This window comes from Capra hircus, chromosome 7 (genome assembly GCF_001704415.2).
Source record: "Capra hircus breed San Clemente chromosome 7, ASM170441v1, whole genome shotgun sequence".
Taxonomy (NCBI): Eukaryota; Metazoa; Chordata; class Mammalia; order Artiodactyla; family Bovidae; genus Capra; species Capra hircus.
This window is the reverse complement of record NC_030814.1, coordinates 105,244,970-105,317,058: the sequence shown is the minus strand read 5'-3', so window position 1 is coordinate 105,317,058 and position 72,089 is coordinate 105,244,970. Positions and strand designations below refer to the sequence as shown.

At 41.7% G+C, this 72,089-nt stretch overlaps 1 protein-coding gene across 3 annotated transcripts; it reads left to right on the top strand.

Moving 5' to 3' along the window:
- Positions 38,687 to 65,226, top strand: LOC102186291 (zinc finger protein 354B). Of its 3 annotated transcripts, XM_005682078.3 has the most exons (5): positions 38,775 to 38,886; positions 39,908 to 39,995; positions 43,062 to 43,188; positions 43,919 to 44,014; positions 63,123 to 65,226. In XM_005682078.3, exons 2-5 carry the CDS (start codon positions 39,963 to 39,965, stop codon positions 64,700 to 64,702), a joined length of 1,836 nt encoding a protein of 611 aa, XP_005682135.2. In that variant the 5' UTR covers positions 38,775 to 38,886; positions 39,908 to 39,962; the 3' UTR covers positions 64,703 to 65,226. The 3 variants fall into 3 exon arrangements, with proteins under 3 accessions (XP_017907002.1, XP_005682135.2, XP_017907001.1); XM_018051512.1 differs by lacking the exon at positions 38,775 to 38,886 and having other exon boundaries at positions 39,903 to 39,995; XM_018051513.1 differs by lacking the exon at positions 43,919 to 44,014 and having other exon boundaries at positions 38,687 to 39,995.

Below are 72,089 nucleotides of genomic sequence, written 5' to 3'. Positions count from 1 at the left end.
GCCTAATGTATGAGGCTAAGTCTATGACATCCTGGGTCAGACAGGTGGATGATGTGGCAGACCAATGCTAGAGGCCAAGTCTTGGATCCTGGAGGAACAGATGGTCAACCTGACAGCAAGTGCCAGAGGCCAAGTCATCTAGGGGTAGACAGTTGGTTGACCTGGCAGACAGATGCCAAATGCCACGTTTGCTGCTGCTGCTGCTAAGTCGCTTCAGTAGTGTATGATTCTATGCAACCCCATAGATGGCAGCCCACGAGGCTCCCCCGTCCCTGGGATTCTCCAGGCAAGGACACTGGAGTGGGTTGCCATTTCCTTCTCCAATGCATGAAAGTGAAAAGTGACAGTGAAGTTGCTCAGTCGTGTCCAACTCTTCGAGACCGCATGGACTACAGCCTACCAGCCTACTCCATCCATGGGATTTTCCAGGCAAAAGTACTGGAGTGGGGTGCCATTGCCTTCTCCCAATGACATGTTTGGGAACCCCCAAATGGACAGCTGGTTGACCTGGCAGCCCACTGAGAAACCAAATCCAGGATCCTCTGAACAGATAGCTGGTTGACCAAGCAACCCACTCTTTATGGCCAAGTCTGAGAAAACCAAGATGCCTAGGACACAGTTAGTTGATACAGCAACCTGACACTGGAAAACAAATATAAAAAGGCTGAAATGTTTGGGATGGACAGCCAATGGAGTCAGTAACCCAATGCTGGTAGCCAATTCTTTGATGCCTTGGAGAGTAAGCTAGTCAACTCAATACTCTTGCCATCCAAAGCCAAGTCTAGGATGCCAGATATTGACAGCTGGCGAACCCCAAGACCTGGTGGGCAAGGCCAACTTTCAAGATACCCCAAGACTGATAAGTGGTCAACCTGAAATCCCAGCAACCAAGGCCAAGTCTGGGAAATTGGGACACCCTAGACTAATATCTCGGAGAAGGTGAATGGCACCCCACTCCAGTACTCTTGCCTGGAAAATCCCATGGACAGAGGAGCCTGGTAGGCTGCAGTCCATGGGGTCACTAAGAGTCAGACACGACTGAGAGACTTCACTTTCACTTTTCACTTTTGTGCATTGGAGAAGGAAATGGTGACCCACTCCAGTATTCTTGCCTGGAGAATCCCAGGGATGGGGGAGCCTGGTGGGGGTCACACAGAGTCGGACATGACTGAAGTGACTTAGCAGCAGCAGCAGCAGACTAATATCTTCAAGAAAACTAGAGACACCAAGGGAACATTTCATGCAAAGATGGGCTCGATAAAGGACAGAAATGGTATGGACCTAACAGAAAAAGATGATATTAAGAAAAGCTGGCAAGAATACACAGAACTGTACAAAAAAATCTTCACGACCAAGATAATCACTATGGTGTGATCACTCACATAGAGCGAGTCATCCTGGAATGTGAAGTCAAGTGGGCCTTAGAAAGCATCACTACGAACAAAGCTAGTGGAGGTGATGGAATCCTGGTTGAGCTATTTCAAATCCTAAAAGATGATGCTGTGAAAGTGCTGCACTCAACATGCCAGAAAATGTGGAAAACTCAGCAATGGCCACAGGACTAGAAAAGGTCAGTTTTCATTCCAATCCCAAAGAAAGGCAATGCCAAAGAATGCTCAAACTACCACACAATTGCACTCATCTCACATGCTAGTAAAGTAATGCTCAAAATTCTCCAAGCCAGACTTCAGCAATACATGAACCATGAACTGGTTTTAGAAAAGGCAGAGGAACCAGAGATCAAATTGCCAACATCCGCTGGATCATTGAAAAAACAAGAGTTCCAGAAAAACATCTATTTCTGCTTTATTGACTATGCCTTTGACTGTGTGGATCACAATAAACTGTGGAAAATTCTGAAAGAGATGGGAATACCAGACCACCTGACCTGCCTCTTGAGAAACCTATATGCAAGTCAGGAAGCAACAGTTAGAACTGGACATGGAACAACAGACTGGTTCCAAATAGGAAAAGGAGTACATCAAGGCTGTGTATTGCTGTGTATTGCTCACCCTGCTTATTAAACTTATATGCAGAGTACATCATGAGAAATGCTGGGCTGGAAAAAGCACAAACTGGAATCAAGATTGCTGGGAGAAATATCAATAATATCAGATATGCAGATGACACCACCCTTATGGCAGAAAGTGAAGAGGAACTAGAAAGCCTCTTGATGCAAGTGAAAGAGAGTGAAAAAGTTGGCTTAAAGCTCACCATCAGAAAACGAAGATCATGGCATCTGGTCCCATCACTTCATGGGAAATAGATGGGGAAACAGTGGCTGACTTTATTTTTGGGGGCTCCAAAATCATTGCAGATGGTGATTCATGGGGTTACAAAGAGTTGGACTCTACTGAGTGACTGAACTGAACCGAACAGTGACATACCTTTTAGCCACTCATTGTAGCTGACTTTATTTTGGGGGGCTCCAAAATCACTGCAGATGTTGATTCATGGGGTCGCAAAGAGTCGGACTCTACTGAGTGACTGAACTGAACTGAGCAGGGACATACCTTTCAGCCACTCATTGTATCCTGATGACATGCCCAGTGCCCTGGTTGTCCCAATGCTGGTCCTTGTTGAGTGCAAAAATCTTCACGGCTGAAGTGTGTCAGTCGACATGTGCCTGGGGGTCAAGAAAAGGCCCTACTGGAGTGGCTGGAAAGCAAGTCTGGAGAAGGCTGGAGCCAGTGTTGGACGATGCCAGGAGCATCCGAGGGGGCACCCTGGCCTTACGAACTGCCTGACCTGGAGCCAATCCACCACCTAGGAGTGGATGGTACCCCGGCCTCTCCTCTCCGTTGGTCTCCCTGTGGTGGATCTGCCACCACCACTGGTGGATTGGCTCCGTGGGCAGACATCAACTCCTGGGTGGCAGAATGGCTCCAAGGGCAGGCAGTGACTCCTGGGTGGCAGAATGGCTCCAGGGTGGGCAGAGGTAAGGCCAGGGTGCCCTCCACTCCTGGGTGTCCTCCAACATCAGCTCCAGCTTTTCCCAGACCCCCTTCCCAGCCACTCCAGCAGGGTCTTTTCCTTGTCCCCTAGCCGCACATTGACTGACATCCCATGGCCAGTGAAGGTTTACACGCTCAACAAGGACCAGCAATGGGACAACCAGGGCACCGGGCATGTCATCCAGCTATGTTGAGCAGCTGGATGGCTAGTAGGAGGCAGTTTTTAAAAATAAGGGGGCTTACATACAAGGTTTGTCTCTGTCAGTCTCAAGACAAGTAGATCTTTCCATCCTCTTGCCACAATCTTAAAAATTTGTAGAGAGGCCTTTAAATTAGTATTAATTTATTTATTTATTGGCTGTGCTGGGTCTCTGTTGCTCTGCGTGGGCTTTCTATAGTTGTGGCAATTGGGAGCTACTCTCTAGTTGCGATGAGTAGGCTTCTCATTATGGTGGCTTCTCTTGTTGCAGAGCACAGCCTCTAACATGGTCTGGCTTCAGTAGTTGTGGTGTGATGGCTCAGTTGTGCCATGGCATGTAGAATCTTCCTGGACCAGAAGTCAAACCAGTGTCCCCTGCATTGACAGGTGGATTTTTAACCACTGTACCACCAGAGAAGTCCTACAATAGGGTCTAGTCACACATCCAGTTCAGATGGTCTCAACAACACACTACTCTCTCAAGGCTGCATCCTTGAAGTGGCTGCTGGTGTGGAAATAGTAGGTGGAACGTACCTTCCAAGGACAGGGGAGAGGTTAAGGAGCCTCTGATCACCTGATTCCTGTTCATAGGTCAGTTAGCAGTCACATCCTCTTGATGATGTCCCCCAACATGACCATCTATGTAGGAAATCTGGAAGAAATAACAAACAGCTCGTGGAATAAGCAATTGCAGCAGGATTACAGGATGTGTGGTTAACAAACAAAAGGCAATTGCTTGCCTCTATACCAGCAACGAACTCACGGACTTTGAGATTAAAGATATAATACCATTTATATTAACATCCCCAAAATGAAATACCAAGGTATAAATCTAACAAAATATGTGTAATATCTGTGTGAAAAAAACTATAAAACTCTGATGAACAAAATTAGTGAAGAAGTAAATAAATGGAGAAATATTTCTTGTTCAGTTCATTGATAGATTGAATACTGTCAAGTTGTCAGTTCTTCCCAGATTGATCTATAGATTCAGTACAATCTCACTGCAAATTATTTTGTGCATATTGATAAGCTGATTATGAACTTTATATGGAAAGGCTTAAGATCCAGAATAGCTAACAAACTGTTGAAGGAGAAGAACAGTTTGAAGACTGATGCTACCTGACTTCAAGACTTACGACAGGCATATCTCAGATATTACAGACCCTAGCAATATACTGAATACTACAATAAAGTAAGTCACATGAACTTTTATTGTTTTCCAGTGTACATAAAAGTTATGTTTACATTATACTGTAGTCTATAAGTGTGCAATAACATTGTGTCTAAAAAATGTAAATAATGTAAGTAAAAAATACTTTATTGCCAAAAAATGCTAATCATCATCTGGGCCTCCAATAATTCATAATCTTTTTGCAATGGTAATATTAAATATCACTAATCAGGGATCTCCATAACAAATATAATCATAATGAATATGTGAATTAATAATGAATTGAAATATTGTGAAAATTACCAAAATGTGACAGAGAGATCCAAAGTGAGCAAATGCTGTTGGAAAAATGCGACTGATAGACTTGCTTCAGTCAGTGTTGCCACAAACCTTCAATTTGTAAAAAATAAAAATATCTGCAAATTGCAATAAACTGCTTCCCCTGTGGCTCAGCTGGTAAAGAATCCTCCTGCAATGCGGGAGACCTGGGTTCAGTCCCTGGGTTGGGAAGATCCCCTGGAGAAGGGAAAGGCTACCCACTCCAGTATTCTGGCCTGGAGAATTCCACGGACTGGAGCGTCCATGAGGTCACAAAGAGTCGGACATGATTGAGCAACTTTCACTTTCACTAGATGGTAAGTACATTCTCTTGTAGGGGGCTTCCCTGGTGGCTCAGAGGGTAAAGCATCTGCCTACAATGTGGGAGATCCGGGTTTGATCCCAGGGTCGGGAAGATCCCCTGGAGAAGGGAATGGCAACCCACTCCAGTACTCTTGCCTGGAAAATCCCATGGACTGAGAAGCCTGGTAGGCTACAGCCCATGGGGTTGCAAAGAGTCAGACACAACTAAGTGACTTCACTTTCACTTTCAAAGCACAATAAAGCAAGATATGCATGTGTAAACTACAGTAACCAAGAGAGCATCATCTTAGTGAAAGAAGGGAATCAATGAAATATGATAGAAATCTCACATCAGTTCAGTTCAGTCGCTCAGTTGTGTCCGACTCTTTGCGACCCTATGGACAGCAGCACGCCAGGCTTCCCTGTCCACCACCAACTCCCAGAGCCGACTCAAACTCATGTCCATCGTGCCAGTGATGCCATTCAACCATCTCATCTTCTGTCATCCACTTCTCCTCCCACCTCCAATCTTGTCCAGGATCAGGGTCTTTTCCATTGAGTCATTTTTTCGCATCAGGAGGCCAAAGTATTGGAGTTTCAGCTTCAGCATCAGACCTTCCAATGAATATTCATGACTGATTTCTTTTACGATTGACTGGTTGGATCCCCTTGCAGTCCAAGGGACTGTCAAGACTCTTCTCCAACACCACAGTTCAAAAGCATCAATTCTTTGGCGCTCAGCTTTCTTTATGGTCCAACAGTCACATCCATGTATGACTACTGGTAAAACCATAGCTTTGACTAGACAGACCTTTGTTGGTAAAGGAGTATCTCTGCTTTTTAATATGATATCTAGGTTGGTCACAGCTTTTCTTCCAAGGAGCAAGCACTTTTTAATTTCATGGCTTCAGTCACCATCTGCAGTGATTTTGGAGCCCCAAAAATAAAGTCTGTCACTGTTTCCATTGTTTCCCCATCTATTTGCCATGAAGTGTTGGGACCAGACTCCATGATCTTAGTTTTCTGAATGTTGAACAACTCTTTCACTCTCCTCTTTCACTTTCATCAAAAGGCTCTTTAGTTCTTCTTTCCTTTGTGCCATAAGGGTGGTGTCATCTGTGTATCTGAGGTTATTGATATTTCTCCTGGCAATCTTGATTCCATCTTGTGCTTCTTCCAGTCCAGCGTTTCTCATAATGTACTCTGCATATAAGTAAATAAGTTGGGTGACAATATACAGTCTTGATGTACTCCTTTCCCAATTTGGAACCAGTCTGTTGTTCCATGTCCAGTTCTCACTGTTGCTACTTGACTTGCATACGGATTTCTCAAGAGGCAGGTCAAGTGGTCTGGTAACCCCATATCTTGAAGAATTTTCCACAGTTTGTTGTGATCCACAGAGTCAAAGGATTTGATGTAGTCAATGAAAGGTTGTTGTTGAATCACGCAAAGATGCTGGGATTCTTGGCCCCCGGAGGAGAAGAATTCAATCCGGGGCCAGAGACGAGGCTTGATCGCTCAGAGCTTTTGTGCAATAAAGTTTTATTAAAGTATAAAGGAGACAGAGAAATCTTCTGACACAGCATCAGAAGGGGGCAGAAAGAGTACCCCCTGCTAGTCTTCAGCTGGATGTTATATAGTCACTCAGTTTATTTCAGTTCAGTCGCTCAGTCGTGTCCAACTCTTTGCGACCCCTAGAATCACAGCATGCCAGGCCTCCCTGTCCATCACCAACACCGGGAGTTCACTCAGATTCACGTCCATCGAGTCAGTGATGCCATCCAGCCATCTCATCCTCTGTCGTCCCCTTCTCCTCCTGCCCCCAATCCCTCCCAGCATCAAAGTCTTTGCCAATGAGTCAACTCTTCTCATGAGGTCGCCAAAGTACTGGAGTTTCAGCTTTAGCATCATTCCTTCCAAAGAAATCCCAGGGCTAATCTCCTTCAGAATGGACTGGTTGGATCTCCTTGCAGTCCAAGGGACTCTCAAGAGTCTTCTCCAACACCACAGTTCAAAAGCATCAATTCTTCAGCACTCAGCTTTCTTCACAGTCCAACTGTCACATCCATACATGACTACTGGAAAAACCATAGCCTTGACTAGACAGACCTTAGTCGGCAAAGTAATGTCCCTGCTTTTGAATATACTATCTAGGTTGGTCATAACTTTCCTTCCAAGGAGTAAGCGTCTTTTAATTTCATGGCTTCAATCACCATCTGCAGTGATTTTGGAGCCGCAAAAAATAAAGTCTGACACTGTTTCCACTGTTTCCCCATCTATTTCCCATGAAGTGATGGAATTGGATGCCATGACCTTCATTTTCTGAATGTTGAGCTTTAAGCCAACTTTTTCACTCTCCTCTTTCACTTTCATCAACAGACTTTTTAGTTCCTCTTCACTTTCTGCCATAAGGGTGGTGTCACCTGCATATCTGAGGTTATTGATATTTCTCCCAGCAATCTTGATTCCAGCTTATGTTTCTTCCAGTCTAGTGTTTCTCGTGATGTACTCTGCATATAAGTTAAATAAGCAGGTGACAATATACAGCCTTGACGTATTCCTTTTCCTATTTGGAACCAGTCTGTTGTTCCATGTCCAGTTCTAACTGTTGCTTCCTGACCTGCATATAGGTTTCTCAAGAGGCAGGTCAGGTGGTCTGGTATTCCCATCTCTTTCAGAATTTTCCACAGTTTATTGTGATCCACACAGTCAAAGGCTTTGGCATAGTCAATAAGGCAGAAATATAGTCACTAGCAGTCTGTTAATGAAAGAAAGGAATGTCTTAAAACTCAGAATGGCACCAGGCCCCTCACCCATAAGATGCATTTTGAGAAAATCTTGGTACCAAATGGTTCATCCTGGGCCATAAAATGATTAACTTCAATCCTGAAGAAGGGCAGATCACCATACAAATAGTTTCATTTACATAGACTGGAGGAACAATATCTGAGTATAACATACTGGTTTGTCAAGTAGGTTCTGTGAGCCAAAAGGCGGAACCGACTTGAAGACAGAGTTTGGGGTAAATGCATAGTACATTGGCATAGCTTAAGACAAACATTTTCATAAGAAAAAGGCATTGGTTATCTCTAGGTTTGAAAAAAGTTAACTTCAGATGAAACCAGGTGTCATTACGGCAACCCAGTATTTTAAGAGAAACCTCTTTTTAAATTTGTATAGAGAAGGAAAAATATCGCTAGTTTGTTTCCTCCTCCCGCTTAAGAGAGATAAAAATGTCTGACACTTGCAGGCTATTTTCTGCGTTTGGAGAATCCTGGCCTTCCTGCCTGTTACCCTCTCATCAATAAAGCAAAAGTAGATGTTTTTCTGGAACTCTCTTGCTTTCTCGATGATCCAGTGGATGTTTGCAATTTGATGTCTGGTTCCTCTGCCTTTTCTAAATCCAGCTTGAACATCTGGAAGTTCACGGTTTGAGTACTGTTGAAATCTGGCTTGGAGAATTTTGAGCATTAGTTTGCTAGCATGTGAGATGAGTGCAGTTGTGCAGCAGTTTGAACATTCTTTGGCATTGCCTTTCTTTGGGGTTGGAATGACCTTTGGAATGACTGGAAAACTGACCTTTTCCAGTCCTGTGGCCACTGCTGCATTTTCCAGATTTGCTGGCACATTGAGTGCAGCATTTTCACAGCATCATCTTTTAGGATTTGAAATAGGTCAACTGGAATTCCAACACTTCCACTAGCTGTGTTCATAGTGATGCTTCCTAAGGCCCACTTGACTTCACATTCCAGGATGCCTGGCTCTAGGTGAATGATCACATCATCGTGGTTATCTGGGTTATTAAGATCTTTTTTGTACAGTTCTTCTGTGTATTCTTGCCACCTCTTCTTAATATCTTCTGCTTCTGTTTGGTCCATACCATTTCTGTCCTTTATTGTGCTCATTTTCACATGAAACGTTTCCTTGGTTATCTCTAATATTCTTGAAGAGATCAGTAGTCTTTCCCATTCTATTGTTTTCCTGTATTTCTTTGCATTGATCGCTGAGGAAGGCTTTCTTATATCTCCTTGCTATCCTTTGGAACTCTGCATTCAGATGCTTATATCTTTCCTTTTCTCCTTTGCCTTTAGCTTCTCTTCTTTTCTCATCTATTTGCAAGGCCTCATTAGACAACCGTTTTGCCTTTTTACATTTCTTTATCTTGGGAATGGTTTTGATCACTGCCTCCTGTACAATGTCATGAACCTCCATCTATAGTTCTTCAGACGCTCTGTCTATCAGGTCTACTCCCTTGAATCTATTTGTTGCTTCGTAAGGGATTTGATTTAGGTCATACCTGAACGGTCTAGTGGTTTTCCCTACTTTCCTCAATTTAAGTCTGAATTTGCTGATAAGGAGTTCATGATCTGAGCCACAGTCAACTCCCAGTCTTGTTTTTGCTGACTGCATAGAGTTTCTCCATGTTTGGCTGCAAAGAATATAATCCATCTGATTGCAGTATTGACCATCTGGTGATGCCCATGTGTAGAGTCTTCTCTTGTGTTGTTGGAAGAGGGTGTTTGCTATGACCAGTGCAAAATGCTGTTAGCCTTTGACCTGCTTTGTTTGTACTCCAAGGCCAAATTTGCCTGTTACTCCAGGTGGCTCTTAACTTCCTTCTTTTGCATTCTAGTCCCCTATAATGAAGAGGACATCTTTTTTGGGTCTTAGTTCTAGACAGTCTTGTAGGTCTTCACAGAACTGTTCAACTTCAGCTTCTTCAGCATTCCTGGTTGGGGCATAGACTTGGATTACTATGATACTGAATGGTTTGCCTTGGAAGCAAACAGAGGTCATTCTGTCATTTTTGACATTGCATCCAAGTACTGCCTTTTGGACTCTTTTGTTGACTATGATGGCTACTCCATTTCTTCTAAGGGATTCTTCCTCACAGTAGTCGATATAATGGACATCTGTGTTAAATTCACCCATTCCAGTCCATTTTAGTTCACTGATTTCTAAAATGTTGATGTTCACTCTTGAAATCCCACATAAATACAGCCAATTAATGTTCGACAAAGAGCAAGGGAAATACAGTGGAGCAATGACAGTCTCTTCAACAAATGGTGCTGAAGAACTGAACATCCACACATGCACAAATAAAATGAATCTAGACACAGATCTTACATCCTTCACAAAAATCAACTCAAAATCAACCTATATGAAAGCACAAAATGTAAAATTTTTAAAGATAACATAGGAGAAAACCTAGACGACCTTGGGTAAGGTAATGACCTTAGATACAACACCATAAACATGATCAATGACAGAAATAATTGTAAAGTTGGACTTCATCACAATTAAAAATATCTGCTCTGATGGTACAGTGGATAAGAATTCACCTGCCAGTGCAGGAGACATGGGTTCAATCCCTGGCCCAGGAAGACTCCACATTCCACAGAGCAACTATAGCCCACGGGCCATAATTACTGACCCTGAGTACTGCAACTACCGAAGCATACCTCGAGTCTGTGCTCTGCACCAAGAGAAGCCACCACAATGAGAGGCCCACACATTGCAATGAAGAGTAGCCCTCGCTTGCTGCACCTAGGGAAAGCTTGCGTGCAGCAATGAAGACCTAGTGTAGCCAAAAATAATATAATTTTTTTTAATGTCTATTCTGTGAAAGCCACCGTCAATCTAATGAAAATATAAGTCATAGAATGGGAGGAAATCCTCACAAAGGACTTATCAGATATTATCCAAAATATACAAAGACCATTAAAGCTCAGTAGTAGGAAAATAATAAGATTTTTTTTAATGGGCCAAAGACTTTTATGGCAAATAAGCATATGAAGATATATGGCAAATACGCATGTGAAAAGATCATCATATGCTCTACATCACATGTCATTAAGGAAATGTATATTAAAATAACAATGAAGTTCCTTCACATGCCTATTAGAATGGCCAAAATCCAGAACACTGACAATACCAAATGCTGTCGAGGATGTGGAGCAAGAAGAAGTCTCATATTTTGCTGAAGGGAATGCAAAATGGGACAGCCATTTCAGAAGACAGGTTAGTAGTTTCTTACAAAACTAAACATACTCTTACCATATGATCCAAGTGTGAGGGTATTAGTCATTCAGTCATGCTTGACTCTTCATGACCCCATGGACTGTAGCCTGCCAGGCTCCTCTATCCATGGTGTTTCCCAGGCAAGAATACTGGAGTGGGTTGCCATTTCCTTATTCATATGACCAAAGAGTCATGATCAAAAGAGAATTTGAAAGCTATGTCCACACAAAAACTCGCACTTGGCCATTTAGAGCAGCTGTATTAATAATTGCCAAAACTCGTAAGCAATATAGATGCTCTTCAGTAGGTGAAAAGGTAAAAAAAATATGGTACATTCAGACAATGGAATATCATTCAGCTTTAAAACTCAGTGAACAAAATCAAGCCATAATGAAATCAAGTCACAAAAAGATGCAGAGGAAACATAAATGCATATTACAAAGTGAAAGGAGACAGTTTGAAATGGCTTCATACTGTGTGATACCAACTCTATGACATTCTAGAAAAGGCAAAACTATGGAAACAGTGAAAATATCAGTGGTTGCCAGTTAGGGGATAAGGAGGGATAAACAGGCAGAGCACAGGGGATTTAAAGCTGTGAAACTACTCTGAAACCATAGATATGTCATTCATTATATATTTGTTCAAACCTATAGAATATACAAAACCAAGAGTTAACCCTAAAGTAAACTACAGAATTTGAGTAAGTGGGATGTCACTGTAGGTTTATCAGTTGTAACAAACATACCACTGTGGCCAATGATGTTGATAATGAGGGAAGCTATGATACACTGGTGTAGAAAATAAGTGAAAAATTATTCTATCTTCCTCTCAATCTTGCTGTGAACCTAAAACTGCTCTTTAATACTTATTTGTCTTTTTTCAAAGTTAAAAAAAAAAAAAAAACAGAGGGCTGGTGGACACAGTGAGAGGAGGAGGATAAGAAAAATTGAGAGAGTAGCAATGACATGCATACACTTGGCATTGTCGCTGTTCAGTCGCTCAGTCGTGTCTGACTCTTTGTGACCCCATGGTTTTCCTGTCCTTCACCATCTCCTGCAGCTTGCTCCAATTCACGTCCATTGAGTGAGTGATGCCAGGTATACACTACAATGTGTAAAACAGATAGCTGTAGATAGCTAGCAGGAAGCTGCTGTATAGCACGGGGAGCCAAGTTGTCAGTCTGTGATGGTCAAGAGGGGTGGTATCAGGGGGCAGGTGGTGGAGGCTCAAGAGGGAAGGGATAGTATATATATCAATTCAGTTCAGTTCAGTTCAGTCACTCAGTAGTGTCCGACTCTTTGCGACCCCATGAATCGCAGCACACCAGGCCTCCCTGTCCATCACCAACTCCCGGAGTTCACCCAAACTCATGTGCGTTGAGTAGGTGATGCCATCCAGTCATCTCATCCTTTGTTGAACCCTTCTCCACCTGCCCCTAAACCCTCCCAGCATCAGAGTCTTTTCCAATGAGTCAACTCTTTGCATGAGGTGGCCAAAGTATGGGAGTTTCAGCCTCAGCATCAGCCCTTCCAATGAACACCCAAGACTGGTATCCTTTAGAATGGACTGTTGGATCTCCTTGCAGTCCAAGGGACTCTCAAGAGTCTTCTCCAGCACCAGTCAAAAGGATCAATTCTTCAGCACTCAGCTTACTTCACAGTCCAACTCTCACATCCATACATGACTACTGGAAAAACCATAGCCTTGACTAGGCAGACATTTGTTGGCAAAGTAATATCTCTGCTGTTTAATATGCTATCTAGGTTGGTCATAACTTTCCTTCCAAGCAGTAAGCATCTTTTAATTTCACGGCTGCAGTCACCAGCTGCAGTGATTCTGGAGCCCCCCGAAGTAAATTCTGACACTCTTTCCACAGTTTCCCCATCTATTTGCCATGAAGTGATGGGACCAGATGCCATGATCTTCGTTTTCTGAATGGTGAGCTTTAAGCCAACTTTTTCATTCTCCTCTTTCACTTTCATCAACAGGCTTTTTAGTTCCTCTTCACTTTCTGCCATAAAGGTGGTGTCATCTGCATATCTGAGGTTATTGATATTTCTCCCGGCAATCTTGATTCCACTTTATGCTTCTTCCAGCCCAACGTTTCTCATGATGTACTCTGCATATAAGTTAAATAAGCAGGGTGACAATACACAGCCTTGACGTACTCCTTTTCCTATATGGAACCAGTCTGTTGTTCCATGTCCACTTCGAACTGTTGCTTCCTGACCTGCATATAGGTTTCTCAAAAGGCAGGTCAAGTGGTCTGGTATTCCCATCTCTTTCAGAATTTTCCAGTTTATTGTGATCCACACAGTCAAAGGCTTTGGCAAGGTCAATACAGCAGAAATAGATGTTTTTCTGGAACTCTCTTGCTTTTTCCATGATCCAGTGGATGTTGGCAATTTGATCTCTGGTTCCTCTGCCTTTTCTAAAACCAGCTTGAACATCTGGAAGTTCATGGTTCACATATTGCTGAAGCCTGGCTTGGAGAATTTTGAGCATTACTTTACTAGCATGTGAGATGAGTGCAATTGTGCAGTAGTTTGAGCATTCTTTGGCATTGCCTTTCTTTGGGATTGGAATGAAAACTGACCTTTTCCAGTCCTGTGGCCACTGCTGAGTTTTCCAAATTTGCTGGCATATTGAGTGCAGCACTTTCACAGCATCATCTTTCAGGATTTGAAATAGCTCAACTGGAATTCCATCACCTCCACTAGCTTTGTTCGTAGTGATGCTATCTAAGGCCCTCTTGACTTCACATTCCAGGATGCCTGGCTCTAGATGAGTGATCACACCATTGTGATTACCTTGGTTGTGAAGATCTTTTTTGTACAGTTCTTCTGTGTATTCTTGCCATCTCTTCTTAATATCTTCTGCTTCTCTTAGGTCCATACCATTTCTATCCTTTATTGAGTCCATATTTGCATGAAATGTTCCCTTGGTATCTCTAATTTTCTTGAAGAGATCTCTAATCTTTCCCATTTTGTTGTTTTCCTCTATTTCTTTGCATTGATCTCTGAGGAATGCTTTCTTATCTCTCCTTGCTAGTCTTTGGAACTCTGCATTCAGATGCTTATAGCTTTCCTTTTCTCCTTTGCTTTTCACTTCTCTTCTTTTCACAGCTATTTGTAAGGCCTCCCCAGACAGCCATTTTGCTTTTTTGCATTTCTTTTCCATGGGGATGGTCTTGATTCCTGTCTCCTGTACAATGTCATGAACCTCCGTCCATAGTTCCTCAGGCACTCTATCTATCAGATCTAGTCCCTTAAATCTATTTCTCACTTCCACTGTAAAACCATAAGGGATTTGATTTAGGTCATACCTGAATAGTCTCATGGTTTTCCCTGCTTTCTTCAATTTAAGTCTGAACTTGGCAATAAGGAGTTCATGATCTGAGCCACAGTCAGCTCCGGGTCTTGTTTTTGCTGACTGTATAGAGCTTCTCCATCTTTGGCTGGAAAGAATATAATCAATCTGATTTCGGTGTTGACCATCTGGTGATGTGTAGAGTCTTCTGTTGTGTTGTTGGAAGAGGGTGTTTGCTATGACCAGTGTGTTCTCCTGGCAAAACTCTATTAGCCTTCGTCCTGCTTCATTCCATATTCTAAGGCCAAATTTGCCTATTACTTGGGTCTTTCTTGACTTCCTACTTTTGCATTCCAGTCCCCCATAATGAAAAGGACATCTTTCAGGGGTGTGTTTTAAAAGATCTTGTAGGTCTTCATAGAACCATTCAACTTCAGCTCCTTCAGCGTTACTGGTTGGGGCATAGGCTTGGATCACCGTGATATTGAATGGTTTGCCTTGGAAACGAACTGAGATCATTCTGTTGTTTTGGAGATTGCATCCAAGTACTGCATTTCAGACTTTTTTGTTGACTATGATGGTTACCCCATTTCTTCTAAGGGATTCTTGCCCACAGTAGTAGAAATAATGGTCATCTGAGTTAAATTCACCCATTCCAGTCCATCTTAGTTCGCTGATTCCTAGAATGTCAACATTCACTCTTGCCATCTCCTATTTCACCATTTCCAATTTGCCTTGATTCGTTGACCTAACGGTCCAGGTTCCTATGCAATATTGCTCTTTACAGCATCGGACCCTGCTTCTATCACCAGTCAATCCACAACTGGGGGCTGTTTTTACTTTGGCTCCTTCCCTTGATTCCTTCCTCACTGATCTCCAGTAGCATGTTGGGCACCTACTGACCTGGGGAGTTCCTCTTTCAGTATCCTATCATTTTGCCTTTTCACACTGTTCATGGGGTTCTCAAGGCAAGAATACTGAAGTGGTTTGCCTTTCCCTTCTCCAGTGGACCACATTCTGTCAGACCTCTCCACCATGACCTGTCCATCTTGGGTGGCCCCACATGGCATGGCTTAGTTTCATTGAGTTAGACAAGGCTGTGGTCCATGTGATCAGATTGGCTAGCTTTCTGCAATTATGGTTGCAGTGTGTCTGCCCTTTGATAAAATTATGACCGATTCATATTGATATACGATAGAGACCACCACAACTTTGTAAAGCAATTACCCTTGGGGGGAAAAAAAAAAAAAAAAAACGGAGCAAAACAAGAAATTAGTCACCAGTCCCAGTCTTTGCAGATTGGATCTGTGGTAGAGAAGTCCTTTACTAATTATCTGGCTTGCTCTCAGCCTAGGGATCAGATGGAGGTGAAAACTTAAGATCCTTTTATGTCTCCTGTGCACATGAATCTCGGTTGAGCCTTGTGTTGCTTTCTCAGCTGCTTTTAAATGTACTGATTTCCCAAGGCTAATTGCAGTCACCCCTTAATCTATTACACTCTTGTAATGGCAACGGGGCTTGCATAATTCAGGGAAACTATGAGCCATGCTGGGCAGGGCCACTCAAGACAGATGGGTCATAGTGGAAAGTTCTGACAAAACATGACCCACTGGAGGAGGACATGGCAACCCACTCCAGTACTCTTGCCAAGACAACCCCATGACCAGTATGAAAAGGAAAAAAGATATGACACCAGAAAATGGGCCCCACAGGTCAGAAGGTGTCCAGTGTACTACTGGGAAAGAGCAGAGGCAGTTACTAACAGCTCCAGAAAGAATGAAGCAGCAAGGCCAGAGAGGAAACAACATGCAGTTGTGGATGTGTCTGCTGGTGAAAGTAAAGTCTGATGCTGTAAAGAACAATATTGCATAGAAACCTGGATTGTTAGGTCCATGAATCAAGATGAATTGAACATAGTCAAGCAGGAAATGGCAAGAGTGAACATTGACATGTTTGGAATCAGTGAACTAAAATGGACAGGAATCAGTGAATTTAATTCAGATAACCATTATATCTACTACCATGGGAAAGAACCCTCCACAGGAAATGGAGTAGCCCTCATAGTCAACAAAAAAGTCCACAATGCAGTACTTGGATGCAATCTCAGAAATGAGAGAATGATCTCAGTTTGTTTCCAAGGCAAACCATTCAACATCACAGTAATGAAAATCTATGTCCTAAACACTGATTCTGAAGATGAAGCTGACCAATTCTACAAAGACCTACAAGACCTCCTAGAACTAACACCAAAAAAAGATGTCTTTTTCATTATAGGGGACTGGAATACAAAAGTAGGAAGTCAAGAAATACCTGGAGTAACAGGGAAGTGTGGTCTTGGAGTACAAAATGATGCAGGGCAAAGGCTAGCAGGGTTTTGTCAAGAGAACACACTGGTCATAGCAAACACCCTTTTCCAACAACCCAAGAGAAGACTCTACACATGGACATCACCAGATTGTCAATATGAATATCAGATTGATTATGTCCTTTGCAGCCAAAAATGGAGAAGCTCTATACAGTTAGCAAAAACAAGACCTGAAGTTGACTGTGGCTCAGGTCATGAACTCCTTATTTCATAATTCAAGCTTAAATGGAAGAAAATAGGGAAAAGCACTAGGCCATTCAGGTCTGACCTAAATCAAATCTCTTGTGATTATACAGCAGAAGTGACAAATAGATTCAAGTGATTAGTTATGGTAGACAGAGTGCCTGAAGAACTATGGACGGACAGCGACTCCTAACATTGCATAGGAGTTGGTGATGGAAACCATCCCCAAGAAAAAGAAATGCAAGAATGCAAAGTAGTTATCTGAGGAGGCTTTACAAATAGCTGAGAAGCAAAAGGCAAGGGAGAAAGGAGAAGATATACCCAACTGAATGCAAAATTCCAGAGAATAGTAGGGGAGATAAAAAGCCTTTTTAAATGAATAATGCTTGGGGCTGGTGCACTGGGATGACCCAGAGGGATGGTATGGGGAGGGAGGAGGGAGGGGGGTTCAGAATGGGGAACACGTGCATACCTGTGACAGAGACATGGTGATGTATGGGAAAACCAATACAAGAAAATAAATAAATAAATTACATAAAATGAAAAGGTAGTTATAAACCAAAAAAATTTAAAAAAAAAAAAAAAAAAGGACACAGAGGAAAACAATAGAATGGGGAAGACTAGGGATGCCTTCTAGAAAATTGGAGATATCAAGGAAACATTTCATGCAAGGATGGGCACAATAAAGGACATAAAAGGTAAGGACCTAAGAGAAGCAGATGAGATTAAGACAAGGTGGCAAGAATACACAGAACTATACAGGAAAGGTCTCAGTGACTTGGCTCACTCACCTAGAGCCAAACATCCTGGGCTGTGATGTCAAGTGGGCCTTAGGAAGCATTACAATGAACAAAGCTAGTGGAGGTAATGGAATTCCAGCTGAGCTATTTCAAACCGTAAAAGATGATGCTGTGAAACTGCTGTACTCAATATGTCAGCAAATTTGGAAAACTCATGAGTGGCCACAGAACTGAGAAAAGTCAGTTTTCATCCCAATCCCAAAGAAAGGCAATGCCAAAGAATGTTCAAACTACCATGCAATTGCACTAATTTCACATGCTAGCTAGGTTATGCTCAAAATTTTTTGAGTCAGGCTATGGCATCTGGTCCCATCACTTCATGGGAAATAGATGGGGAAACTGTAGAAACAGTGTCAGACTTTATTTTGGGGGGGGGGGGGGGCTCCAAAATCACAGCAGATAGTGACTGCAGCCATGAAATTAAAAGACGCTTACTCCTTGGAAGAAAAGTTATGACCAACCTAGATATCATATTCAAAAGCAGAGACATTACTTTGCCAACAAAGGTCCGTCTAGTCAAGGCTATGGTTTTTCCAGTGGTTATGTATGGATGTGAGAGTTGGACTGTGAAGAAAGCTGAGTGCCAAAGAATGATGCTTTTCAACTGTGGTGTTGGAGAAGACTCTTGAGAGTCGCTTGGACTGCAAGGAGATCCAACCAGTCCATTCTAAAGGAGATTAAGCCTGGGATTTTTTTGGAAGGAATGATGCTGAAGCTGAAACTCCAGTGGTTTGACCACCTTATGCAAAGAGTTGACTCATTGGAAAAGATTCTGATGCTGGGAGGGATTGGAGGCAGGAGGAGAAGGGGACGACCGAGGATGAGATGGCTGGATGGCATCACTGACTCGATGGACGTGAGTCTGAGTGAACTCCGGGAGTTGGTGATGGACAGGGAGGCCTGGCATGCTGTGAATCATGGGGTCACAAAGAGTTGGACACGACTGAACGACTGAACTGAACTGACCTGAACTGATAGCAGTATGTGAACCAAGAATGTCCAGATGTGCAAGTTGGTTTTCAAAGAGGCAGAGGAACCAGAGATTAAACTGCCAACATTGGCTGAGTCATGGAGAAAGTAAAGGAGTTCCAGAAAAGCATTTACTTCTGCTTCATTGACTCACTAAAGCCTTTGACTATGTGGATCACAACAAATTATGGAAAGTTCTTAAGAGATAGGAATACCTTACCTGCCTCCTGAGAAAACTCTATGTGGGTCAACAAGCAACAGTCAAAACTGGACATAGAACAACAGACTGGTTCCAAACTGGGAAAGGAGTATGTCAAGGCTGTATATCATCACCCTGCTTATTTAACTTCTACGCAGAGTACATTACGTGAAATGCCCAGTTGGATGAAGCACAAGCTGGAATCAAGATTGCTGGGAAAAATACCAATAACTTCAGATATGCAGATGACATCACTCTTATGGCAGAAAGTGGAGAGGAACTAAAGAGTCTCTTGATGAAGTTGAAAGAGGAGAGTGGAAAAGTTGGCTTAAAACTCAACATTTAAAAATGAAGATCATCACATCTGGTCCCATCACTTCATGAAAATAGAAGAGAAAAAATTGGAAATGGTAAAGGACTTTATTTTCTTGAGCTCCAAAAACACTGCAGATGGTGAATACACCCATGATATTTAAAGGCACTTGTTCCTTGGATTCTTTACCAGCTGAGATATCAGGAAGCCCAGTTTTCCCCTCAGTCAGTCTCTCCCATCAGGAAGCTTCCACAAGCCTCTTATCCTTATCCATCAGAGGGCAGAAGAATGAAAACCACAATCACAGAAAACTAATAAAAACTGATCACATGGACCACAGCCTTGTCTAACTCAATGAAACTATGTGCCATGCCATGTAGGGCCACCCAAGACAGACAGGTCATGGTGGAGAGTTCTGACAAGACATGGTCCAGTGGAGAAGGAAATACCAAACCATTTCAGTATTCTTGCCTTGAGAACCCCATGAACAGTTTATTAAAAGGCAAAAAGATAGTACACTGAAAGCCAAAATCCCCAGGTGGGTAGGTGCCCAATATGCTACTGGAGAAGAGTGGAGAAATAACTCCAGAAAGAATGAAGAGATGGAGCCAAAGCTAAAACAACACCCAGTTGTGGATGTGACTGGTGACAGAGTAAAGGCTGATTCTGTAAAGAGCAATATTGCATAGGAACCTGGAATGTTAGGTCCATGAATCAAGGTAAATTGGAAGTGGTAAAACAGGAAATGGCAAGAGTGAACATCAACTTTCAGGAATCAGTCAACTTAAACAGACTGGATTGGGTGAATTTAACTCAAATGACCATTATATCTACCATTGTGGGCAAGAATCCCTTAGAAGAAATGGGGTAGCCAGCATAGTCAACAAAAGAGTCTGAAATGCAGTACTTGGACGCAGTCTCAAAAATGAAAGAATGAACTCTGTTCGTCTCCAAGGCAACCCATTCAATATCACTGTAATCCAAGTCTATGCCCCCAACCAGGAATACTGAAGAAGCTGAGGTTGAACAGTTCTCTGAAGACCTACAAGACCTCCTAGAACTAATACCCAAAAAAGATGTCCTTTTCATTATAGGTGACTGGAATGCAAAAGTAGGAAGTCAAGAGCTACCTGGAGTCAGACAAAGTGGAGTCAGACACAACTGAGAGAATGAACTGAACGAACTGTTCCTTGGAAAGAAAGTTACAACAAAACTAGACAGTGTATTAAAAAGTAAAGACATCATTTTGCCAGCAAAGGTCCATATAAGTCAATGCTATGGTTCTTCCTATAGTTGCGTATGAATATGAGAGCTGGTCATTAAAGAAGGCTGAGTGTGGAAGAATAGTTGCTTTTAAACTGTGGTGCTCAAGAAGACTCTTGAGAGTCACTTGGACTGCAAGGACACCAAACCAGTCACTCCTAATAGCAATCAACCCTCAATATTCATTGGAAACACTGTTGCTGAGCTCCGATACTTTGTCCATCTGATGCAAAAAGCTGACTCATTGGAAAAGAAGCCTGATGCTGGGAAAGACAAAGGCAAAAGGAGAAGGGGGTGGCAGAGTATAAGATGGTTAGATAGCATCACTGTATCAATCAAGAAGAATCTGAGCAAACTCCAGGAAACAGTGGAGGACAGAGGATCCTAATGTGCAAATGTCCTAGTGTCCATGAGGTTGCAAAGAGTTGAACACGACTTAGCGACTGAACAAGGACAACCACAGCCTCTCCTCAGAGTTTTAGATGGTCTATCTTATGTTTCTATCCTTAATGTCTTGCCCCAAGTGTCTATGGGTAGTCCACCCACATCTTCCATGAGCAGTGCCTGCCACTTCTCCTCACCTGTGTTCTGAGATAGACAGGACAGAGCCCAGTACTTTGGGCAGTCCTCAGACAGGGTGGAACTTTACAATATAAGCTCCTTTGTTCCCACTATGTTGGAGCAAGGGAATTGGCTACTCCAGGCAAAGATTTTGCTAAAATGAGACAGGGATGGGGCAAGGGTAAGTAAAACCCACAAATTTTCCCATGATTTCAAATGTTTTCAAATGTGGCTTTCTCTTTGACTGAGTTTTCTTTTTTTTTTTTCTTCTTAGATCTACTGTTTTGCAGAGCTTTCATATGGTTATTTCAGTTAGTTTCTGGTTCTTTTTTATGTTTACATGGGTTGGGGGGATATGGGCTTGGAGTTCCCTGCTGAGTCAACTTTTGCTGATGGCCCTCTACTTTGGCTCTTTTATATTAACATTGTTCTGAAAGGCTGTTGCAATGAGCCGTGAAAGATGCCAGGATTCTTGGCCTCCAGAGGAGAGGAATTCAATCTGGGGCCAGTGACAAGGCTTGATTGCTCAGAGCTTTTGTGTAATAAAGTTTTATTAAACTATAAAAGAGAGAAAGCTTCTGACATAGACATCAGAAAGGGGCAGAAAGAGTACCCCCTTGCTAGTTGTTAGCAAGAAGTTATATACCTATTAGCAAGGTGCTAATTAGAGAAAGGAAATGTCTCAAAATTCAGAGAGTGGCACCAGGCCTCTCATCCACAATATGCATTTTGAGATAGCATTGGCACAAGGTGAGTCATCCTTGGCCATGAAACCATTGACAAGAATCTTGATGAAAGGCAGATTTCCAAACAAATACAGTCTCATTAACATAGCTTAAGAGAACATTTCCATGAGTGAAATACACTGGTTTGTTGAGCCATTATCAGTTCTGAGTCTTAGGCAGAATGGACTTGAAGAAAAACAGAGTGTAGGGTAAATACATAGTTCATTAACATAGCTTAAGAAAAACATTTCCATAAGAAAAACCACATTGGTCAGCTCAAGGTCTGAGAAAAGTTAAGTTCAGGTGGAACCAGGTGTCATCATGGCAACACAGAATTTTAAAAGAAACTGCCTTTTTTTTAAAATTTTTATTTATTTATTTGGCTGCTCTGGGTCTTAGTTGTAGCATGTGAGATCTAGCTCCCTGACCAGGGATCGAACCTGGGCCCCCTGCACTGGGAGCTCAGAGTCTTAGCCACTGGACCACCACGGAATTCCCAAGAAACTTCCTTTTAATTGCATATAGAGAAGGGAAAAAATGTCTTTGACACTTGTAGTGTGTTTCCTTCTGCCACTTAAGAGAGAGATAAAAAATGTCTGACATTTGCAGTCTATTTCCTCTGATTGGGGCCCTTAGCCTTCCTGCATGTTACTCTCTCAGTTCTAGAAACTATAGCCCACTCAGTATGGCAACTGAAAGATACAAAATACGAAAGAAGCAAAACTATCGTTCACATGTTATATGACATTACACATAAAATCTGAAACACACAGTAAATTCATTACTGGAATTTATAAGACTTTAGGCAGTAAGTTATACATAAAACCAGTAGTTTACAATGAAACTTAAAAAGATATCGCTTACAATAGCATCAAAAGTTATGTTGCTTAGACTCTAAGTTGTGTCTGACTCCTTGCAACTGTCTTGATTACTGCACGCCGGGCTTCCCTTTCTTTTGCTATCTACCAGAGTTTACTCTAACTCAAGTCCATTGAGTCAGTGATGCTATCTAACTATCTTACCCTCTGCTGCCCTCTTCTCCTTTTGCCATGAATCTTTCCCAGCATAAAGGTCTTTTCCAGTGATTCACCTCTTTGCATCAGGTGGCCAAAATATTGGAGCATCAGTCCTTCCAGTGAATATTCAGGGCTGATTCCTTCAGGATTGACTGGTTTGATCTCTGAGAATGTAACAGGCAGGAAGGCTAGGGGTCTCCAAACTGAGGAAAGAGGCTGCAAGTGTCAGACATTTTTTCTCTCTCTCTTTAGCAGTAGGAGGAAACTAACGACAAGTGTCACATTTTTCCCTTCTCTATACAAAACTAAAAGGAAGTTTCTCTTAAAATTTTGTGTTGCCATGATGACTCCTGGTTCCACCTGAACTTAACTTTTCTCAGATCTTGAGCTGACCAATGCGTTTTTCTTATGGAAATGTTTTTCTTAAGCTATGTTAATGAACTACGTATTTACCCTAGACTCTGCCTTTCTTCACCCACTGCAGTACTCTTGCCTGGAAAATCCCACGGACAGAGGTGCCTGGTAGACTGCAGTCCATGGGGTTGCTAAGAGTCAGACATGACTGAGAGACTTCACTTTCACTTTTCATTTTGATGCATTGGAGAAAGAAATGGCAACCCACTCCAGTGTTCTTGCCTGGAGAATCCCAGGGACGGGGGATTGGTGGGCTGCCGTCGATGGGGTCGCACAGAGTCCGACACGAAGTCGGTTCGCTTAAGACTCAGAACCTGTAAGGGCTCAACAAACCAGTATGTTTTACTCATAGAATTGTTCTCCTAATCTATATTAACGAAACTATGTATTTGCTTGGAAACCCGCCTTTGTTCAAGATCCACGTCAATCGTTTTATGGCCTGGGACAACTCACCTTGTGCCAATGTTATCTCAAAATGCATGTTGTGGGTGAGGGGTCTGTGCCACTCTGAGTTTTGAGATATTTCCTTTCTCTAATTAGCAGCCTGCTGATAGGTATATAACAAACATACTGCTAAAGGCTAGCAGGGAGGCATTCTTTCTGCCCCCTTCTGATGTCTATGTCAGAAGCTTTCTCTGTATCTTTTATACTTTAATAAAACTTTATTACACAGAAACTCTGAGTGATCAAGCCTTGTCACTGGCCCCGGATCAAATTCCTCTCCTCCAAAGGCCAAGAATCCCAGCATCTTTCATGGCTCAGCAACAACCTTTCAATCTCCTTGCAGTCCAAAAGATTCTCAAGAGTTTTTTCCAGTACCCACAATTCAAAAGAATCAATTCTTCAGCCCTCTGCCTTCTTTATGGACCAACTCTCACATCCATATATGACTACTAGAAAAACCATAGCTTTGACATTACAGACTTTTATCAGCAAATTGACGTCTCTGCTTTTTAATATGCTGTGTAGGTTTGTCATTGCTTGCCTTCCAAGAAGCAAGTGTCTTTTAATTTCGTGACAGTAGTCACCATCTGCAGTGATTTTGGAGCCCAAGAAAATAAAGTCTGTCACTGTTCCCAATTTTTCCCATCCTATTTTCCAAGAAGTGGTGGGACTGGATGCTGTCATGGTTTGGGCATGGATTGCAAAAGAATTTCCAGACATGAGACAGAATAAGAGGGAAATAAAGTTTATTAGAGTGGGAGACGCTGTTAGAACAGTGGGACAGCTCAAGGGAGAACCGACCTTGAACAGGGCTCCTTAGTTCATTTTTATTCTCAGGGTACAAGGAGTGGGATGAGGTCTTATAAGTCATTTGCTGTTGCATGTGGCACATACACTGGGTGAAAGGAAAGCGAAAGTGAAAATGAAGTCGCTCAGTCGTGTCCAACTCTTTGCGACCCTGTGGACTGTAGCCTACCAGGCTCCTCCTTCCATGGGATTCTCCAGGTAAGAATACTGGAGTGGGTTGCCATTTCCTTCTCCAGGGGATCTTCCTGACCCAGGGAGCAAACCCGGGTCTCCCGCATTGCAGGCAGACGCTTTAACGTCTGAGCCACCAGGGAAGAAGAGTAAGGCAAATACCTTCTCCCTATGGAGAAGGAGGGGAGACAGTTTATAATGCTCAGGAGACCTGAAATCCATTATTAGTTACAACATGGGGGAAGGAAGGATGGTAAGGGTCTGGTTTTTCTGTTCCTGCATTCCAAGACTCTTTTTGGTTTTATCTGCTCTTTTGTCCTTGGGTTACCACATTCCCCCCCTCTCTTTATCTTTAGGGCCAATTCTTTGGCTCCTATTGATTCCCTGCTCATGTCTATCTACCTATTTCTCTTCTCAGACATTTGAGAACCCAGTCTCAAAGGAAAAGGGGTGATGACCACTCTGACTTCCTCAGGCTGGGTAGGGGCATCGTGGGGCTCTGGGGCCCCTTTGCCTGCTCTCTGTCAAGGTGCATTTATGGAGGGAGAATCCACGGAATGATAAGGCAGCTTCTTTCAGCATTGTCTAGACGTTGGTCAAGGAATATTCTTGTTGTACTATCACTTGGAGATTTGTTGTATTCTAGAAGAAACAAGTTTAACAAGAAAGTTAAAGGTACATGGCCCAAAGATTAATAGAAGTAGAAAAACTGCTCAGGGGTTAGCCAGGGGAACCAAGACCAGACAGTGCTTTGTGACATTCATGTTTCTCTAGGTACAAGAAGATACAAGAATTTGGGCTCATAGAATCTTTACCTGAAAACATCTGATTATCTGAAGGCCAGTTCTTCTGAGTTTTTCCCAGAGCACAGAGTGCCTTATTTCTGATCTCCACCTTAAACTCCTTTCAGGGGGTGTTGAAGGTCAGTAGCTTGCAGTGGTCATGATGTAATCTTTGTAGAGGCAGCTGGCCAGTGCCAACTTCCAGTCAGCAGGGTCCCTTCATAGCCACATATTTGACCATGCTTTGGGGGCATTTCATGGCCACTGTATCCCACAGTGCTGGGAAGGCTCACTCCCAGGTCTACTGGAGATTCCACTGACAGGCCACTCAATGTGCTGTTACTAGACCAGGGCTTGAAAGCAGCGAAAGTCTTTGGACCATACCTGTCTTACTAGCCTCTTGGTCCAGGAAAATATTCCCTCCTATTGCTTCTTCCCATATCTAGAGTTAAATTATTACAATCATTGATCTCATATGGAATAGCATATCAACATTTTATCACAGGCTCAGTCACACATTCAGTAATGTAAGAAAAAATCTTCTGAAACAAGCAACATGGAAAATATTATTGCTAGCAGTTATTAGTAAGGTCATAAGCAAGAATTTAGTCAATAATTTTCATTAGGTATAGTCTAGTATACCCCCAGGTCATCTGACTTCACTTGTTAAATGACTATCAGTTCAGTTCAGCCACTCTGTCAAGTCCGACCCCATGAACCGCAACACGCCAGGCCTCCCTGTCCCTCAGCAACTCCCAGAGTTTACCCAGACTCATGTCCATTGAGTCAGTGATGCCATCCAACCATTTCATCCTCTGTCATCCCCTTCTCCCGCCTTCAATCTTTCCCAGCATCAGGGTCTTTCCAAATGAGTAAGTTCTTCACATCAGGTGGCCAAAGTATCGGAGTTTCAGCTTCAATATCAGTCCTGCCAACAAACACTCAGGACTGATCTCATTTAGGATGGACTGGTTGGATCTCCATGCAGTCTAAGGGACTCTCAAAAGTCTTCTCCAGTATCACAGTTTAAAAGCATCAATTCTTCTGCACTCAGCTTTCCTTATAGTCCAACTCTCACATCCATACATGACCACTGGAAAAACCATAGCTTTGACTACACGGACCTTTGTTGGCAAAGTAATGTCTCTGCTTTTTAATATGCTGTCTAGGTTGGTCATAACTTTCCTTCCAGAGAGTAAGCATCATTTAATTTCATGGCTGCAGTCAGCATCTGCAGTGATTTTGGAGGCCCCCCCCCCAAATAAAGTCTGCCACTGTTTCCACTGTTTCCCCATCTATTTGCCATAAAGTGACAGGACCAGATGCCATGATCTTAGTTTTCTGAATGTTGAGTTTTAAGTCAACTTTTTCACTCTCCTCTTTCACTTTTTTTTTTTAGTTTTTTATTTTTAAAATTAATTTATTTATTTTAATTGGAGGCAAATTACTTTACAACATTGTAGTGGTTTTTGCCATACATTGACATGAATCACCGTTAAAAAGAATGCATTTGAATCAGTTCTGATGAGATGGATGAAACTGGAGCCTATTATACAGAGTGAAGTAAGTCAGCAAGAAAAACACCAATACAGTATACTAATGCATACATATGAAACTTAGAAAGATGGTAACAATGATCCTCTTTCAATTTCATCAGAGGCCCTTTAGTTCTTCTTCACTTTCTGCCATAAGGGTGGTGTCATCTGCATATCTCCCGGCAATCTTGATTCCAGCTTGTGCTTCATCCAGCCCAGGGTTTCTCATGATGTACTCTGCATGTAAGTTAAATAAGCAGGGTGACAATATACAGCCTTGATGTACTCCTTTTCCTATTTGGAACCAGTCTGTTGTTCCATGTCCAGTTCTAACTGTTGCTTCTTGACCTGCATACAGATTTCTCAAGAATCAGGTCAGGTGGTCTGGTATTCCCATCTCTTTCAGAATTTTCCACAGTTTCTTGTTATCCAGCAGAAGTAGATGGTGTTTTTTGGAACTCTCTTGCTTTTTCAATGATCCAGTGGATGTTGGCAATTTGATGTCTGGTTCCTCTGCCTTTTCTAAATCCAGCTTGAACATCTGGAAGTTCACAGTTCACATATTGTTGAAGCCTGGCTTGGAGAATTTTGAGCATTAGTTTGCTAGCATGTGAGATGAGCACAATTGTGTGGTAGTTTGAACATTCTTTAGCATTGCCTTTCTCTGGGATTAGAATGAAAACTGACCTTTTCCAGTCCTGTGGCCACTGTTGAGTTTTCCAAATTTGCTGGCATATTAAATGACTACAGCCTGGTGTTAATCTCCTGGTTGTACATCATGGAGCATCTGATCTTTATCTGAAGATTGGTTACTGAGATAAGCTTTAGAAACAAACTTAGAGTGTCCTTAATAACTTTATTAAACCTTTTATCAATATAACATAACAACAAGGAACTATTTCAGAAGTGAGTCTTAGTAAACACTAGACCTTAATTAACAAAACTAGAAACTTAGTTTAACAATTAACAAAACTTAACATTCAGTGAAACATAATTTTTCATTATGAGAGCATTAACCCTGTAGCCAGGGAAGGCTTTAACCCATCAAATAAAAATCAGGTTTGTCAGGGAGCCGGGAAAAGCCAAACGGCTGTCTTGGATTTCCCATAGCCCTAACGCTTTGATTTACAGCTACTGTTCATCCATTTTTAATTCCCCAATTCAGGAGTAGACTGTTGTCATGTTTTAAGGACATCAGGATAGCAAAAGTCTAACCATGAGGGCTTATCTTTTTGTAGAAGCAGAATAAACTTTGTCTACATGTACCATAATCTTAAATAATGTTTATTTAGTTTACCAAAGTAACAAAAGATTTTAAAAACAAATATAAACTACTTAGAGGAAAATAAATTAATAATCTGTTATTAAAAGCTGCTTTCTAAGAAAACTTTGTTCTCTTAATGTAGAGAGTAGACTAAACTCCAGTCTGTTACCTGTTTACCAGACAACAAACAAAATTTGTTTATCACTTAATCTTAGAAAAGTCTTTTCCATAAATCTTGAAGTAGCAGTATTCTTGCAAAGGCATCAGAGTGAAACCATAGAAGGCAGGTTTAAAATCTGATTAAATTGTAATTGACAGAGTAACCTGGTCATTGCTGTGACTTGTAACACTTTACCATGATAACTAGAATTATAACTGACAACATTTTACCAGGACATATCAGATTTTCATGAATTTCACATAATTTCTAAGATATCTATATTAGTAACATCAACCATACAGTATACTCTGAGAAAATTTATCAGCCCTTCAACAGCACTTCCCACGTAATTTAACATGTCCAATGCACCCAGGTAGTTTAATAGCTCTTTGGGATGTCTCAGGGGCCCTCTGAAGCATCCCAAAGTTAGCTAGCAATCAAGCTATTTAGGAAGTTTTGTCGATAAATATCAAAAGGGTATATAACACTCAGTCAGATAGAATCATATAGATCATTGCGAAAAAATATGTTCACTTAGCCAAAGTAACAAAGAAGATTTCAAAGGTAAACACAGAACAGATCACTTCAGAAGTAAAGAAACTTAAAATCCATTATCAAAGGCAGTTCAACATCTCGATAAAACTTGTATTTATGCCCAAATCTCTTCCTTTGGGGTCCACTTTCCATAAAACCTTCTTATCACTTTCTGTACTCATTACTCTGTTCTCCCATCCTGAAACTGCCATCTGTAAGTCAGACCTACTTCCTTTTCCCTTCATAAAATGTAATTTCATTCATCATACTTTCTTTACTGAAAACATACATCCTACTTTCCTTAAGGAACCAAGAACTGATCTTTATATTAGCATTCTATAGATTGGTGAACATAAATACCAGTGATAAATTCTAAAAAAAAGTTTAGAGAACATCTCAGGATGGCATTAAACATTATTCACCAGTAGTCCAAAATCACCAGTTTCTCTGTAAAAGGAAGTTAGTGTTCAGTAATGAATGTTTCAGAATCTTATTTTATTTAGAAATGACATAACTATTCAATAAACTTCCATCACTTAGTTTAGCACAACCCTAGAAATTCAAGTTGCCCCAATCTGAAGAGACTATTTTAGACAGACATTTCTAAAGCATAATTATTCTTAATAATTTAAAAGCTCTTCTCATTTATATTTTTCTTTTTAAAAAGTTTCTTCACTCAACTTACTTTCCTTGCTGACAAACTTGTAACATATACAACAATTTAACAATATTTAACTTATAATAAACATAGGCACAATGAAAGTACTATGTTTAATGACTCGAAAGTGAAAGTGACGTGGCTCAGTCGTGTCTGACTCTTTGCGACCCATGGACTATAACCTACCAGGCTCCTCAGTTCATGGAATTTTCCAGGCAAGAGTACTGGAGTGGGTTGCCATTTCCTTCTCCAGGGGATCTTCCCAACCCAGGGATGGAACCCGGGTCTCCCACACTGCAGGCAGACACCTTACAATCTGAGCCATCAGGGAAACCAATGACTCTTATACATGCCTATATTAGATTAGCAAACAAATATTAATACTAGATATTTAATACTGAAAATTCCCCAGTTCACGAAAATCTGAAATTCATTTAGGTTAATTTCTCTTCTATTTAGTATTGTCTGATTTGTAAGCGCTTACTTTTCTTTCAGTTCAGTTCAGTCGCTCAGTCGTGTCTGACTCTTTGTGATCCCATGAATTGCAGCACGCCAGGCCTCCTTGTCCATCACCAACTCTTGGACTTCACCCAAACTCATGTCCATCGAGTCAGTGATGCCATCCAGCCATCTCATCCTCTGTCGTCCCCTTCTCCTCCTGCCCCTAATCCCTCCCAGCATCAGGGTCTTTTTCAATGAGTCAATTCTTTGCATGAGGTGGCCAAAGTACTGGAGTTTCAGCTTTAGCATCAGTCCTTCCAAAGAACATCCAGCGCTGCTCTCCTTTAGGATGGACTGGTTGGATCTCCTTGCAGTCCAAGGGACTCTCAGGAGTCTTCTCCAACACCACAGTTCAAAAGCATCAATTCTTCGGCGCTTAGCTTTCTTCACAGTCCAACTCTCACATCCGTACATGACCACTGGAAAAACCAGAGCCTTCACTAGATGGACCTTTGTTGACAAAGAAATGTCTCTGCTTCTGAATATGCTATCTAGGTTGGTCATAACTTTCCTTCCAAGGAGTAAGTGTCTTTTAATTTCATGGCTGCAATCACCATCTGCAGTGATTTTGGAGCCCCCCCAAAGTAAAGTCTGACACTGTTTCCACAGTTTCCCCATCTATTTCCCATGCAGTGATGGGACCAAATGCCATGATCTTCATTTTCTGAACGCTGAGCTTTAAGCCAACTTTTTCACTTGCCTCTTTCACTTTCATCAAGAGGGTTTTTAGTGCCTCTTCACTTTCTGCCATAAGGGTGGTGTTATCTGCATATCTGAGGTTATTGATATTTCTCCTGGCAGTCTTGATTCCAGCTTGTGTTTCTTCCAGCCCAGCGTTTTTCATGATGTACTCTACATATAAGTTAATAAGCAAGGTGACAATATACAGCCTTGACGCACTTCTTTTCCTATTTGGAACCAGTCTTGTTTCATGTCCAGTTCTAACTGTTGCTTCCTGACCTGCATATAGGTTTCTCAGGAGGCAGGTTAGGTGGTCTGACATTCCCATCTCTTTCAGAATTTTCCAGTTTATTGTGATCCACACAGTCAAAGGCTTTGGCATAGTCAATACAGCAGAAATAGATGTTTTTCTGGAACTCTCTTGCTTTTTTCATGATCCAGCGGATGTTGGCAATTTGATCTCTGGTTCCTCTGCCTTTTCTAAAACCAGCTTGAACATCTGGAAGTTCACGGTTCACAGATTGCTGAAGCCTGGCTTGCAGAATTTTGAGCATTACTTTACTAGCGTGTGAGATGAGTGCAATTGTACGGTAGTTTGAGCATTCTTTGGCATTGCCTTTCTTTGGGATTGGAATGAAAACTGACCTTTTCCAGTCCTGTGGCCACTGCTGAGTTTTCCACATTTGCTGGCATATTGAGTGCAGCACTTTCACAGCATCATCTTTCAGGATTTGAAACAGCTCAACTGGAATTCCATCACCTCCACTAGCTTTGTTTGTAGAGATGCTTTCTAAGGCCCACTTGACTTCACATTCCAGGATGCCTGGCTCTAGGTGAGTGATCACACCACTGTGATTACCTTGGTTGTGAAGATCTTTTTTGTACGGTTCTCCAGTGTATTCTTGCCAGCTCTTCTTAATATCTTCTGCTTCTGTTAGTCCATACCATTTCTGTCCTTTATCGAGCCCATCTTTGCATGAAATGTTCCCTTGGTATCTCTAATTTTCTTGAAGAGATCTCTAGTCTTTCCCATTTTGTTCTTTTCCTCTATTTCTTTGCATTGATCGCTGAGGAAGGCTTTCTTATCTCTCCTTGCTTGTCTTTGGAACTCTGCATTCATATTCTTATAGCTTTCCTTTTCTCCTTTGCTTTTTGCTTCTCTTCTTTTCACAGCTATTTGTAAGGCCTACTCAGACAGCCATTTTTGCTTTTTTGCATTTCTTTTCCATGGGGATGGTCTTGATTCCTAATGTCATGAACCTCCGTCCATAGATCATCAGGCACTCTATCTATCAGATCTAGTTCTTTAAATCTATTTCTCACTTCCACTGTATAATCATAAGGGATTTGGTTTAGGTCATACCTGAATGGTCTAGTGGTTTTCTCTACTTTCTTCAATTTAAGTCTGAATTTGGCAATAAGGAGTTCATGATCTGAGCCACAGTCAGCTCCGGGTCTTGTTGTTGCTGACTGTATAAAGCTTCTCCATCTTTGGCTGGAAAGAATATAATCAATCTGATTTTGGTGTTGACCATCTGGTGATGTCCATGTGTAGAGCCTTGTGTTGTTGGAAGAGGGTATTTGCTATGATCAGTGCATTCTCTTGGCAAAAGAGAACTACTTTTCTTTAGGCCAATTAAATTAGAACTCATTTACAACTTCAGCAGTATTATTAAAAAAAAAAGACACACACTGAGACATACATAAACTCAGACAGACAGACAGAGATCTCATAGTTTTCCGCTTGAGATCTAAAATGTCTCTTTGAACCCTTGTTTTTGTTGTGTGTGTGTGGTTTTTTTTGTTTGTTTGTTTGTTTTTTGGCTTGAAGTGCTAATTTGCCCAAGGCCTAGGTCTCAGGTAAAATGGGCTGTGTATTTCAAGGGCATGGAAAGGGTTAACTTCAAGCTTTTCCCTAGACATGGCTTTTGTCAAGCTAGTTGTTTTTAACTGCATATGCAAAAAGACTGGTTTTGCAGTTTTGAAGAAAAAAATTTTCACTTTAGCCAGTTTTCTCCAGAGTCTAAAGAATATCATGGTCATCCTGTGTCAGAAAATCATCTTTCCTTTCTATAGTCATAGTTTTATACCTAAATCATAGACCAAATAGTGCTCAAATTGACTCTGATATCGGGGGCAGATCAGCTGGTAAAAATCTTGGATTGCCCCTCTGGTGGGAAGCGAGGTCTTTGTTCCATCAGAAGAATCTGAAGGATTAAGGGAATTTGAAGGGGGAGGCTTGATCCTTCCCCACTCTTAGCAGTAGGGAATTCTTTAGGATGTTCAGGAGTAGGGGAAACTTGGTTCCCTCCCCACCTGAGAGATAAGCATACCTTTTCAGGCTTTTGAATATAGGAGAAAGACCTGGACCACAGGGACCCTCAGAATCCTTTCTTAGAGATCATGTGGATATGCAAGGTCAAGTAGGGACCATCTAGGAAATCTGATGGAGAGAGACAGAGGGGGACAGGTGACAGGAAGGCAACAGAAAGACACAGGGGGCATGAGTCCCTCAAATCCGGATTCTGACTAAGGACCATGAAGGACTGAATGTAAGGAAATTCTGAGTCCTTTCCCTGCTTTTGGCAAAAGATAATGTGCCACTCAGAGGCCATTTTTGGGGGGTCTCCCAGTTTGTATTCAGAGAAGGCAATGGCAACCCACTCCAGTATTTTTGCCTGGAGAATCCCAGGGACAGAAGAGCCTAGTGGGCTGCCATCAATGGGGTGGCACAAAGTCGGACACGACTGAAGTGACTTAGCAGCAGCAGCAGTTTGTATTGGGCCAGGGCTTTTGCAGGGTCAAAAATTTCCAGTTTCTGAGAATGTAGCCAAGGGGTGAGTCTGAGAGAGGCTCCCGAGATGTACCAGAATCCACTCTTAGCCTATCTGCCATAGGATGTGGGTACTGAGAGACACTGGCTGACAGACAGGCGTCCCTTTTGTTCCAGGGATCTCTCCGTGTGACTAATGGCACAACAATGGCCAACCGTCCCAAGTCGCATCCGACAGTGAGAGGTGACCCCTGAGAACCATGCGGCTAAGGTACCATGTGACCTGGGCTGAGAAAAACAGCACCTGTGACCTGCGCAGAGACAGACAGAGATTCCTGGGAGCAATCGGGTGACTCACTGGCAATTCCTTGAAACGTGGAAGCCATTCTTGGGATGGCTCAAAGGCAACACCTAGGCGCCTGTAAATCAATCTGGACTGAAAGGGAAAGAAGTGAAAGTGACAGGGAAGAAGGCTGAGGAATCTGCCTTCAATCCTATTGGGGAGGCGGTGGCCAGGGGACAATGGCCTCTGTTTTCCTTCAATCACTATGTGCCTAACATGGCACACAGAAATTATCTTGCTGCGGGCGGATGCCCTTGTGGCCGGATCCATTCCGTGTCCCCCTTATCCTCACACGGGAGTCTTTGTGTGGCAGGCCCCCTAATGGCTTTTAAGTGTCTGACCCGTGCCCACACAAAATTGGTTGGCCTGGTCCTCAGTTGGAAAAAAGACACAGGAGAGACCCTCACCCGTTTGGGCGGCAACTACTGGGCACAGTAAGCCGGGGGGCCTTTGGAACACACCAGAGGGTAACCCTGGCCAGAGATCCTCAGTTGCTTCCACAGCACTTGACTGTTTGCAGAGGGTCCCTATGAGAAAGGAGGTGAGGGAAGAGGCCCCAAGGTCCCTGTACGGGCCACCAAAAATGTCGTGGTCCAGATGTGGGTCAGAAAAGAATTTCCAGACATGAGACAGAATGAGAAGGAAATAAAGTTTATTAGAGTGGGAGGTGCTGTTAGAACAGGGGCCAGCTCAAGGGAGAACCGATTGTGAACAGGGGTCCTTAGTTCACTTTTATACTCAGGGTACAAGGAGTGGGATGAGGTCTTAAGGGCTATTTGCTGATTGGATGAGGCACGTATACTGGTTGGAGGGAAGAGTAAGGAAATACCTTCTCCCTATGGGGTAAGAGGGGAGACAGGTTATAATGCTCAGGAGGACCTGAAATCTGTTAACAGTTACAGCATGGGGGAGGGACGGATAATAAGGGTCTGGTTTTTCTGTTCCTGCATTTCAAGACCCTCCCTGGTTTTATTTACTCTTTCATCCCTGGGTCACCACAGATGCCATGATCTTAATTTTTTTTAGTGTTGAGTTTTAAGCCAGCTCTTCACTCTCCTCTTTCACCAAGAGGTTCTTCTTTGGAAAATTGGAAAGGAAACTGACCTTTCCAGTCCTGTAACCACTCCCAAGTTTTCCAAATTTGCTGACAAATATTGACAGCAGCAATTTCACAGCATCATCTTTTAGCTCAGCTGGAATTCCATCACCTCCACTAGTTGTGTTTGTAGTGATGCTTCCTGAGGCCCACTTGACTTCACCGTCTAGGATCTCTGGCTGTAAGTGAGTGACACGCCATCGTGGTTGTCCGGGTCATGAAGACCTTTCTTGTATAGTTCTTTTGTGTATTCTTGCCACCTCTTATTAATCTCTTCTTCTGTTAGGTCCTTACTGTTTCTATTTTCTTGAGACTTCTAGTCTTTCCCATTCTATGGTTTTCCTTTATTTCTTTGCATTGTCCACTTAAGAAGCCTTTCTTTTCTCTTCTTGGTATTCTCTGGAATTCTGGCATTCAGTTGGGTGTACTTTTACCTTTCTCATTGGCCTTTTGCTTCTCTTCTTTCCTCATCTATTTGTAAAGACTCCTCAAACAACCACTTTGCTTTTCTTTTTCTTGGGGATGGTTTTGGGCACTGCCTCCTGTACAGTGTTAGAAACCTCTGTTCATATTTCTTCAGGCACTCTACCATATCTAATCCCTTGAAATTATTCATCAGCTCCACTGTATAATCATAAGGGATTTGATTTAGGTCATATCTGAATGGCCTAGAGGTTTTCCCTACTTTCTTCCATGTAAGTCTGAATTTTCAAATAAGGAGCTCCTTTTTGGCTGCAAAGGCTATAATTATTCTGATTTTGGTGTTGACCATCTGATTAGGTCCATGTGTAGCATCACCTCTTGTGTTATTGGAAGAAAGTGTTTGCTATGACCAGCATGTTCTCTTGGCAAAACTCTGTTAGCCTTTGCCCTGTATCATTTTGTACTCTAAGGGCAAATTTTCCTGTTACTCCAGGTATCTCTTGACTTCCTACTTTTGCATTCCAATCCCCATGAAGAAAACGACATCTTTTTGGGGTGTTAGTTCTAGAAGGTCTTATAGGTCTTCACAGAACTGTTCAACCTCAGCTTCTTTAATGACTGGGTCATAGATCTGGATTACTCTGATGTTGATTGGTTTGCCTTGGAAATGAACTGAGATCATTCTCTCATTTCTGAGATTGCATCCAAGTACTGTATTGTGGACTCTTCTGTTGACTATGAGGGCTACTCCATTTCCTGTGAAGGATTCTTGCCCACAGTAGTAGATATAATGGTCATCTGAATTAAATTCACCCATTCCTGTACATTTTAGTTCAGTGATTCCTTAGATGTCAGTGTTCACTCTTGCCATCTCCTGCTTCACTGTGTTCAATCTATCTTGATTCATAGACCTAACAATCCAGGTTTCTATGCAATATTGTTCTTTACAGCATCAGACTTTACTTTCACCACCAGACACATCCACAACTGCATGTTGTTTCCTCTCTGGCCTTGCTGCTTCATTCTTTCTGGAGCTGTTAGTAACTGCCTCTGCTCTTTCCCAGTAGTACACTGGACACCTTCTGACCTGTGGGGCCCATTTTCTGGTGCTAAATCTTTTTTGCTTTTCATACTGTTCATGGGGTTGTCTTGGCAAGAGTACTGGAGTGGGTTGCCATGTCCTCCTCCAGTGGGTCATGTTTTGTCAGAACTTTCCACTGTGACCCATTGGTCTTGAGTGGCCCTGCCCAGCATGGCTCATAGCTTCACTGAGTTATGCAAATCCCTTCACCACAACAAGGCTGTCATCCATGAATGGGTCAAAACTTATGTAACATCCTCAAATAAAACTCACAAAAATATGCAATACTGCCATGGAGAAAAAACATAGAGACCTAAATATAGGGAGACCTAAATAAGACCAAAATAAAAGGAGAGCTATACCATGGTAATGGATTATTAAAATCAATAATGTTAGATAATATTTTTTCTCAAGTAGATTTAAGGATTCAAAGAATCCCATCAAAGTCTCAGCATTTTTATTTATATTTGTCATGATGACTGTTATTCATCTGAGTTGAGCATAGCCAAGACAGTTGAACAGGAACTTACAGAAGCCACTATGGAAGATGGTATGGATATTCCTTTTAAAACTAGGAATAACACCACCATATGACCCAGCAATCCCACTCCTAGGCATATACCCTGAGGAAACCAGGGTTGAAAAAGACACATGTGTCCCATTGTTCACTGCAGCACTATTTACAATAGCTCAAACATGGAAGCAACCTAGATGCCCATCAACAGATGAATGGATAAAGAAGTAGTGGTACATATACACAATGGAATAGTACTCAGCCATGAAAAGGAACTCATTTGAGTCAGTTCTGATGAGGTTGATGACCCTAGAACCTATTATACACAGTGAAGTGAGTCAGAAAGAGAAAGATAAATATATTCTAATGCACATATATGGAATCTAGGAAAATGGTTCTGAAGAATTTACTTACAGGGAAGCAATGGAGAAACAAACACAGAGAATAGACTTATGGACATGGTGAGAGGGGAGGAGAGGGTCAGATGCATGGAAAAAGTAACATGGAAACTTACATTACCACCTGTTAAATAGATAGCCAACAAGAATTTGCTGTATGGCTCAGGAAACTCAAATAGGGGCTCTGTATCAACCTAAAGGGGTGGGATGGGGAGGGAGATAGGAGGGAGGTTCAAAAGGGAGGGGATATATGTATACCGATAGCTGATTCATGTTGAGGTATGACAGAAAACAACAAAGTTTTGTAAAGCAATTATCCTTTAATAAAAAATAAAGAAAGAACTTACGGAAGGATACTTATTCTACCTTATCAAGATTGTTTCCTGCTATATTAACAAAGGGTGGTATTTCTGACCCTATTCCTTGCTGCAACCTGCCTCCATACCTGTTGCAGATTCTTCCCACCGTTCTTTTCTTTTGCTTTCCCCCATAATGCTTATTTTCTAAAATGCTATATAATTTTGTTCATGACTTCTTGTCTGCCCAATCTCTCTGTTAGGGAAAGCATACTGACTGAAATCGCCCACCTTGGCCAGGCACCATAGTAACCATTTGCATGAGTTATTTCACGACAAGAGGAGGTCCTAGTAAAGAACAGCAACTAATAAGCCACCACCAACCAGAAGAATTCGGGAAAGGCCAAAAGGAAACACCACATGTCCGATCATCTTTCAGAATCCTTCTTCCTGATATCCATCTTGGCTGAGCAACATGTACACCTACACCACCAGGAAGGACTCTGAGTCAGAATAATTGGCCAAAGACCACCTGGAAAGTAATCCCCCACTACCATAATGCTTGAGACTGTGAGCCATGTGGCAGAGCAGTTCTCCTGGGTTCCCTTACCCTACTGCTCTCTGGGGGACTAGGGGGTAGGGTCAGGGTACTTTTTCCAATAAAGTCTCTTGCTTTGTCAGCATGTGCGTCTCCTTGGACATATCATTTCCAGGTGTTAGACAAGAGCCCTCTTTGGGGCCCTGGAAGGGGTTTCCCTTCCTGCAACACCTCCTTCCCCGACCCCTGACCCAGAAAAAAGTTCTCCAGAGCAGTGATCTCTGTTTTGCTCACTGAGGTAGGGCTTATCTCCAACAGGTGCTCAATATACTTGTTGAAAGACTGAAGAGAAAATAGGTTTGCTCTTGCCAGTTGTCTACTTGCCTTACTATCATTTACAAGGATGCAGAGCTACACGATACTGTCCTGGCAAAACTGCTTCCTCCCGGAAGAACCAGGAACCCACGACCCAGCCGCCCAGGAAGCACCAGCATTAGCTCAGAATGCGTCTGGGCATGGGACAGACTCAGCCCGGCCTCTCCTGGCAGACAGTTACGAAGAACTACACTTCCCAGAATCCTTGGGTTCTGGTGTGGACTACATTTCCCAGAGGGGATAGCGATAGCCCCTGAGGGTCCCGGACCTGCGTGGGTTTTGCCGCTGGCGTGAAAGGCCTCCCGGCGTGAGGTCGACCCAGGCAGCACCTCGGACAAGTCCCTACCTGAAGCAGCTGTCTGGCCGTGTCAGTTCCGGAGCATAACACTTGCTGCCCGCGGAACCCCCGGAGGCCTGGGCGAGGTGAGCGGCGGAGTGTCGGCGGGATGCAGGAGGGAGGACCGGGCCTCGGGAGGATGCTGCGTCGGGGCGCGGGGCAGAGGCCCAAGAGGCGAGAGCGGGTTCTTCGTGGGTGCCGGCGGGCCGTGGGCGGGGCGCCACCGGCTCTGTCTCCTTGGCACCACCGCCTCCCACAGATGTGCCCTGAACGCCGCAAGTCGAGCACTAACTCCCCATTCGCCGGGTTCTGCCCCCCTGCTGCTTTATCCCGACCTGTTCCCAGAGAGATACCTGCGCGGCTCCTGCTGGCGTTTTAATTTGCTCCGGGCCGGCAGTGAATGTGCAGATTATTTCCTTCCCCTAACATCGCCACTGCCCTCCTTAGTGAAAGGCTTGTTTTGCATGAGAAGTGAGTCACTTGGTTTTCCCCAGTGGCAGAATTGGGACTGGAATCCCAGTCTTCGGTTGTCTGTGCCTCCTCCGTCAAGCCTGCTCCCCGCTTTAGGAGAGCTGATGTGTTCCCTTCCGGAAGCAGGTTTTCTAGAAAAATCTGGAAATTGTTTCCTTGACAGGAGGGGGAGGAGTTGGGTGGGAAGACTTGGATGGAGAAAAGTTGTCACGTGTACGCAGGGAGGTTAAAGCGTGTGCTCTGTAGCCAGCTGTGGTTGGAATCGTGGTGCCACCCTCCCTTGGCTGTGTGGACTGGGGTAAGTTGCTCCCACTCTGCCCTCAGTTTCCTTATCTATAAAATGGGAGGTTGACAGTGCCAACTGTGCTCAATGATTCATTTAGTGCCTAACTCTTGGGTGAGGCTCAAGGAGCTGCTACTACTGCTGATAGAGTCCTAGGACCTTTTCCTCTGAGTCAGGGAGAGAGCTGGGCCTGGAACAGGATGACCCAACTCTTCTTTCTGGTGCTGTCTATTCCTAGGTCCTTCTCTGAGGGCACATGGTATCATTCTCAGGGAATGTAGGTTTCAGAGCTGCTGATTCTGAGGGGTGGAAAGAGAAGGGGCTTCCTCCTGGCTCCCTTTTTCTTCTCTCAGATCTGACTTCTGGAGACTTCAACCATCCTCAAGGAAAACTGCTCACAAAGAGGATATGGCTGCCGAACAGAGGGAAGCAAGGTCTCAGGTGAGTTCATTGCCCTCTCAAGTCTTATAGACAAATAGATTTTTCTTTTTAATCTTCAAACTGGAGTTCTCCCCCCTAATACAATCTTCACCCGGATTTGGAGCGCATATCCTTTTCTCTTTGAAGAGCTGGCCCACGGAGGTGGATGGTGGATTCCACAGGGAATGTTCACTTCCAACCTTGCAATCCATATCTAGTGTTTCTCTTTTGTTTTCCTGGTAGACACTCTTTTATTCATTAATCTCAGCTCACCATGTGATTACTAATTAGACAGGTAAGATGCCACACGTCTTATATCACTTGAGGTCAGAGCAAACAAACATGGACACTTGGCAGCATTCCTTTCTGGCCCAGCCCCTTTGCTCATTCCTGTCCCTCTCCCTACTCTTGGCCAGAATGCTTTTCTTTTTCTTTCCACCCCTGAGAATCCTCATGTTATCTTTCCCAGGTTTTTCCCAGTCCATAGTTTTTAGTTTTTTTCCTCCCTTTTAACTTTCTGGATCATGTATCTTGGCTTCTATCACTCTCTTGAAAGCTGATCTTGACCTACTATTCTCATCTTTATGCTGTGGAAATGAAGGTGGGGCCCCCATCCAGGTTAACCCTGTCAGAGGGAACATAACTGGAGAGGTCCTTTGACTTCAAGAGCAGAGAGAAGACTCTTCAGGAAGTGGCAGGGAGGATTTTGTGGGATATCAGCAGTGGAGAGTCAAGGTATACAGGGTGTACAGTTAGAAGTGGGGCTCTCAAGGCAGACAGCCAGTTTTGAGCCCATATCCTCTGTTGCCATTTATAGGCCTTAAGCATCTGCGTCTCCCTGTGCCTCGGTTTCCTCAGCTGTAGAATGAGAGTAGCAACCATGCCTGCCTCACAGGGTAGATGGGAGGATCAGGTGAAATTACAGCGTGGAAAGTGTTTTAATCGGGTCTGGGCGCATCAGAGACGTTCAGTAGGTGGTGGTTGTGGTAGCTGAACAGTATCATTCTAGTCCACGATACTATTACTGTTGGTCGATAGAAATGACTACAGTGTTTTTCGGATCCAGAAAATCCTGTCAATTTTTACTCATTTTCATTTAACAATAATATTGATAGTTAATGTTGCTAGGGAATATCCCGAGGGCTTTACCTTTGTTCTCACTCTCATAACAGCGCAGCAGTTATTACCCCATTTTACATATGAGGGAACTGATGCTCAAAGAAGTCAAGTGACCTGAAATCAAACCCAGGTATGTCTGGCCTCTCAGTTCATGCTGGTTATTGTCCAGCCATTCCTCTGGTGCATTTCTCAGAATGCACAGCAGGCCCAGACCCTGTGTTACCGAGCTCTGTGCTACATGATGTTGTATTGTCATTTGAAGCCATGAAATGTGGTGATTGATCTTCTGAGGCAATGGCTAGGACCTGCCCTTATATATTAGAGCTGCTTGGCTTTCCCGTTCCACTCCAACAAAGTCAGGCTGCTCTCTTGCCCAGAATCTTCTCCGTCCCTATATGACATTTTTCCCTAACCTCACCTGCTGCGTGGACTTCTATGTAAAACTCAGTGATGGGATGTTTTAGGGTCAGAGAGAGAATATACCAGGTGCTGTGTTAAAAGGAGACTAGTTATGTTGTCTCTGCCATTAATAAAGTATGTGACTTGGAATCCTAACTGCCCTGGATCTTGTGTTCCTCGTCTCTAAAATAAGGATTAATGTAAATGATGTGTGGTCATATTCAGCTACACATTTTCTTTTGTTGTTCAAATTCATGCACTTTTCTTGTCTGTTAGTTTAACTGTAAATTCTTTGACAGCAAAGATCATTTCTTGTATTCCTCACCAATATTAATTTAATGCCTCATCTTACCATAAAAATATTGCATAATTGTGGCATAAAACTTTACAGATATATGTGAAAAATATGCATATATATATGTGTGTATGTATATATGCTTGTATATGTACATACATGTATAGATGTGTGTATGTGTGTGTATTTGTGTATATATTTTTTCCATATATGCAAAAAAAAACCCACCATTTGGAGATAATTGCTGTGAGCCATTTGTTATGTATCTCTCAGCATCATTTTCTATGTACATGTTTAATTTTTTTCAAAAATGGGAATAAACTATGCATACTGATACATAACCTGCCTTTTGTAGTTAACATTATCATGAATGTCTTTTTAAGTCAACATTGTTAACTTATACCATCAGTTTTAATGATTGCATAGTACTTTATATTGATGTGATAATAGGTAACATCTGAACCCTTAATATAAGTTTGGTACTGTTTTAAGTACATTGTGTGCAGTATTTCAGTTATTTACTAATTATTTGGTAGATTTAGAGAGGCCTTTTACAGAATTGGAATCCCAGCACTACCACTGACCAGCTTTATGACTTTAGACAGATGTCCTCCCCTCTCTGTGAGTTCTCCTGTGTAAAATGAGGATAATAATAGTACCTTCTTCTCAGGGTTGTCATGAAGATAAAAGATTTACACTAAGGAATAATATAAAGCTCTAAGAATAGTACTTGGCCCGAAGAAAGCATTCAATAAACAATAGCTATTTTAATTGCCACTATTGTCCTCAGGCTTCAGAGAGCACAGAGATAATGCCTTAAATTCTTTAACCCAGCCTCTGTCAATGATTATTTAGGTTGTTTCCATTTCTTTGTTGTTACTAACACCGTAATAAATGTCCTTGTGTGCGCATTTTTTTGCATGGTTCATTATCAAAGAAATACAGTAAATTGGAGACTTAAAGAGTATGTAAACATTTTAACGCTCTTAATCTGTTTTATTGAATTGCCTTAAGAGCATTCTGATGACCATTCCTACTAAGGGCCTTAATACCTCCACACATCTCTGTGGTTAACACAGGGCATGGTTCAGACTTCATGCTACTCAGCATATATTTGTCACAGATCACGTGTTCGTTAAACAAGTGACTTGAACCTTTCAGAACCTAGAATGATATGAAAGCATTTCATGGTAACCTGACTACTTCCCATTGCTGCCGCCGTCACCCTGTGTGATGGGTGGTCCTGGGTGAGCTAGGATGGCTTGTCTCTACAGGTGTCAGTGACGTTCGAAGATGTGGCTGTGCTCTTTACACGGGATGAGTGGAGAAAGCTGGCTCCTTCTCAGAGAAACTTGTACCAAGATGTGATGCTGGAGAACTATAGTAACCTTGTCTCATTGGGTAAGGAAATGTCCTTTGATCGGAAATTGGGATAATTCAACACCCAAATCCCTGGATAAAGGCCATGGATCATCAAAATTTCAGCTGAATTTTGCCTTAGCACTGTACAAATTGGATCTCCAAAAATAATTCTGAAAAATTTTTCCTCATGAGCATGGATGCCTCGTGCCTCATGGATGGGACAGTCTACAGAGCTGCACATTAGAAATTCCCTCATAGTTCAAGCCATTCCCACTATGATGTGTTTGCTCATTTCTAAGCGGAGAGCACCCTTCATCCCCCTTCTTTGACCCACCACTTGCCTTTCCCTGTTTCTTTTCCAGCCAGATGAACACCATATAATCCGTATTCTAAAGGGAGCTAGATAGTGCTTTCTCATTTTAAACAAGCTAGCTGTTACATAGTCCTTGCCATAGATACCTGTTTATAGACATTAGTCTGGACAGCTCACATATTTCTTCTTCTACAGAAAGCTAATGGTGCTCTATTTCAGGGCTGCGTGTTCATTGTGTTTCCCTAACGTGTAACTGATTATTCCATTGTCAGGTTCTACAAGTCCCTTGCTTATTCCCTAACCCACTCCTGTGCATCACAGGGGCCTAGCTTGAGCACCCCACAGAAGCTCTTTCTCAGTTTCCACTCGGAACCAGTTACCTCTTTGTGTCAAGACTGAGTTTGTTGTTGTTTTTATTTTTTTGTCCTTTCTTTTTTATTTTTTTGCTGTGAGCAGGACTCCCATTTTCCAAACCTGAAGTGATCTCCCTGTTGCAGCAAGGAGAAGATCCCTGGAAGGTAGAGAAAGAAAGCCCTGGAGGTTCCTCTCTAGGTGAGTGGGTGGGGAATCTCTGCAAGCAGCAGTCTGGTAAATGAGCGGATGTGAGACTTGGAGATGTTGGTCAGTGAACTGTCTCCAAGTTCTCAGTCCTCAAGAAATGATGGAGAAGGAATGTGAAGGCCCTCAGTCACGAGTGTCCTCTTTTTCTCTTACAGTTACTTCACAGGTGAATCTCCCAGGATCTTTTTTCTTATTCTTTCCAGTTTCAGAGAAGGGCTACATGTTCATGTATTCATTCAGCAGACTTAGTGTATTTCAGGAACTGTAGCTGATTCATTCTGACTGAAGGCCAGCGTTATAGGAAAAGAAAGAGATGAGAAAGGAAGTAGATTGGAAAGCTGGGCGGGGGCCACACTACGGTGCTCTGGTACAGTTCTTAAAGATGAGAACTGTCCATGGTTGACTGGAAATGATTGAAGAATTTTTCGATCGTTGTACTTCTTTGCTTATTGTTTCTTGGCTGGGCGGGGTCTTTGTTGCTGTGTGGGTTGCCGTCTAGTTGCCGTGCTCGCGCTTGTCACTGCCGTGGCTTCTCTTCTTGTGGCTCCGGAGCACAGGCTCAGCAGTTTGAGGCTCATGGGCCAAGCTGCTCCTTGGCCTGTGGGATCGTCCTGGATCAGGGATTGAACCTGTGTCTCCTGCGTTGGCAGGCTGATTCTTTACCAGAGAAGCCCCAACTCAAGAATTTTAAGTTGAAGAATTATATGGTCCTTGATATTTTGGAAAGACTGGTCTGAACCTAAGACACTTTAAACATCCTGAGGTGGGTCCCTGTGTTCACACACAGCACCACAGTTAGAAAGAAGGAGCACTGGTGTGGGCTGAGCTCCAAGGCATGTGAGAAGCTAAAGCAAGTTACAGAGCGTGATCATAACCTGTCACCATTTACGTGTAAAGAAAATTACATGGTGTTTGTCCACATGCATGCGTGTGAAAGTAGCTCAGTCATGTCCAACTCTTTGTGACCCCATGGATATACAATCCATGGGATTCTGCAGGCCAGAATACTGCAGTGAGTAGTCGTCCCCTTCTCCAAAGCATCTTCCCAACCCAGGGATCGAACCCAGGTCTCCCACTTGGCAGGAGGATTCTTTAAACCAGCGGAGCCACCAGGAAGGCCCTGGTGTTACGCATGTTTGTCCGCATGCATAATACGTGCTTAAGTGCTTAAAAAACAGTCAGGGGTCACTAGTTACATGTGGACTGGCATCAAGAATGGGCGTGACGAAAGGGGACTTTATTTACATTTGATTTTATTAGAACTTTCACAAAATATATCCATGAAGTCCTTAATTATGTAATTTGAATTTAATAAGAATAATCACTTTGGAAACATTGTTGGGCTTAGATTTGAAGTGAGAAAAAAATAGAGGTGGGAACCGTCTAGAGATTATTGCATAAGGTAGGCAAGACATTACCTGGAAGAAGGCATGTGTAGTGGGTTCAGGAGGAAAGAGGAGGGCCCCCTTTGTCAAGGGTATATGATGAGTTCCGTGTGGGATGGATTTCATTTGAGATGTGAATGAAATATGGGTAGAGGTCCGCAGTGGACAGTTATAGAAGGATTAGGGGGTTGGAACTCAGCAGGGAGGTCAGGGGGCCATCAGTGTCAGAGGAACCTTTAAAGCCCTGAGCTGAGTAGGTAGGGGAATGGAGGAGAGGTCAGTGTTCCCGGAAACCTCAACGCTCATGAGGTGGGTTAACAAGGAAGCTTCTGTGGCTGAGCCAGAGAAGCAGTCACCAGAGGAGAGAGATGGCAGAGGTGGCTGTCCTGAAAATTGGGGGCTGGCAGCTGTTGAATTGGGGAGGCTGGGGCTCTGGGAGAGCCAAGTTCAAACCCTCATGCACTGCTTTCCTGTCCCATGATAAACAGCGGTGCGACCTTGGCCAGAAGGACACAGGTCCTGCCCTGGCAGAGCTCAGTTGAGGTGAAGACTAAGTGCACACAGGAGTGTGGAATGACAGGCTCTGGTGGGGATCTTGGGGGAGGAGCCACAGGAACTCTGTGAGAATGTGGATCAGGCGGGGCGGTGCTCCCCAAGGAAGATCCTTGGATGTGAGATGCGTTCAGAGGGTGTGTGTGAGTCCAGAGAAAGGAAGCTGGTGTGTAAAGGTGGGAGCAGGGAGAAAGGGGGAGGGAGCAGGTCCCGCTGAGCCGGGAGCCCTATCACGGGACCTGGTCTGTGCCTGAGAGCTGGTCACAGCCTCTGAGGGGTTGAAGTAGCCTGGCCACAGGCTCAGGCTTGTATTCTGCAAGGATCAGCCTGCAACCAGTCTGGAGCCACCTGGCATAGATGTGGTAGGACTTGTCTTAGGTTGTTGTCAGGTCCCAGTGAGTCAGTGGACCCATCAAGATGTGGAATTGGGGCTCAGCAGACACTTCATGGCAAATAGATGGGGAAACAGTGGCTGACTTTATTTTTCTGGGCTCCAAAATCACTGCAGATGGTGATTGCAACCATGAAATTAAAAGACATTTACTCCTTGGAAGGAAAGTTATGACCAACCTAGACAGCATATTAAAAAGCAGAGACATTACTTTGTCAACAAAGGTCCATCTAGTCCAGGCTATGGTTTTTCCAGTGGTCATGTATGGATGTGAGAGTTGGACTGTAAAGAAAGCTGAGCACTGAAGAATTGGTGCTTTTGAACTGTGGTGTTGGAGAAGACTCTTGAGAGTCCCTTGGACTGCAAGGAGATCCAACCAGTCCATTCTAAAGGAGATCAGTCCTAGGTGTTCATTGGAAGGACTGATGTTGAAGCTGAAACTCCAGTACTTTGGCCACCTCATGTGAAGAGTTGACTCATTGGAAAAGACCCTGATGCTGGGAGGGATTGGGGGCAGGAGGAGAAGGAGACGACAGAGGATGAGGTGGTTGGATGGCATCACCGACTCGATGGACATGGGTTTGGGTGGACTCCAGGAGTCGGTGATGGACAGGGAGGACTGGCGTGCTGTGGTTCATGGGGTCGGAAAGAGTTGAATGCGACTGAGCAACTGAGGTGAGTGAGTGAGTGAGACAAGCTATGAGACAGGCTGTCTCGATTCCTAAGGTGCCCACACCTTTAGGAGAGTGCTTACCTCCCCATCCAAGGTGAGATCTTTTGAGGTCAGAACCACACTTGTCTCTCTTTATAGCTGTCATTTGGGAGAAATACACTCATCTTGTGGGAACAGCTGAAGATGACCACAAAATGAGCAGAGAACTGAGGCCGCAGGGAAGCAGTAGAGAGCTAGGAGAGGCGTCAGCCCCACTGCCAGGCGTGGGCTGAGCCCGGCGTGAAAGATCAGAGGGAGAGGAGGAGGAATTGTTGCCCTTCCGTTCGCCTGGACGGCCTCTGATCCATGAGGAGTCCCCCTTTCTGAGTTAGGCTTTAGTTGGATTAAATTGAACAAGAGTACAACTGTCTGGAGCTGTCCAGAGAGATTTTGGAGCCAGAAAATAAAGTCTGTCACTATTTCTGTTGTTTCCCCATCTATTTGCCATGAAGTGATGGGACCGGATGCCATGATCTCAAGTTTTTTGATGCTGATTTTTAAACCAACTTTTTCACTCTCCTCCATAACCTTCATCAAGAGGCTCTTTAGTTCCTCTTCACTTTCTGCCATGAGGGTGGTATCGTCTGCATATCTGAGGTTATTGATATTTCTCCTGGCTGCAATCACAAACCTTGATTCCAGTTTGTGCTTCATCCAGCCCGGCATTATGCATTATGTATGCTGCGTATGACATGGTGACAATATACAGCCTTGATATACTCCTTTCTCAATGTGAAACCAGTCCGTTGTTCCATGTCTGGTTCTAACTGTTGCTTCTTGACCTGCAAACAGGTTTCTCAGGAGGCAGGCCAGGTGGTCTGGTATTCCCATCTCTTGAAGAATTTTCCACAGTTTGTTGGGATCCACACAGTCAAAGGCTTTAACATAGTCAATGAAACAGATGTTTCTCTGGAATTCTCTCGCTTTTTCTATGATCCAGTAGATGTTGGCAACTTGATCTCTGGCTCCTCTGCCTCAGTTTATCTGCATCATGTTTTAGATTCCACATGTAAGTGATATAATGTGGTATTTGCCTTTCTCTTTCTGACTTCCTTGACTTAGTATGATAACCTCTAGGTCCGTTCCTGTTGCTGCAAATGGCATTACTTCATTCTTTTAAATGGCTGAATAGTATTCCATTGTGTGTATATACCACATCTGCCTTATCCTTCCGTCTTTTGATGGACGTTTAGGTTGTTAGGATGCCTTGGCTATTGTAAATGGTGCTGCTGTGAACTTTCAGGTGTGTGTATCTTTTCGAATGACAGTTTTTCCCAGACATATGCCCAGGAGTGGGATTGTTGGATCATATGGCAACTCTGTTTTTAGTTGTTTTGAGGAACTTCCATGCTGTTTTCCATAGTGGCAGCACCAGTTTATATTTCCACCGACAGTATAGGAGGGGTCCCTTACCTCCACACCCTTTGCAGCACTCTTCCATCTATTTTAATCCCCTCATCGTGTGTTACTTTCTCTCAGAGTCCTTATCACTGCAAAATAGTAAGTATTCACTTATAATCTCCTCTGTCTCTGAATCATAAACTCCCTTGTGCTGGGTTGTCTGTTTCATTTGTACCTATTTCTCCAATACCTGAAACAGTGCCTGGTCCAAGTCAGTTTCCAGTTAATGACTGCATGAATGACTTGCCCGTTTTTAGACACACCCACTTTCCTCTGATTCCTTGTCCCTGTTTCTCGCGTCTCCTTGTTCTTTCTCTTTTTTTAACTCCTAGTCCATTTCTATAATTTTGTCATTTCAAGAATGTTATTTAAATGGTCATACAGTATGTTACATTTTAGGATTTTTCTTTTCATTCAGCATAATTCTCTGGAAAATTTTTAAAGTAGTCTCTTGTATCAATATTTCATTCTGTTTGATTGCTGAATAGTTTTTTGTAAAGTACACATACCCCAGTTATATAACCATTCACTTGTTGAAGGATATAGATTGTTTCCAGTTTCTGACAACTACAAGTTACATGGTTAAAAACATTTGTGTACAGGTTTTTGTACAAAAGAAAACCTTCATGTCTCTGTGATAAATGCCCAGGAGTATAATTGCTAGGTCATGTTGTAGTTGCATGTTTAGGTTTTGAAGACACAACCAAATTATTTTGCAGAGTGGCTGTTCCAATTCATATTCTACCAGCACTGCAGCAGCATATGAATGCTTCAGTTCCTGTGTATCCTGGCCAATATTTTGTGTTGTAGCTACTTTCAGTTGAGCCACTCTGATTGGTATATACCAGGTTTCCCTGGTGGCTCAGATGGTAAAAAATCCGCCTGAAATGCAGGAGACCCAGCTATGCCTACACTTTAACTCGCACCTTCCCAAGCCCTAATAACACTGCATGTATCTTCTGTGTGCTTCTCTGATGTCTGCATATCTTCTTTGCTGAAATGCCTGTCTGTGTCTTTGATCCATTTTCTGATTGTATTGTTTGGTTTTTTGCTGTTGAGATTTGAGAGTTTTTTAATACATTCTGGATCGTAGTCATTTGATGGATATGTGGTTTGCAAATATTTTCTCCTAGTCTTCCGTTTCCCCTTTCATCCTCTGAACTGTGTCTCTTGAAGAATGCAAGACTTCATTTTGATGAGCTCCCGTTCATCAATGCTCCCTTTTATGAACTGTCCTTTCATTGTCAAGTCTAAGAACTCTTTACCTATCCTTAGATCTTATAGATTTTCTTCTGTGTTTTTTTCTAAAAGTGCTATAGTTTTACATTGAACATTTATCTCTGTGATTCTTTTGGGTTAATTTTTGTGTTAGATGTAGGATTCAGTCAAGATTCATTATTTTTGCTGGTGGAGAGTCAGTTGTCCCAGCATTATTTGTTGAATAAGCTGTCTTCTTTCACTCAGTTCTTTTATATCTTTGTCCAAAAGCAGTTGAGCACATTTGTGACTTTATTTCTAGGTGTTCTCCGCTGTTCCACTGATCTGTGTATCTTTCCCTCTACCTACATCACACAGTTTTGATTACTGTAGCTATATATAGGCTTTAATGTTGGGTAGGTTGATTATTCCTAGTTTATTCTTCCTTTTCAAAGTTGCTTTAGGTATTCTAGTTTCTTTGCTTTTCCATGTAAATTTTAGAATAATCTTATTTATATCTACATGCAGAGATATTGTAGTAAACCAAGTAAATTTCGAGACAATTGAGGTCTTTACTAGGCTGAGTCTTCCACTCCATGAATATGGCATATCTAGATGACACCACCCTTATGGCAGAAAGTGAAGAGGAACTAAAAAGCCTCTTGATGAAAGTGAAAGGGGAGAGTGAAAAAGTTGGCTTAAAGCTCACCATTCAGAAAACGAAGATCGTGGCATCTGGTCCCATCACTTCATGGCAGATAGATGGGGAAACAGTGGAAACAGTGTCAGACTTTATTTGGGGGGGCTCCAAAATCACTGCAGATGGTGATTGCAGCCAGGAAATTAAAAGACACTTACTCCTTAGAAGGAAAGTTATGACCAACCTAGACAGCATATTCAAAAGCAGAGACATTACTTTGCCAACAAAAGTCCATCTAGTCAAGGCTATGGTTTTTCCAATGGTCATGTATGGATGTGAGAGTTGGACTCTGAAGAAACCTGAGTGCCAAAGAATTGATGCTTTTGAACTGTGGTGTTGGAGAAGACTCTGGAGAGTCCCTTGGACTGCAAGGAGATCCAACCAGTCCATTCTAAAGGAGATCAGCCGTGGGTGTTCTTTGGAAGGACTGATGCTAAAGCTGAAACTCCAGTACTTTGGCCACCTCATGCAAAGAGTTGACTCATTGGAAAAGATTCTGATGCTGGGAGGGATTGGGGGCAGGAGGAGAAGGGGACGACAGAGGATGAGATGACTGGATGGCATCACCGACTCGATGGACGTGAGTTTGGGTGAACTCCGGAAGTTGGTGATGGACAGGGAGGCCTGGCGTGCTGCAATTCATGGGGTCGCAAAGAGTTGGACAGGACTGAGCGACTGAGCTGAACTGAACCGAACCATGTATTTAGTTCTATTTTGTTTTTGTTTTTGGCCATGCCACATGATTTGTGAGATCTTATTCCCCCAACCAGAGATTGACCCTGGCCCTTGGGCCCTCAGCAGTGAAAGTGCTAAGTCCTAACCACAGACCCACCATGGAATTCCCCATTTAGCTCTTATTTAATTTCTTTCATCAATGTTTCATAGTTTTCATAATACAAGTCTTATCTATATTTTGTTACATTTACACTTAAGTGTTTTTGAGTAATTATAAATGGTACTATAAATATAAGCTCAGTGCCCATGTGCCCATAGTATGTAGATATAATACTGATTTTTGTATGTTTGTCTTTATCCTGTGACCTTCCTAAATGTCTTATAGTTTTAGAAAATGTTTTGTAGATTCCGAGGAATTTTCTTTGTACTGTTATCTACAAATAGGGATAGTTTTATTTCTTCCTTTCCAATTTGTATACCTTTTATTTCATTTTTTTACCATGTTGTACTAAGTAGACTTTCAGTACTATTCTGATTATGAGTGGTGAGAGCAGACATGGTTGCCTTGTTCCAGATCTTAGGTATAAAGCATTCAGCCTTTCACCATTAAGTATAATGATGTGTGTGCTTAGTCACTCAGTCATATCTTACTCTTTGTGAACCTATGAACTGTAGCCCATCCAGTTCATCTGTCCATGGAACTGTCTAGGCTAGAATACTGGAGTAGGTTGCCATTTCCTTCTCCAGGGGATCTTCCTGACCCAGAGATCAAACCCACATCTACTTCCATCTCCTGCACTGACAGGCAGATTATTTACCACTGAGCTACTGGGGAAGCCCAAGTGTAATGTTAGCTCTAGGTTGTTGTGGATGCTCTTTATCAGGTTAAGATATTTTTCTGGGATGGCAAATGACCTTCACTTCACCAGATTACAAATTACATTTATAACCTAATAATTAGAAAAGATTTAAGAGTTCACCAACCAAGGTAGGTGAACCTTGTTTCCTAACTGAAAAAATTTATGAGACAGTTCATTTCAGTTGCTCAGTCGTGTCCGACTCTTTGCAACCCCATGGACTGCAGCACACCAGGCCTCCCTGTCCATCACCATCTCCCAGAGTTCACTCAAACTTACGTCCATCAAGTGGGTAACGCCATCCAGCCATCTCATCCTCTGTCGTCCCCTTTTCCTCCTGCCCCCAATCCCTCCCAGCATCAGAATCTTTTCCAATGAGTCAGCTCTTCGCATGAGGTGGCCAAAGCACTGGAGTTTCAGCTTTAGCATCATTCCTTCCAAAGAACACCCAGGGCTGATCTCCTTTAGAATGGACTGGTTGGATCTCCTTGCAGTCCAAGGGACTCTCCAGAGTCTTCTCCAACACCACAGTTCAAAAGCATCAATTCTTCAGCACTTAGCTTTCTTCAGAGTCCAACTCTCACATCCATACATGACCATTGGAAAAACCATAGCCTTGATTAGACGGACCTTTGTTGGCAAAGTAATGTCTCTGCTTTTCAATATGCTATCTAGGTTGGTCATAACTTTCCTTCCAAGGAGTAAGTGTCTTTTAATTTCATGGCTGCAGTCAGCATCTGCAGTGATTTTGGAGCCCCCCAAAATAAAGTCTGACACTGTTTCCACTGTTTCCCCATATATTTGCCATGAAGTGATGGGACCAGATGCCATGATCTTCGTTTTCTGAATGGTGAGCTTTAAGCCAACTTTTTCATTCTCCTCTTTCACTTTCATCAAGAGGCTCTTTAATTCTTCGCTTTCTGCCATAAGGGTGGTGTCATCTGTATATCTGAGGTTATTGATATTTCTCCCAGCAATCTTGATTCCAGCTTTTGCTTCATCCAGCCCAGCGTTTCTCATGATGTACTCTGCATATAAGTTTTTTTTTCATATTTTATTTTATTATTATTCTTTTTTACTTTACAATATTGTATTGGTTTTGCCATACATCATACAAGTTAAATAAGCAGGATGACATTATACAGCCTTGACGTACTCCTTTTCCTATTTGGAACTAGTCTGTTGTTCCATGTCCAGTTCTAACTGTTGCTTCCTGACCTGCATACAGATTTCTCAAGAATCAGGTCAGGTGGTCTGGTATTCCCATCTCTTTCAGAAGTTTCCACAGTTTGTTGTGATCCACACAGTCAAAGGCTTTCACACAGGGAAATTCAAATGCTGCCTGTATATAAGATGCTACTAGTAAATAGTGTTAATTTCATTGGCTGTGAAATGTTTTGCTTTTTGTTGCTTTTTTTTAATGCCCTTTGAGAAATGTGTTTGGAAATATTTTCAGATGAGATGATATGTTTGGGATTTGCTTTAGCCCATCTGATGGAAGAGGAGTGAAGCTTATACATGAAGTGTTGGTGGTTTTTGAAGCATTGTACAATACTCTTTACTTTCATATATATTGAAATTTTTCCATAATAAAAAGTTTTTTAAATTGACATTGCCAAGAACATTGTCTAGACCAGCATTTCTTTTTTCAGTAAGACAGAGGGTGTTCACAAATGTGCAGTACTACACCCATGTATGATTATACTGTTATGTATAATTCCCAGCATACCAATTTTAATTCTCTTAGTCTCTGGTTCACAAGAAGCCTTGTGAAAGTGCCAATTAAAATCACATTTTCGTTAAGATATAACTTTGAATCTGACTGATGATTGGATAAATCAGGGGAATGCTTTAGAAAATAAGGCCAAAAACCTATTTTGGGTTAAAAAAAAAAAAAAGATACTGATTCTGCCTTCAACCCTCATGCTTATCCCTTCATTTAATATTGGGGAAAGTTTTGTTAAATCTCCTGCCAACCCAGAAAATCCTCTCCAGAAGACAGAAAACATTGTCACTATTGAATAAGAATTAAACTAAATTGCATAGGTAACCTGCTGATGAGATCACACAAACAAACAAACAAAAACCCCACCCTTTTTTAATGTAGCTGAGAATTACATATTCTTGAGATTAGTTGTCATTTGTCTTCATCCTGGTGGCTCAGAGGGTAAAAAATCTGCCTGTAGTGTGGGAGACTCGGGTTTGATCCCTGGGTTAAGGAGATCCCTGGAGAAGGGAATGGCAACTCACTCCAGTAATTTTGCCTGGAAAATTCCATGGACAAAGGAGCCTGCAGGCTACAGTCCATGGGTCACAGAGAGTCGACAAGACTGAGCGACTAACACTTTCACTTTCAAGAGGACTGACGACAACACAGCTACACATTTTTTTGTATTTATCCTAAATTCACCAGGCAGTTGGGCTATATGTCCTAGTGATAAGAAGACTTCTAGTATCCTATGATGAGCAGATAGTGCCAGTTTGGAACTAAGCACTAGGCTGAACTTTCACAAGGACAGGAAGATAGTATCACTATATTTCTTGATGTTTATATGTCAAAGAAATGGCTCCCAAGCTCTCAAGAATTTTTAGTGCTGGTTTGTAATGCTAACAGAGGCTTTACGAGTTTAAATACGTATCAAAGGCACAGAGGAATGATTTACGAATAAAAGTTTTCACAAAGAATATGCCAAGAAAAAGGGTGGGAAAGCACATATCTTTCCATTTTGACAAAAAGGAAGATTCAGTTTTTAAATTTCCACTAGCAAACTACTAATCCCCTAAAATCCTAGGAAACTGTAACTATTGCTTGAACATCTTTCCTGCCTATATCTGCCACTGTCTAAGGATAGTTTGGATACTATTTAAAGTGCACATTTGCTTCTGTTTCTATCTTTCGTTTTCGTTGTAGAAGTGATCACATTTTGCATTGATTGCACGTTGAATTAATTTGTTTCTCATGTTAAACTAGGCTCCTGGAGGAAACAAAACATTTCTTTTCATTACCGGATCCCTAGTGTCTTACAGAGCAGGAGTCCCGGTAGCAGGAGGTGAGTGGTAAGCTGCGTGACAGGAGGTGAGCAGCAGGAGAGCAAGGGAAGTTTCAGCTGTGTTTATAGCACCTCCCCATCGCTGGCATTCACTGCCTGAGCGCTTAACTCCTGTCGGATCAGCTGTGGCATTAGATTCTCATAATAGTGTGAAAGCTGCTGTGAACTCTATGTGCGATGGATCTGGACTCCTCACTCTTTATGAGAATCTAATGCTTGATCTGATGTGGAACTGAGGTGTTGATGCTTTTGCTGGGGCGGGACGGGTGCAAATACAGATTATCCTTAGCAGAGCGGTTTGACTGCACAGAGACCATAATAAATCAATTGCTTGAAGACTGATATCAAAACCCTATCAGTGAGTGGCAAGTGACAACTAAGATGTATCTGGTGGCAGGCTTTATAGTGGCAAGTGAGTTGATGAATTGTACAGCTGCATCTAGTGGTGGGCTTTAAATCAGAATCTTACACTTATTTTAGTCCACGCATTGCCTGTCCATTATTTTATTTATCATTTCTATCCATGTCTCTTTCCCTCATTGCACACTTGTCTCAGTCACATTTTTGATAAACCCACAAAGTAACCCTTGCCAAATAAGTAAAAAACAAACATCACTGAAGAGCTTCTTTGAAAAGGGGAAAGACACAATAATGAGACAGCAACAGACTGCCAACAAAAATAAAGCTGCATTTAAAAGAAAATTGGGCTTCCTTGGTGGTCCAGTGGTTAAGAATTCACCTTACAATGCGGGGGACACTGGTTTGATCCCTGGTCCAGGATGATCCCACATGCTGCAGGGCAACTAAACATTTGCGCCACAACTGCTGAGCCTGTGCTCCAGACCCCAAGAGCTGCAACTGCTGAAGCCCTTGCATTATAGAGCCAATGCTCTGCAACAGGAGAAGCCACCGCAATGAGAAGCCTCCACAACTGGAGAAAGCCTGCGCACAGCAACGAAGACCCAGCAGCCAAAAGTAAAAATAAATAATAAAAGCTAAATAGAATACCAGGAGTCCAACTTAAATTACAGGTTTATTGAAACAGGTGATTCACATTCTCTAAGCCCACTTTGTATGATATGTGATGACTGGCTATCCAACAAAGTTTCGAAACCTTCGAAACTGCTTTACCACAGGAAGACCAAGCACCCTGCAATAAAATGCAAGTCTCTGGAGTTTTTCAGAGGGGGAAAAAAGAAAGTGAATATGAAGAACAGAAGCAGTTACTGAAGGCCACCACTTCATCAAATGTGTCTGCACTGAGCATCATTCTTAGGGCTAACTGCATTGCTAAAGGTAAGAAGTCCCTTACTATTGGTGAAGAGTTGATCCTGTCTGCTGCTAAAGTTCATTTGTAATGAACGTTAGGAGAGGCTGCAGTTCAAAAGGTGGCATGTGTTCCTCTTCAGCTAGCACTGTAACTAGAGAAATGGATGAAACAGCAGAGGATATTGAGGCACAGTTGGTAGGATTAATGAGTCACTGTGGTACGCAATCCAGGTTGATGAGTCTACCGAGTCAATCCAGGACAACAGTGCCTGTTTTTGTGCAATCTATTTTTCAGGAGGATATGCAAGGGGATATGTTACGTGCACTTTTGTTGGCAACCAACCAACATCACAGCTGCAGAACTATTCAAGAATGATTTCATATCAGGAAAATGGAATTGGTCATTTTGTGTCTGTATATGCATGGACAGAGTGGCTGCCATGACTGAGCTCTTAACTCCTGTCAGATCAGCAGTGGCATTAGGTTCTTATAATAGTGTGAATGCTACTGTGAACTGTTCATGCGAGGGATTTGGGTTGCTCACTCTTTATGAGAATCTAATGCTTGATCTGATGTGGAACTGAGGTGTTGATGCTATTGCTGGGGCTGGGGGGTGGGATGCAAATACAGATTATCCTTAGCAGAAAGGTTTGACTGCACAGAGACCATAGTAATGTCTTTAGACCATTATTAGATGGTCAGAAAGCCACTAGATGGCTTTCTAGTTTCATTAAGTTCAGTTCAGTCGGTCAGTCATGTCTGCCTCTTTGCGACCCCATGGACTGCAGCATGCCAGGCTTCCCTGTCCATCACCAACTCCCAGAGCTTACTCAAACTCATGTTCATTGAGTCAGTGATGCCATCCAACCATCTCATCCTCTGTCATCCCCTTCTCCTCCTTCCTTCAGTTTTTCCCAACATCAGGGTCTTTTCCAGTAAGTCAGTTCTTCACATCAGGTGGCCAAAGCATTGGAGTTTCAGGTTCAGCATCAGTCCTTCCAATGAATATTCAAGACTGATTTCCTTTAGGATGGACTGGTTGGATCTCCTTGCAGTCCAAGGGACTCTCAAGAGTCTTCTCCAACACCACAGTTCAAAAGCTTCAATTATTCAGCACTCAGCTTTCTTTATAGTCCCAACTGTCACATCCATACATGACTACTGGAAAATCCATAGCTTTGACTAGACGGACCTTTGTTGGCAAAGTAATGTACTTGCGTCAAAGAGGTCACTTCTGAATGTGAGTCTACTCACTGTGTTATCCGTAGAGAAATGCTGGCTAGCTGGAAAATGTCACCTTAACAACGTTTTGCAGAATGTGATTAAAATTATCAATCACATTAAAGTACATGCCCTTAGCTCATGTCTGTTTGCACATCTGTGAGATGGATATGGAGCATACATGTCTTCTCTTACACGCAGAAGTGAGATGCTTTCTAAAGGTAGATCACTGGCCAGTTTTTGAGTTATGAGAGACATTCCAGAGTCCTTGATTGAGTGACATATTCAGCCTGCTCAACAGACTCCATATGTCAGTTTAGGGGAGAATGACAGTGTGTTTAGGTTGGCATGTAAAGTGGCTACATTCAAAGCCAAACTGGAATGATGGGGGTGGCAAGTGAACATTGGAATTTTTGATGTTCAAACATTAGCAGAGATTTTGAAAGAGACTGAGTCAAAGCTTTCTTTCTCCTACCTGGAGAAAGATCACCATGCATCACCAATGCAATTCAGAAGGGTTCTAGTTTCTCCATATCCTTACCAACATTTGTTACTTTCCATCTCTCTATATATATAATTAAAACACAGACACACACACATATGTTTGTTAACCATAATAACAAATGTGAAATAGAATATTGTGGTTTGGATTTTTATTTCCTAATACATTGAGCATCTTTTCATGTGCTTATTAGAGTCCACTGGTATACCTTCTATAGAGAAATGTCTGTTCAAGTCCTTTGCCCATTTTTGAATTAAATTGTTTTTTTCTTATTGTTGAGTTATAGGAATACTTAATATATTTTGAATATTGACCCTTTATCAGATATATAATTAGAAAATATTTTTCCTAGTCTCACGTTTGTATTCTGCTAATGTCTTCTTTGATGTACAGAAGCTTTTATTTGTTTATTTTCGCCACATTGCTCAGCTTGTGGAGTCTTAGTTCCCCAACCAGGGATTGAACCGAGACCCCAGTACTGAGAGTGCCAAGTCCTAACCACTGGACTGCCAGGAATTCACCTAGCAGCTTTTAATTTTGATGAAGTACAATTGTTTGTCTATTTTTTCCTTTGTTTCCTGTGTTTTGGGTATTCTATTCTAGAAATCAATGGTAAATCCTAAGTCATGAGGCTTTTGCCCTATGTTTTCTTCTATTTTATAGTTTTAGGTCTTACATTTAAGTCATATATTCATTTTGAGTTAAATTTTGTGTATGGTGTTATGCACAACGCACATGAAGGGTCCAGCTTCTTCTTCTTCTTTTTTTTGCACATGTATATCCAGTTTTCCCAGCACTATTTGTTGAAAAGACAATCTTTTCCCCCATTGAATGGTCTTGGTACCCTTGTCAAAAATCATTTGCCCTTATATGCGAAGGCTTGTTTTCAGTCTTCCTGTTCTGTTCCATTGATCTGTGTTACCTTTATGCCAGTACCACGATGCTGCCATACTGTAACTTTGTATAAGTTTTGAAATCAAGAAGTATTCCAACTTTGTTCTTCTTTTTCAAAATTATTTGACTTCTCAGGGTCCCTTGAGATTTCATATAAATTTTAGCATGAGTTTTTCTATTTCTGTCCAAAAATGGCATTGGAATTTTGATAGGACTTGCATTTAATCTCTAGATCACTTTGGGTAGTATTGACATCTTATCAATATTAAATCTTATAATCTATAAATACTTGATGTTTTTCCATTTACTTTTGTCTTCTTTATACAGTGTTTGTAGTTTCCAGTGTATAAATCTTTTACTTCCTTTCAGTTAATTCCTAAGTATTTTATTCTTTTTGATGCTATAGTAAATGAAATCCTTTTCTCTATTTCTGTTTCAACTTGTTCATTGTTAGAATATAAAAACACAACTGATTTTGTATAGATTTTTTTATCCTGCCACTTTGCTGAGTTTGTGTATTCTATCAGTTTTTTTGTCGAATCTTTAGATTTTCTGTATATAAGATCATGTCATCTATTGCAAACTATTATATAGAGTAGAGAAACAACAAAGTCCTACTGTATAACACAAGGAACTATATTCAATATCCTGTGGTAAACCGTAAGTAATGGAAAAGAATATGAAAAAGAGTGTATATGTTGGGTTGGTCAAAAAGGTCATTTGGATTTTTCCATAAGATGTTACAGAAACATTTGAACGAGCTTTTTGGTCAACCCAATATAGGTATATGCTGTGTGCTTAGTTGCTCAGTTGTGTCTGACTCTTTGCGATCCCAGGCTCCTCTGTCCATGGGAATTCTCCAGGCAAGAATACTGGAGTGGGTTGCCATGCCCTCCTCCAGGGGATTTTCCCAACCCAGGGACTGAACCTAGGTCTCCTGCATTATAGACAGATTCTTTACCATCTGATAACTGAAGTACTGTGGTATAGCAGAAATTAACACACCATTATATGTCAACTATACTTCAGTAAATACATTTTTAAAAAGAGCATGTCATCTGTGGCTAAGATCATTTTACCTCTTCCTTTCCAGTTTAGATACTCTTTATTTTTCTTGCCTGATTGTTCTGGCTAGAAATTCTAATACTGGGTTGAAGTGTTAAAAGTGGGCATCCTTATCTCGTTCCTGATCTCAGAGGAAAAGATTATGGTCTTTTGCCATTGAATATGATGTTAATTATGGGTTCTTTAAGGATAGTGTTTATTGTGTTGGGGTAATTTCCCTCTAGTCCCAATTTTGTTCTTCTTTTTTTTTTTTTAATCATGAAAAAGTGTTGAATTTTGAATTTTGTTAGGTACATTTTTCTATGTCACTTGAGATGATTGTGTGGTTTTGTGTCTTCATTCTGTTAATGTGATGTAGTGCTTTAGTTGGTTTTCATAAGTTAAATCATTCTTGTATGCCAGGGATAAATTTCATTTGGTTATGATGTATAATCATTTTGATGTGCTGAATTCTCTTTGCAAGTACTTTATTGAGGATTTTAAAATCAATATATGTAACAAATATTGATCTTTAGCTTTCTTTTCTTGTAGGGTTTTTGTCTGGTTTCATTATCAGAGCAATGATGGCTTCATAGAATAAGTTAGAAAGCATTGCTGCTTCCTTTGGTTTTTTGGAAGCATTTCAGAAGGAGGGGTGTTAGATCTTTAATGTTTGGTAGGCAGTAAAGCCATGTGAGAGTTGGACTGTGAGGAAGGCTGAGTGCCGAAGAATTGATGCTCTTGAACTGTGGTGTTGGAGAAGACTCTTGAGAGTCCCTTGGACTGCAACCAATCCATTCTGAAGGAGATCAGCCCTGGGATTTCTTTGGAAGGAGTGATGCTGAAGCTGAAACTCCAGCGCTTTGGCCACCTCATGCGAAGAGTTAACTCATTGGAAAAGACTCTGATGCTGGGAGGGATTGGGGGCAGGAGGAGAAGGGGACGACCGAGGATGAGATGACTGGATGGCATCACTAACTTGATGGACATGAGTCTGAGTGAACTCCGGGAGTTGGTGATGGACAGGGAGGCCTGGCGTGCTGCGATTCATGGGGTCGCAAAGAGTCGGACACGACTGAGCGACTGAACTGAACTGAAAGCCATCTGGTGCAGAGCTGTTTTTTATAATTATTATTGGGAGGTTTTGATTATTGGCTCAGTTGCTTTTCTAGATATGTATCTGTTCAGATTTTCTACTTCATAATTCAGTTTGGGTAGGTTTTGTGTTTCTATGAATTTGTCCATATTTTCTAGGCTATCCAGTTTTTTGCCATACAATTATCCATAGTTTTTCCTTATAATCCTTTTTTTTTTAATCTGTGGTAATGTCATCACTCACATTGCTGATTTTACTAATGTGTGTCTTTTCCCTTTTATTCTTAGTCTCACTAAAGGCTTATCAATTTTCTAGGTCTTTTCAGATTACTGATTTTGGATTTGTTGATTTTTCTCTATTGTTTTTCTATTTTATGTAATTAGGCTTTTGCCTTTGTTTTTTCCTTCCTTCTGCTAGCTTTGGGTTGAGTTTGTTTTTTCTGGTTCCTTAAGTAGTAAATTATGTTTTTAAGTACTTCTTTAAATTTTCTTCCTAGCACTGTTTTCACTACACCCCAAAAGTTTTAGTAAGTTGTGTTTTCATTTTCATTCATATATAAGTATTTTCTAATTTCTCCCTGATTATACATGGTATAAAGGGGGGAAAGATTAACCTGCTCTCTCCTCTTGCAAGAAATTAACAGAAAGTAAAAAAAAATTTTTTATAGAAAAGTTTAAACATATATGAAAGTAGAGAAAATAGTATAAGGAATTCCTGTGTATCTATCACCCAGTTTCAACACTTATTAACTTACTGTCATTTTTATTTCATCCATACCATTGGTTCGCTGCCAGGGGTGATTTTATCATTTCAGTGCTTCAGTGTCTTGAAATATTTTTGATTGTCACAACTTGAGAGAGGGTAGGAGTGGTGAAAAGAGTAGGTACTATTGCACAGGCGATCACTGAAAAACAAAGAATTATCCAGCATAAAATGTCAGCTGAAGTTGAGAAATCCTGCAGGATTTAAAATATCTATCTATATACACACATACACATATGCAACTTAATATCTTTACATTTTTATAATATTTTTTTTTTATCCATGAATGGGAGAGGTTTTGCTATTGGTTCAGGTATACTTTAATGTCATTCAAGACTGTTTTAAATTTTTCCTCAAATAAGTTTTTCATATTTCTTATGAATTTATTTCCCTAAATTTTTGTATAAATGAATATTATTGATTTTAGTATATTAATTTTATATCCTGCTATGTCACTGATCAAGTTTTATCATTCATTCTCTGAGGTTTAATTTTAGATGTAGCATTAATAGCATCAGCAAATAGAAGTAGTTTAATTTTCTCTTTAGTCATCTTATGCCTCTTTATACACAAAGCCAGAAGGCTTTGCTTGTGTATTTGTATTGGTTAATACATCTAGTACAATGTTGGATAGAAATGAAGGTAGTTGGTATCCTTGCCTTGTTCTTGATCGTGGTGGAAATGTCTCTAGAGTTTCTTTATTAAATAAGATACTGATTTTAGGACGAAAGTATATTTACTTTACCTTGTTGAGGAAGTATCTCTCAATTCCTGTTTCCTTGTATGTGTTTATTATTAATGGTGCTGAATTTTTTTAAGGCTTTCTCATTTTCTCTAGATACACTAATTTTTTTCCCTTAAATACATATTATGGGATACTGTGGTAAGTGGTATAATAAGGGGAATAGATTGTTTGGACTCAGAGTCAGGAAAGGGTGACAGACGAGCCAACATTGGAACTGAATCTGAAGGCCACAGAGAAGTTTGACATGTAGAATAAGTAGGGAATATATTCAAGATTAGAAATAATTACAGAGATGAGAATGATGTCATGGAGATAATTTATGAGCCTGCATATGCTTTGGGTGCTAGACTGCATTTCCCAGTTCATATTTCTCTTCTGATCCCTTCTCTCCATTCTCCTGGTCATGCGTATATGCACACCTTCTTTAAATGAGGATCCCTTATTTTATTCATCCTAGTACACCATCTCTCATTGATTATCGTTTTATATACACAGCGTTCTTTCCTATGTTTTCCCCTTCTTAGTGCTTTTTTTAATCCAGAAAGCGAGGCCTTATTTAGATATCATTAATATTTATTCCTTCTATACATTTAGTCTCAGCTAATTGTGTGAATCATCGGCACTTCCTTTTTTTATTTTTTTTCAGAATGTAAGAGCAGTCCTAAAACCACAAAGGCAACTCAAACTCAAGACTCATCATTTTCGGGGCTAATAAGGAAAACACTCAAAAAGGATGAACCATGGAATTTCATATCAGAAAACCCCTGCATATATGAAGACAGAATAAAGAAACAGAAGGACAAAAGTGAAAGTTTACAAATAATTTCAGTCACCCATACAAAACTCCTCACTGTAGAAAGAAGCCATAAAAATAATGACTTCGGCCAAAATTTTAGCCTGAAATCAGTGTTTGTTAAGCAACAGAGGGTTACTAGAGAAAAAACACCCTCAAAATATGAAATACAAAGAAGTAGCTTCAGGCAGGATTCAAATGTACTTAACCAATCGAAAATAAAGACGGCAGAAAAACGCCATAAATGTAACATATGTGAAAAAGCCTTCATTCACAAGTCATCCCTTCGTAAACATCAGAAAAACCATACTGGAGAGAAATTATTTCAATGTGATGAATGTTTGAAAGCCTTCAACCAAAGCTCAGCTCTTATTCAACATCAAAGAACTCATACTGGAGAGAAACCGTATATATGTAAAGAGTGTGGGAAAGCCTTCAGCCATAGTGCATCCCTTTATAAACACGTAAAAATACATACTGTGGAAAAATCCTACAAATGTAAAGAATGTGGTAAATCCTTTGGCAGAAGGTCTGCCCTTTTTATACATCAAAAAATTCATGCTCAAGACAATCCCCACAAATATAACCCAGGAAGGAAGGCATCCACTTGCAACCTACCTGGATGTCAGAGAATTCATCCAAGAAAGAAGACCTATTTATGTAACGAATGTGGCAACACCTTTAAGTCTAGTTCATCCCTTCGTTACCACCAGAGAATTCACACAGGAGAGAAACCTTTTAAATGTGGTGAATGTGGGAGAGCCTTCAGTCAGAGTGCATCTCTTATTCAACATGAAAGAATTCACACTGGAGAAAAGCCTTACAGATGTAATGAATGTGAAAAAGGTTTCACTTCTATTTCACGACTTAATAGACATCGAATAATTCATACCGGAGAGAAATTGTATAATTGTAATGAGTGTGGTAAAGCCTTAAGTTCCCACTCGACACTCATTATTCATCAGCGAATTCATACTGGAGAGAAACCATGTAAATGTAAAGTGTGTGGGAAAGCCTTCAGACAAAGTTCTGCTCTCATTCAACATCAGAGAATGCACACTGGAGAAAGACCCTATAAATGTAATGAGTGTGGGAAAACATTCAGGTGTAACTCGTCCCTTAGTAATCATCACAGAATTCACACAGGAGAGAAACCATATCGATGTCTGGAATGTGGGATATCTTTTGGGCAAAGTGCAGCTCTTCTTCAACATCAAAGGATTCATACAGGAGAAAAACCCTTTGTGTGTATTACATGTGGGAAAACTTTTAGGCAGAGCTCATCACTTATTGCACATCAAAGAATTCATACTGGAGAGAAACCCTATGAATGTAATGCATGTGGGAAACTCTTCAGCCAGAGGTCGTCCCTTACGAACCATTATAAAATTCACATTGAAGAGGACCCCTTCAAAGTAGATTTGCATGTGTGAAACCCTTAAACCAAAGGTCATTAGAATACAATTGGTACCACATATCTGTGGGTTCCACATCCACTGGTTCAAATAACTGCAAATTTAAAATTCAAAAATTTCAGAAATATCCAAAAAACAAAATTTGAATTTGCCACACACTGGCAACTATTTTCATAAGCATTTGTACTGTATTGGGTATTTCAAGTAATATAGAGATGATTTAAAGTTTATGAGAGATGTGCATAGGTTACATGCAAATTCTATGCCATTTTACATAAGAGACTTGATCACCCTCAGATTTTGGTATCTGTGGGGAGTCCTGGAATCAGTCCACTACAGATAGTATGGGACAACTGTATACACACTTGAGAATGACTTAGTAAATGTAATGAATATGATAAAACTTCAATTTTAATTTAGTCCTTATCAGTTATTTAATTTTAAGAAAAAACTTTGACTGTGTAATAAATATGTGGAATACTTTAATACCTGTTAGTCACTTTCTAAAATATCTTGAGACAAATAAATCACAGTTGAAAATACTGATTTTGGCCATTTGTAAGATAAATGTGAGGTTTTTCTGTCTCTTTATACAGTGTTATACACTATATGCAACATGTAAACAGAAAAAATCTGGGTGTAAAGGTGCTGGATTTCTCATTAGAAAGACACCAATTGCATAAGCTTAATACCATGTCTCTTACAACTAACATTTTAATACCAAACAAAATCTTAAAATTATGCATTTTTAGAGCAAAGGACCAAATAATAGATAAAAATAAACTGCAACCTACCTCAGCCTCTGCAACTTACTTTTCCTAAATTTCTGTCAAACTTGGTGCATGGTTTTCATCAAAAAAGAGGCCAAAAAACCCACCCTCTGTTCAGTTCAGTCACTCAGTCGTGTCCGACTCTGCGACCCCATGAACAGGGAGGCATGCGAGGCCTCCCTGTCCATCACCAACTCCCAGAGTCCACCCAAACCCATGTCCATTGAGTCAGTGATGCCATCCAACCATCTCATCCTCCGTTGTCCCCTTCTTCTCCTCCTGCCCTCAGTCTTTCTCAGCATCAGGGTCTTTTCAAATGAGTCAGCGCTTCACATCAGGTGGCCAAAGAATTGGAGTTTTAGCTTCAGCATCAGTCCTTGCAATGAATATTCAGGACTGATCTCCTTTAGGATGGACTGGTTGGATCTCCTTGCAGTCCAAGGGACTCTCAAGAGTCTTCTCCAACACCACAGCTCAAAAGCATCAATTCTTCGGCATTCAGCTTTGTTTATAGTCCAACTCTCACATCCATATGTGACTACTGGAAAAACCATAGCCTTCACTAGACGGACCTTTGTTGACAAAGTAATGTCTCTGCTTTTCAATATGCTGTCTAGGTTGGTCATAACTTTCTCTTCCTTCTTTATTTTTCTTGTTACTTCCAAACTACACCTAAGATGCTAATTTAAGTAGGAAAAAATATAGTTTGATTAGAAAATCACTTTAAAGCTATGAATTTTTTTTTTAGTTCGCTGCAGAAGTCCTAAGAACTTGTGGCAGTCTTAAAAATGAACCAATTTCATGAAATAAAGTCTGTTTTCCCCACTTAAGATTTTCTAGTTTTTAAAAAATCTCAGACTCCAAAGGAAAATAAAAGATGGGAAAATTTTCTAAACCTTTAAAAAACAGTTTACTCAGTAAATGCATAGCCCCAAGTGTGAGCCAGCTATTATACTAGGCACTGGAAATCTTACAAAAGAAAAAAAAGACAGGCCTTCGGGAAGTCTTGATTTGACAGGCAAAAAGATGGAGTTGAAGAAAATAACAAATGAGTAAGCAGATTCATTGTGTTAAAGTAGTTTGCACAGAGAAATAGAAGTTTCAATAATACTATGTTATAGAACAAAAATACTGTGTTTTTGTGCTAGATGCATAAAGAAGGAATGGACCTAACCAAGAAAATCTGAAAGGGCTAGGGACAGTGAGGTCTGAGCCTAGTTTTGGAAGAATAGTAAGAATTCTCCAGAGAGTGAGATGAGTACTTCAAGGAGAGGGAGCCACATAAGCAAACATAAAGGTGGGTGACAGCATGACACTTTTGTAGAACATCTGTTAAGTGGTGAGAATGACAGGTTGAAGCTTGAGAAGATGGCAGAACCAAAAGTCTTACTTGCCATCCTAAAGCATTTGAAATTGATTCAGAAATTTATACCAATGAAAGATTTTATATAAGGGAAGTGGGTCTAGCAATAAGGTGTAGAGACTGAGTTTAAAAGGTTGAAGACAGCTGAACAGACAAGCCTAGAAGTCTAGACCCAGAAGACTAGAATTCAGAGTAAAATACAGAATTGGTAGTCAAAACCATCGTGTGTGAACCTGTCCAGCATAGTCTATAGATTAGAATGGGGAACAGGGGTCATAGATAAAACCCACAAAAATATCAATAAATAAGGAGCTGGTGGAGGAAAAGTAATTAAACATGAAAAGAAATCGCCCCAGAGGTAGAAAAGCTGGAGGAGTGAAGTCAGTGAACCCAAAGGAGAACTGGATCTCAGTAGTGTTGGGTGTCACAAATCACATAAAAGAGTAAATTTGAATTAGTAGCTCGCATGTTGAAGACCTTGGCAAGAACAATTTCTGTTAATCAGGGTGAACAGAAGCCACATTATTCTAGGTTAGATGGAAGATGTGAACTTCAGGAAGTTTAAAAAAAGGGGAAAAAAGAAGTTTGTATTTCAATGGGAGAAAATGACAATATTTCTGTGTTAATAATTGAGGCAACAATGTATGCACATGTTGAGAGTGAATTAAAGAGGTCACTGGAACAGATTTTCTGAGATATGAGAGAATGAGAGCCTAGGTAGAAGAATTCAACTTAGGCTGGACAGAAAAGCCTACAGAAAGGAAAGCAAATAACTTCCTGTTTGACTTGGAAGTGAAAGAATTTGTATATGCTGATCTTATTTTCTATAAAGCCAGAGAAAGATTCCACTTCTAAGATGTTGGCTATAATAGTAATTTTCGGATCTTTGGGTACTTAAAAATCTTGAGTTTCAGTCTGTGCTTAGGAGCTTTTTTAGGAAGTTATGATTCTGAGTTTACTCTGTACTCATTTCAGTAAGAAAGCTCCACTTTTATTTGTTCAATATGTTTGATATCTGTGTTAATTTTTGTGTTTTTTTTTTAAGAAGAGAATTTGCTTATAAAGTTGAAAAAGTACTTTAAAGGTTAAGAAAAAGTGCTTTAAAAGACTGATTAACCCTGAACAGAGACAGGAAAGAATTGTAGGAGTTCAACAAGTGTGTGAAAGTAGACGGAGTGACATTAACAGAGGAAAATTTCAGGTAATGGCAAAGAACATAGGAGACATGATGTATTCACTGGACTATTGTAAGTAGTATTTTTAACCTTCATTTCCCAATTGTTTATTACTAGAACATGAATATGCAGTTGATTTTTATATATTGACCTTACATCCAGTGATCTTGCTAAACTGACTTTCTCTCTTCAGTTCACTTCAGTCGCTCAGTCGTGTCCAACTCTGCGACCCCACGAATCGCAGCATGCCAGGCCTCCCTGTCCATCACCAATTCCCAGAGTTCACTCAGACTCACGTCCATCGACACAGTGATGCCATCCAGTAGCTTGTTTATGGGTTCTTTGGAATTTTCTGCAAACATAATTGTTCAGTCGCTCAGTCGTATCTGACTCTTTATGACCACGCGGACTGCAGCATGCCAGGCTTCCCTGTCCTACACTATCGCCTGGAGTTTGCTTAAACTCATGTCCATTGAGTTGATGATTCTATTCAACCATCTCATCTTCAGTTCAGTTCAGTAGATCAGTCGTATCCGACTCTTTGCGACCCCAGAATCGCAGCACGCCAGGCCTCCCTGTCCATCACCATCTCCCAGATTTCACTTAGTCGTGTCCATCGAGTCAGTGATGCCATCCAGCCATCTCATCCTCTGTCGTCCCCTTCTCCTCCTGCCCCCAATCCCTCCCAGCATCAAAGTTTTTCCAATGAGTCAACTCTTCGCATGAGGTGGCCAAAGTACTGGAGCTTCAGCTTTAGCATCATTCCTTCCAAAGAAATCCCAGGGTAGATCTCCTTTAGAATGGACTGGCTGGATCTCCTTGCAGTCCAAGGGACTCCCAAAAGTCTTCTCCAACAAAACAGTTCAAAAGCATCAATTCTTTGGTGCTCAGCCTTCTTCACAGTCCAACTCTCACATCCATACATGACCACAGGAAAAACCATAGCCTCGACTAGACGGACCTTAGTCGGCAAAGTAATGTCTCTGCTTTTGAATATGCTATCTAGGTTGGTCATAACTTTTCTTCCAGGAGTAAGCATCTTTTAATTTCATGGCTGAAGTCACCATCTGCAGTGATTTTGGAGCCCCCCAAAATAAAATCTGACACTGTTTCTACTGTTTCCCCATCTATTTCCCATGAAGTGATGGGACCGGATGCCATGATCTTAGTTTTCTGAATGTTGAGCTTTAAGCCAACTTTTTCACTCTCCTCTTTTACTTTCATCAAGAGGCTTTTTAGCTCCTCTTCACTTTCTGCCATAAGGGTGGTGTCATCTGCATATCTGAGGTTATTGATATTTCTCCCGGCAGTCTTGATTCCAGCCTGTGTTTCTTCCAGTCCAGCGTTTCTCATGATGTACTCTGCATAGAAGTTAAATGAGCAGGGTGACAATATACAGCCTTGACGTACTCCTTTACCTATTTGAAACCAGTCTGTTATTCCAGTCCAGTTCTAACTGTTGCTTCCTGACCTGCATACTCAAGAGGCAGGTTAGGTGGTCTGGTATTCCCATCTCTTTCAGAATTTTCCACAGTTTATTGTGATCCACACAGTCAAAGGCTTTGACATAGTCAATAAAGCAGAAATAGATGTTTTTCTGGAACTCTCTTGCTTTTTCCATGATCCAGCAGATGTTGGCAATTTGATCTCTGGTTCTTCTGCCTTTTCTAAAACCAGCTTGAACATCAGGAAGTTCACGGTTCACGTATTGCTGAAGCCTGGCTTGGAAAATTTTAAGCATTACTTTACTAGCGTGTGAGATGAGTGCAATTGTGCGGTAGTTTGAGCATTCTTTGGCATTGCCTTTCTTTGGGATTGGAATGAAAACTGACCTTTTCGAGTCCTGTGGCCACTGCTGAGTTTTCCAAATTTGCTGGCATATTGAGTGCAGCACTTTCACAGCATCATCTTTCAGGATTTGAAACAGCTCAACTGGAATTCCATCACCTCCACTAGTTTTGTTCGTAGTGATGCTTTCTATGGCCCACTTGACTTCACATTCCAGGATGTCTGGCTCTAGATGAGTGATCATACCATCGTGATTATCCAGGTCGTGAAGATCCTTTTTGTACAGGTCTTCTGTGTATTCTTGCCACCTCTTCTTAATATCTTCTGCTTCTGTTAGGTCCAGACCATTTCTGTCCTTTATCGAGCCCATCTTTGCATGAAATGTCCCCTTGGTATCTCTAATGTTCTTGAAGAGATCTCTAGTCTTTTCCATTCTGTTCTTTTCCTCTATTTCTTTGCATTGATCGCTGAAGAAGGCTTTCTTATCTCTTCTTGCTATTCTTTGAAACTCTGCATTCAGATGCTTATTTCACCTTGGCTTTCACTTCTCTTCTTTTCACAGCTATTTGTAAGGCCTCCCCAGACAGCCATTTTGCGTTTTTGCATTTCTTTTCCATGGAGATGGTCTTGATCCCTGTCTCCTGTACAATGTCACGAACCTCATTCCATAGTTCATCAGGCACTCGGTCTATCAGATCTAGACCCTTAAATCTATTTCTCACTTCCACTGTATAATCATAAGGGATTTGATTTAGGTCATACCTGAATGGTCTAGTGGTTTTCCGTGTTTTCTTCAATTTCATTCTGAATTTGGTAATAAGGAGTTCGTGATCTGAGCCACAGTCAGCTCCTGGTCTTGTTTTTGTTGACTGTATAGAGCTTCTCCATCTTTGGCTGCAAAGAATATTGTCAATCTGATTTCAGTGTTGACCATCTGGTGATGTTCATGTGTAGAGTCTTCTCTTGTGTTGTTGGAAGAGGGTGTTTGCTATGACCAGTGCATATTCTTGGCAAAACTCTATTAGTCTTTGCCCTGCTTCATTCCATATTCCAAGGCCAAATTTGCCTGTTACTCCAGGTGTTTCTTGACTTCCTACTTTTGCATTCCAGTCCCCTATAATGAAAAGGACATCTTTTTTGGGTGTTAGTTCTAAAAGATCTTGTAGTTCTTCATAGAACTGTTCAACTTCAGCTTCTTCAGCGTTACTGGTTGGGGCATAGACTTGGATAACTGATATTGAATGGTTTGCCTTGGAAATGAACAGAGATCATTCTGTCGTTTTTGAGATTGCATCCAAGTACTGCATTTCGGACCCTTCTGTTGACCATGATGGCTACTCCATTTCTTCCAAGGGATTCTTGCCCACAGTAGTAGATGTAATGGTCATCTGAGTTAAATTCACCCATTCCAGTCCATTTTAGTTCACTGATTCCTAGAATGTCAACGTTCATTCTTGCCATCTCCTGTTTGACCGCTTCCAATTTGCCTTGATTCATGGACCTGACATGCCAGACTCCTATGCAATATTGCTCTTTACAGCATTGGACCTTGCTTCTATCACCAGTCACATCCACAGCTGGGTATTGTTTTTGCTTTGGTTCTAACCCTTCATTCTTTCTGGAGTTATTTCTCCACTGACCTCCAGTAGCATATTGGGCACCTACTGACCTGGGGAGTACCTCTTTCAGTATCCTATCATTTTGCCTTTTCATACTGTTCATGGCGTTCTCAAGGCAAGAATACTGAAGTGGTTTGCCATTCCCTTCTCCAGTGGACCACAATCTGTCAGACCTCTCCACCATGACCCACCCCTCTTGGGTTCTCCCATGTGCATGGCTTAGTTTCATTGAGTTAGACAAGGCTGTGATCCTAGTGTGATTAGATTGACTAGATTTCTGTGAGTATGGTTTCAGTGTGTCTGCCCTCTGATGCCCTCTTGCAACACCTACCATCTTACTTGAGTTTCTCTTACCTTGGGTGTGGGGTATCTCTTCACGGCTGCTCCAGCAAAGCACAGCCACTGCTCCTTACCTTGGATGAGGGATACCTCCTCCCGCCGCCCTTCCTGACCTTCAATGTTGGATGGCTCCCCTAGGCCCTCCTGTGCCCGCACAGCCGCCACTCCTTGGACGTGGGGTTGCCCCTCCCGGCCCCCACCCCTAGCCTTGGGCATGAGGTTGCTGCTCCAGGTCGCTGCCCTGTCCTCGGGCATGGGGTCGCTCCTTCCTGCTGCCGCCCCTGGCCTCGGATGCGGGGTGGCTCCTCCCGGCTGCCGCCCCTGGCCTCTGACGCAGTGTATCTCCTCCCA

Bases quoted from the DNA above. Each gene is read 5' to 3' on its own strand.
- LOC102186291 (XM_005682078.3), top strand. From the start codon at position 39,963: ATGGCTGCCGAACAGAGGGAAGCAAGGTCTCAG. The intron at 43,189-43,918 runs GTAAGGAAATGT...TGCTGTGAGCAG, and splicing joins TAGTAACCTTGTCTCATTGG to GACTCCCATTTTCCAAACCT. The intron at 44,015-63,122 runs GTGAGTGGGTGG...ATTTTTTTTCAG, and splicing joins CCCTGGAGGTTCCTCTCTAG to AATGTAAGAGCAGTCCTAAA.